Raw genomic sequence first — 61,184 nt, 5'->3', positions numbered from 1 at the left:
GTGAGCACTTCCCAGACCTCGGTCTTTTTATTGCCTCGGCCAGACTCCACATGAGCCAGAGGGAGGAGTTTGGCCTCACAGACCAGGAGGCTTTTAGACTTAAAAAACTAGTGCTTAAGGCAAAGCGTCAGCTGAGCAGTGATGGAAAGGACAGCTTGGGTTATTTTATCTAAGTTACTGTTTTATTGTTTGGTTTTTACTTTAATTTTATCCACCATGGATGTTTTTAAAGTGGGCCTTTCCAACGTCAACGGTGCCAGAGACGTCCGGAAGAGAACGTCTATCTGTGAAACATCCAAAATGAAAAAGATAGACGTTCTCTTCCTACAGGAGACGCACAGTGATTTTAACAATGAGTCTGACTGGAGGAGGGAGTGGGAAGGGGAAGTCATTTTAAGCCACAACACCTCCCTTAGCGCAGGAGTGGGCTTCCTCTTCTCACAGGCTTTTAAACCCAACGCACTGGAGGTCCAGCATTTTATCGAGGGGAGGCTTCTTTTAGTCAAAGCTCGGTTCGACACATTTTCTGCTGTTTTTATCAACGTTTATGCTCCAACATCCGGCGCAGAGAGGAAGCAGTTTTTACTCAAAGTGAATGACGTTTTAAATGGTTGCTCCACGGAGGATTTTTTTATTCTTGGGGGGGGGTTTTAACTGCACAGAAGATGCAATTTTAGATGGTAATCACGCAGAGCCTCATCCGGCCTCTCAGCACGCCTTGAAGCAGCCGGTCCGCTCTCACGGCCTGGTGGACGTGTGGAGGAGGACGCACCCAGACTCCAGACAGTACACCTGGTCCCACCTCAGAGAGAGCAGGGTCTCCTCAGCCAGGTTAGATCGTATTTATTGTTTTAAGCATCATTTTAGCATTTTTAAGAGTTGTGCTATTATGCCTACTGGTTTTAGTGATCATTCTCTGGTTTTAGCTCATGTTCTTATCAGGAACATTTTACCCAGAAGTGCTTATTGGCATTTTAATTCTGTTTTAACATTTGATAAGAGTTTTAGAGAGGTTTTTATTTATTTTTGGGGTGCTTTTAGACAGAGGAAGGGCGAGTTTAGCAATCTTAGACAGTGGTGGGACCATGGTAAGACACAAATAAGACTACTGTGTCAACAGCACACTTTAAACGTCACACGGGATAGCACCAGATCTATGAAAGATCTGGAGACCGACATAGTGGAACTGGAACATTTAAGTGAGTCCACAGGAGATCGAGGTTATATTGAAAACCTCAAAGAGAAAAAAATGGCTTTAGCCGACCTGCTGGATAGTAAGGTGCAGGGCGCCCTGGTCAGGTCCCGGTTCCTGAACATCACAGAGATGGATGCTCCCTCTAGCTATTTCTTCAGTCTGGAGAAAAAGAACGGGCAGGGGAAAGTAATCCACGCGCTGCTGTCTGACACAGGGCAGGAACTGGCGGAGCCAAGCCAGATACGAGGGCGAGCTGTGAGCTTTTATCAACAATTGTACTCCACAGAATACCAGGAAGAGCCAGCTCTCCTGGAGAGTTTCTGTGGAGGACTGCCCCAGGTCTCTGAAGAGGCCAACTCACAGCTCGAAGGCCCCCTCCAGATGCAGGAGCTGCTGGCCGCCCTGCAAAGCATGCAGGGGCGGCGGGCTCCTGGCATTGATGGCCTTACCGTTGAATTTTATAAGGCCTACTGGAACATCCTCGCAGAGGATGTCTCTGAGGTTTTTAATGAGTGTCTGGCTGCTGGTTCCATGCCAGTGTCCTGCAGGAGGGCAGTCCTCACATTGCTGCCCAAAAAAGGAAACCTGCAGGACATCAAAAACTGGCGCCCTGTGTCTTTGCTATGTGTGGATTACAAACTCCTGTCCAAAGTATTGGCCTCCAGGCTGGGGAAAGTTATGGAGCAGGTTATCCACCGGGACCAGACCTACTGCGTCCCTGGCAGGTCCATGGTGGACAACGTCCACCTAATTCGAGATGTTTTGGATGTCTCTAGTTCATTAGGTGTAGACGCTGGTTTGATTTCCCTGGACCATGAAAAGGCCTGGGATGTTGAGAGTGTGCTGAAAATCAACGGCAGTCTGAGTGCTCCTTTTAGAGTGTGTAGAGGGGTCCGGCAGGGCTGTGCTCTGTCTGGGATGCTCTACGCTCTCTCCCTTGAACCTCACCTCCACAAGATACGCTCCAGCACTCAGGGTTTGTTTTATCCGGGTTTTAATAAAGAAATGATTTTATCCGCTTATGCAGACGATATTATATTTTTTATTAAAAACCAAAGTGAGGTCAACATTTTAGCAGGCATTATACAGGATTTTAGCTCGGCATCGGCAGCGAGGGTCAACTGGGGGAAAAGTGAGGCCCTCGCTGTCGGTGAGTGGCGCGGCGGTCTCCCAGTTCTCCCCCAAAACCTGGAATGGAAAAGAGGAGGTCTAAAGTACCTAGGGGTGTTTTTGGGAGCAGACCATATAGTGAAGAAGAACTGGGAGACCGTCACAGAGAAGGTTGAAGAAAAACTTAAAAAATGGAAATGGCTGCTCCCCCAGATGTCGCTTAGAGGGAGAGTGCTGGTTTTAAACAACTTGGTAGCATCCCAGTTGTGGCACCGGTTAGCCTGTGTGGACCCCCCCTTAGGATTACTTGCAGAAGTCCAGAGGAAGATGGTGGACTTTCTCTGGGGGGGTCTACACTGGGTGCCACAGGGGATGCTGTTTTTAGCCAGGGAGGAGGGGGGACAGGGCCTTGTCCACCTGGCCAGCCGGACTGCCACTTTTAGACTGCAGTTTATTCAAAGGTACCTCACAGGCCCGGCAGATCTGGTGTGGAGAGATGTGGCCAGCAGCATCCTGAGGCGTGCCAATAACCTGGGGTTGGATGATGCTCTGTTTTTAACTGATCCTACATTTTTAAAACTAACTATGTTGCCTCCTTTTTACCAGGGCGTCTTTAAGTCATGGGCCCTTTTTAACCAAAAAAGGTGCCCGAAAGCCAACTCTCTGCACTGGTTGTTGAGAGAACCACTGGTCAATGGAGCCAGGCTGGACGTCAGCAACCACACCACGCACGGCCTGATGGCGGCGCTGATCCAGTCTGGAACCTTGACCCTGCAGCAGCTGGTGGATGCAGCGGGGCCGGCACTGACCGACACCCAGGCCCTGGGTTCTCTGCTGGGGCTGCAGTCTCTCCGGGTGGCAAGGAGGATCCTGGAGCTCTGGTCCAAGAGGCTGACAAAAAAAGAAAAAGACCTCCTGATGGGTGACCAGACCAGGACCAGCCCGGACGCTGCAGACCCCTACCCGGACATCATCCTGAGCCCAGGGCTGGGAGAAAAGACCGGCCCCCTTCTGAGGGTCATCCACGCAGAAAAACTAACAATAACGAGAGCGGACAAAGAGACTCTGTACCGCAACTGCTTGAAGTGCATCCACCAGGCCGGACTGAGCGGCAGACCTCCCACTGTGTGGACCAAGAGATGGGGACAGGAAGGACCCAGCCCACAGTGGAGGATTTTATACAAAGCCCCCCTCAAAAAACGGACAGGCGACCTCCAGTGGAGAATCTTGCACGGTGCCGTCGCTTCCAATGCTTTTATTTCTGTTATTAATCCAACTGTTCTTAGCGGGTGTCCATTTTGCGGAGTACGTGAGACAATTTACCACATTTTTACTGAGTGCAAGAGACTCACCGGTCTCTTCTCTCTTTTAACATCGGTTTTTACACGTTTTAACGTTGTTTTTACTGAGAGGATTTTTATCTTGGGAGCTGGCTACAACAAAAATTTTAAAATCAAGTGGCAGCTCCTCAACTTCCTCTCAGCCCAAGCCAAACTGGCCATTTACACCAGCAGAAAGAGGAAGGTGGAGCAGGGGGTGGGGCGGGAAGCGGCGGCAGTGTGGAAGACGAACCTCCGGTCAAGACTCCGGCTTGAGTTCGGATTTTATCGACAGGTCTCCGATCTCGAGTCTTTTAAAGAGCGTTGGTGTTTTAAAAACACACTGTGTGAGGTTCTTAACGACCAGCTGTCCTTTTCACACTTTTTACTTGACTGATGTATTTTAAAAACAAAAGAAAACAGTTTTTTAAATTTATTTTTTGTATTTATTTACATTTGAGACGTCTTGTGACTGTAAAAATTTAAACAATATGTAAATAAAGTGTTTTGTAAAAATAAAAAAAAAATCTCTCTGTCTCTCTCTCTCTCTCTCTCTCTCTCTCTCTCTCTGAGTGGAGGGAGTGGTGAGTTTTCGGAGCGTGTTTGAGAGTGATTAATAGTGATTTTTCGACATTTTTCTTCGTTTTTTAACGTTGCATATGATAGTGTATTGTGGTGTGTAGGGCTCATAGTGTTTGGGTGAACACTTGGGGGGTTTTAGGTGGGTTTTTTGGTGGTGTTTGCAGCCGATCAGCACGCGCTGGTCGGCGTGCTGCACGCCGCCATGGACTTCACCAAACTAACGCGGAAACACGGCGTGAAGATTCTGCCGTGTTTCCCGTGCTCGGTGGAGGACTGCAGCCTGGCAGTGGGGGAGCTCATCGGCCACAGCAACGTGAGGTCCGCTGCACGGATGAACGGTGCGGTGATCGTGTTTTGTAATACCGAAGAGGATACGAAACTGGTGTTGGACAGCGGGATCGAGGTGAACGGCGGCTTCCTACCCGTCTATCCTCTCAGCGACCCGGCGGTAAGAGTCACTGTTTCCAACGTGCCACCGTTCATCAAGGATGAGCTGATAACCAGAGAGCTGTCCAGACATGGAAAGATCGTGTCCAAAGTAAAGAAGATGTCATCTGGGGCCAAGTCTCCACTTCTGAGGCACGTGGTGTCTCACAGGAGACAGCTCCTCATGATCCCCAAGAACAGGAGCAGACAGGTGGACCTCGTGTTCACAGTCACAGTGGAGGACTTTGATTACCTCATTTATGCGACAACTGAGGATTCTAAATGTTTCAGTTGTGGGAAACAGGGACATCAGAGCAGAACCTGTCCTGGAAAAAACGGTTCTCATAAAGACCACAACCAAAACCAGAACGGTTCTGAGGAGGGCAGAGGAGACAAACAAGATGGACAGGAGGGGACAAGTGGGGTCCAGGAGGTAAGGAAGGAGGGGACGAGTGGGTTTAAGGAGGTAAGGAAGGAGAGGACGAGCGGGGGTAAGGAGGTAAGGAAAGAGGGGACGAGTGGGGGTAAGGAGGTGAGGGGGGAGGGGACGAGTGGGGTTGAGAAGGTAAGGAAGGAGGGGACGTGTGGGTTTAAGGAGGTAAGTGAGGAGGGGACGAGTGGGGTTAAGGAGGTAAGGAAGGAGGGGACGAGTGGGGTTAAGGAGGTGAGGGAGAAGGAGGCAAGTGAGGTACAGGTGGGGAGGGAGAGTAATGGAGGACAGGTGGGGGAAGGCAGTGAGGTGGACATGGAGGGAGACGAGGAGCAGTTCAAAGTCCCTCAGCGGAAGAGGAAAAAGAAAGAAAACAATGGAAGCTCACAGGCAAAGAAAGCGGCAACGAAAGGAAACGGAGGAGCAGCTAAATCTGAGTCCAGTCGGGAGAAGGACCCTGAGTCCAGTCTGGAGAAAGACCCTGAGTCCACCCGGGCAGGAGACCCTGAGTCCAGTCTGGAGGAGGATTCTGCTGCTGACAGTGAATCTTCTGACCACAGGGCTGGCAGCGGTAGGAGCTCTAGAGACTACAGTGTGGAGAAGATAAAAGGATTTCTGAGGAGAACTAAAAGTGTGAAAGGAGTTAATGTGGAGGATTACTTCTCTGACAAAGAGAAGCTCTCCAGCTCTCTCAGGTCAGGAGTAAAGACAGAGAAGGGATAACAGTGAAGGAAGGCTACAGACTGAAGAAAATAGCTCAGAAGATCAACAAAGAGCTGAACAATGAAAGAGCTGATGGTGACCAAAGTCTCCCAGCCTAAGAGCAACTCTAGGACATGTTTTGTTGTTTTTTATTTATTTACATGAACAATATGCAGGATTCATTGAGAATCGGTGCAGCAATGAAACAAAATGTATGTCTGGAGTTGGACTAATATTCAACTGTGAAGAGAAACGGACTTGAGTGTTTCTTTGCTTTTGATTTGCTTTGTTTCATTCTTGATGCCATGACAATGCTTTTTGTTCTTTCGTTGTTTTAAGAAATAAAGGTTTTCTAAAAATCAAAAAAAATCTCTCTCTCTGTGTCTTTGTCTCTCTCTCTCTCTCTGTGTCTCTCTATCTGTCTCTCTCTCTCTCTCTGTGTCTCTCTATCTGTCTTTATGTGTCTCTCTCTCTGTCTCTCTCTCCCTCTGTGTCTCTCTCTTTCTCTGTCTCTCTATCTGTCTCTATGTGTCTCTCTCTCTGTCTCTCTCTCCCTCTGTGTCTCTCTCTATCTGTGTCTCTCTCATTTTGTCTCTCTCTCTCTCTCTGTGTCTCTCTGTCTGTCTGTCTCTCTATCTCTCTCTCTCTGTCTCTTTCTCTGTGGCTCTGTTAGTTTTGGGTTTGGTATGGTCTCACTGCAGAATGGTAGCGGTCTAGGCTGTGGTAGTGGGCTCCTGGTTGAAGGTTTAATTTTGGGGTTTGGTATGGTCTCACACATTTGTCTCAGTGTAACTAGTGTTGACATTGATGCTCTGAAGCTGGTTATTAATATGAAGCATGAAAGAGATCAGATGGTTATAATATTCTCTATATGAATCCAAAGAGTTAAGATTAATATAAAGAGTTAAGATGAATCTAACGAATAAAGATGAATCTAATGAGTTAAAATGATTATAAAAAGTTAAGATGAATCTAAAGAGTTAAGATGAATCACTTCTACTAAAACATCTCAAGGTGAATCAATCAAACTTAATCAATAAGATCTTTCAGGTTTTTTCGATTTTTTTATTTGATTTTAATTACATTTGGGCTTCAAGCTATCAATTTTGATTTTATGAATGAAACCTTTAAAATTAATTGTTGGTTCAAATAACTTTTGGAATCTTATTCGCAGGTAAATATTTAAGAACGATGTTTCACTTCACATTGATTTCAGTTTTTAAAAATATTTAAATTATCTTTATTTCACCAGCAGGTTATTTTTTATTGAAAACTGTTATTCACTGAAACACCAATAAATCATTTTAGAAAACTAGTGTTTATAAAATGAGGACTGAATGAGGCATTTGGTCAGAAATAACAAATCAAACCCTTTAGAATATATTCCTCAAACCTATATGAAGAGAATTATTACATGTATTATGTTACAAACTAAATGTTATTTAAAATCCAAACAAAATAAACCTTGTTCCACATTTTAAACAGAGTGAATCCAGACGTTAAACTGTGAGGTCATTTAACGTTGACGAAAAAAACTGAGAAAACCTGTGACGTCATATCTGAGCGCCAGCGGCCGCAAACAGAAAAAATGGCGGACGTCGTGAACGTCGGTGTGAACCTGGATGCTTTCTCTCACGCGATCAGCGGCATCCAGGCACTCCGCTCCAGCGTGAGCCGCGTATTCGAGTCCCTGAAGGACGGCATGAAGAACCGGGAGACGCTGGAGAGCCGAGAGAAGAACTTTATATCCGAGTTCCAGGACCACCTGCAGGCGGTCAACAGAGACCTGAAGTGAGTCTTCTACACCAGACTCGGGTTAGACACCAGACTGTGACCCGGGTGAGGCAGACACCAGATAGACTCAGTCATACTCCCACCAGACTACATTTAAATATATACTGATTTTAAATAGTATTGACTCAGTCTGTTCAAGACTCAGTAAAAACTAATTTACAGTCTTCATAGTTGTATTTCTCTGGGTTCAACTGTTCTCTCTCTGTCTCTCTGTCCACCTGTCTGTCTCTGCGTCCACCTGTCTGTCTCTCTGTCCACCTGTCTGTCTCTGCGTCCACCTGTCTGTCTCTGCGCCCACCTGTCTGTCTCTGCGCCTACCTGTCTGTCTCTGCGTCCACATGTCTGTCTCTTTGTCCACCTGTCTGTCTCTGCATCCACCTGTCTGTCTCTCTTTCCACCTGTCTGTCTTTCAGTGAGTTGGAGCGTCTCAGTGGTCTGGTCGGTCGTCCCTCAGAGTCTCATCCTCTCCATAACAGCGGCCTTCTCAGTCTGGATCCAGTTCAGGACAAAACCCCGTTATACTCTCAGCTGCTACAAGCCTACAAGTGGTCCAACAAGGTAAACAAGCTAACATGCTAATGTGTTAGCTCACCTGTACTCTTCATATTTTATGCAGATAATTGTAAACCTGATATCTCAGTGTTGTGAGAAGAATTATTATTATAATTAATAATGTTTGGTAAGTTACTCTTTATTAATTATGAAACAGATCATAAAACTCAAGGTTTGGATCATTTTACGGTTTTGAGTCACAGATGGGAACACTTTTTATTAAAAAACGTAACAGACAACAAAACAGTTGTACTTTTTTACCGTTTTCTAAAATTTCTATCTCGCTTTATTTCTTTAGTTTTAACAGCAAAACATAAATTGTACTCGTTGGCAGACTCTCTCTGCTGATGTCTTCATTTAACCGATAGCTTCTTAATCTTACATTTTATATCTTTATTCTCTTCAGTGACTGTAAGAAAGGCACACTGTTGTGAGGTCATCACTTCCTGTTTCCTCTATCAGGATGAAGTGTGATGTCATGTGTACAGAATGAACAACATAACACAGTTACAACACATTCAATGACAGAAATTATTCATATAATGAGAGCAGTAAGCAGAATAAAGACGGAAACATTACGACTACTAATAATAACAGCAGCAGTGGATATAGTAGAATAATGATAATAAAATACGTAATAAGTGTGTCAGTAGGACCACGGTCCACATAAAACCAGGATCCATGGAAACCTGTAAGAGGAGAAAGAACAAAGTTGGTAATGGTATATGAATTCATACAGAAGGAGAGAGAGAAGAGGAGAGAGGAGCTCAGTGTATCCTAGGAAGTCCTCTAGTTGTCTAGGTCTATAGCAGCATAACTAGGGCTGGTCCAAGGCAAACCTGAGCCAGCCCTGACTATGAACCTGAGCCAGCCCTGACTATAAGAGTTATCAAAGAGGAAAGTCTTAAGCCTAGTCTTAAATGTGGTAAGGGTTTGTGCCCCCCAGACTGAAACTGGAAGCTGGTTCCACAGAAGAGGAGCTTGATAACTGAAAGTTCTGGTTCTTTTTCTATTGTTTAAGAGTCTAGGAACCACAAGTAACCCTGCATTTAGGGAGCGCTGATCTCTAGTAGGATAATATGGTACTATAAGCTCCTTAAGATATGATGGTGCTCTCTAGTAGGATAATATGGTACTATAAGCTCCTTAAGATATGATGTGCTCTCTAGTATGATAAAATGGTACTATAAGCTCTTTAAGATATGATGGTGCTCTCTAGTAGGATAATATGGTACTAAAAGCTCCTTAATATATGATGGTGCTCTCTAGTAGGATAATATGGTACTATAAGCTCCTTAATATATGATGGTGCTCTCTAGTAGGATAATATGGTACTATAAGCTCTTTAAGATATGATGGTGCTCTCTAGTAGGGTAATATGGTACTATAAGCTCCTTAAGATATGATGGTGTCTGACCAATCAGGGTGATTGGGGTGTAGGTGAGCAGAAGGATTTTAAATTATATTCTAGATTTTACATGGAGCCAGTGCAGAGAAGCTAATGCAGGAGTAATATGATCTCTTCTCTTAGTTCTTGTTAGTACACGAGCTGCAGCATTCTGGATCAACTGGAGAGATTTAAGAGACTTATTAGAGCAGCCTAATAATAAGGAATCACAGTAATCTAGTCTATAGTAACAAATGCATGAACTTATTTCTCTACATCTCTTTGAGACAGGATGTGCCTGATTTTAAATGTTACGTAGGTGAAAAAAGGTTTCATCTGGGAGTTAAAGGACAAATCCTATTCAAATGTAACTCAGATTCAGTTTTCTGATAATATTGTCTAAATGAAGCACACAGCAGATCCAAAGTTAGTCAAAACTCTTTGATCTCACAGATAGTACATGGTGATGGTGATATTTGTCTGTTTGTTTGTATTTATGTATATGTATATATGCGTGTAGTTGCAGTACCACGCTGGTTTGGCTTCCAGTTTGTTGAATCAACAATCACTCAAACGATCGGCCAATCAAATGGGAGCTTCAGCCAAGAGACGACCCAAAGTCCAACCCAGTACTCTGGTACTACCTCCTCAGTGAGTACTGCAGCGATGCATGCATTGTTATAAACTTGGTGTTATAACTGTTATAAACAGTGTTAAATTTGTTATAAACAGTGTTATAACTGTTATCTGTGTTATAACCTGTTATAAACAGTGTTATAATCTGTTACAAACAGTGTTATATACAGTAACGGTGTTATAAACAGTGTTATAAACAGTGTTCTAAAGAGTAACAGTGATATAAACAGTGTTATGAACAATGTTATAAACAGTGTTCTAAAGAGTAACAGTGTTATAATCTGTTATAAACAGTGTTATGAACAGTGTTATAAACAGTGTTCTAAAGAGTAACAGTATTATAATCTGTTATGAACAATGTTATAATCTGTTATAAACAGTGTTATGAACAGTTATAAACAGTGTTATCAATAGTGTTATAAACAGTGTTCTAGAGAGTAACAGTGTTATAATCTGTTATGAATAGTGTTATAAACAGTGTTATGAACAGTGTTATGAACAGTGTTATAAACAGTGTTCTAAAGAGTAACAGTATTATAATCTGTTATGAACAATGTTATAATCTGTTATAAACAGTGTTATGAACAGTTATAAACAGTGTTATCAATAGTGTTATAAACAGTGTTCTAAAGAGTAACAGTGTTATAATCTGTTATGAATAGTGTTATAAACAGTGTTATGAACAGTGTTATAAACAGTGTTCTAAAGAGTAACAGTGTTATAATCTGTTATAAACAGTGTTATGAACAGTGTTATAAACAGTGTTCTAAAGAGTAACGGTGTTATAATCTGTTATGAATAGTGTTATAAACAGTGTTATGAACAGTGTTATGAACAGTGTTATAAACAGTGTTCTAAAGAGTAACAGTATTATAATCTGTTATGAACAATGTTATAATCTGTTATAAACAGTGTTATGAACAGTTATAAACAGTGTTATCAATAGTGTTATAAACAGTGTTCTAAAGAGTAACAGTGTTATAATCTGTTATGAATAGTGTTATAAACAGTGTTATGAACAGTGTTATAAACAGTGTTCTAAAGAGTAACAGTGTTATAATCTGTTATAAACAGTGTTATGAACAGTGTTATAAACAGTGTTCTAAAGAGTAACGGTGTTATAATCTGTTATAAACAATGTTATAATCTGTTATAAACAGTGTTCTAAAGAGTTACAGTGTTATAATCTGTTATAAACAGTGTTATGAACAGTGTTATAAACAGTGTTATGAACAGTGCTATGAACAGTGTTATAAAGAGTAAAAAAGACCTGAATCATCACTGTCTCTGTCATCTACCTGTTTGGATCTGTATCTATTAAATCTAAAATACTGTAATACTTCTTGTTACAGTACTGTAATACTTCTTGTTACAGTACTGTAGTACTTCCTGTTACAGTACTGTAATACTCTGTTCCTCGGTGTACAGGTATGTGGATGATGTCATCTCTCGGATCGGCAGGATGTTTCCTGATATGACCATTGAGCTGTTCAGACCCAATGGGACGTCTGCTGTACTGCTGGTAATACATTATTTGAACACTCTACAGGTGTGTTTCAACAGGTAACAGGTGTGTTTCAGACCAGGTAACAGGTGTGTTCAGACCAGGTTAACAGGTGTGTTCAGACCAGGTTAACAGGTGTGTTCAGACCAGGTTAACAGGTGTGTTCAGACCAGGTGAACAGGTGTGTTCAGACCAGGTTAACAGGTGTGTTCAGACCAGGTGAACAGGTGTGTTCAGACCAGGTTAACAGGTGTGTTCAGACCAGGTTAACAGATCTGTTTTAGACCAGGTAACAGGTGTGTTTTAGACCAGGTAACAGGTGTGTTCAGACCAAGTTAACAGGTGTGTTTTAGACCAGGTAACAGGTGTGTTCAGATCAGGTTAACAGGTGTGTGTCTCCCTCTCAGGTGACCTTGGGGAAGGTGTTGAAGGCGATCGTCGTCATGCGTTCCCTGTTCATTGACAGAACGGTCGTTCGAGGATTCAACGAAAATGTTTACAATGAGGACGGAAAGGTGGGACAAGTTCAAAGGTCAAACTTACTAGACAGGTAACCCCTGATACCTGTCTGTCTCCATATTCACCTGTCTGTCTTCCTTAGCTGGACATCTGGACCAAGTCTCAGTACCAGGTGTTCCAAAAGGTAAGATTGCCCCGTTCTCACCTGAACTCCTGAACACCTGAACTGAGTGCAGTACTCTGACTGGTTGTGTTGTTGCTAGGTAACTGACCACGCCTCCACCGCCCTGCTACACTACCAGCTGCCTCAGATGCCCGACGTGGTGGTCAGGTCCTTTATGGTGAGACATCTACCTGTCTGTCTGTTTGTGGTCAGGTCCTTTATGGTGAGACATCTACATCTACCTGTCTGTCTGTCCACCTGTCTGTCTGTTTGTCTGTCTGTCTCTCCTCCTTTCTGTCTCTCTGTAGACCTGGTTGCGTAGCTACATTAAACTCTACCTGTCTGTCTCTCCACCTGTCTGTCTCTCTGTAGACCTGGTTGCATAGCTACAACTCTACCTGTCTGTCTCTCCACCTGTCTGTCTCTCTGTAGACCTGTTTGCGTAGCTACATTAAACTCTACCTGTCTGTCTCTCTGTAGACCTGGTTGCGTAGCTACATTAAACTTTACCTGTCTGTCTCTCTGGAGACCTGTTTGCGTAGCTACATTAAACTCTACCTGTCTGTCTCTAGACCTGGTTATGTAGCTACATTAAACTCTACCTGTCTGTCTCTCTGTAGACCTGGTTGCATAGCTACATTAAACTCTACCTGTCTATCTGTAGACCTGGTTGCGTAGCTACATTAAACTCTACCTGTCTGTCTCTCTGTAGACCTGGTTGCATAGCTACATTAAAATCTACCTGTCTGTCTCTCTGTAGACCTGGTTGCGTAGCTACATTAAACTCTTCCAGTCTTCCTGTCAGCGCTGTGGTCGTTTCCTGCAGGACGGACTTCCTCCAACATGGAGGGACTTTAGGACCCTGGAGGCGTTTCACGACACCTGTCGCATGTAAAGAATCACTTCCTGTTTATTTGTTTACGGACTCAATTCTTTTTGTACAAACAAGTTTGAATAAAGTTGGATTATAATGTTTTTAGAGTTGTGTATTTTTCAGTCAACGGTGTAAATGATCTTAACGTTTATTCAATCTTTCACTTATCATTATTATTATTATTATTATTATTAATACCTTGTTATACATACTGACTGGACTCAAATGGATTATTTATTTTTTATACCCATAAAAAACACAATTTTATTAAGATGCTGCTGAATTGCAGCTGATTTATTTGTTCTATTTTATACAATATTAAATATAAATGTACCACAATGAATCAATTAAATCACAGTAATGTATTTGTATCCAGAGAACAAACGGTCCTTGTACTGATGATTCAGTATAAACTTTACATCGTGTCTCCTGCAGGTGATATTTAAGGAAATACTGTGAGCGACTGTCAGACTGAAGCTGCTCGTTCAAGGAAAAGTTCAACTGTTCAACAAAGATGAAGGTCGACTCGCTCAAGTTTTACTGTCTGATATTTACTGCTACTCTGAGGAAAAAGTCCTTTAAATGTATTGGGACCAGAACTGATCCTAATCCTGATCCTGGACGGGACTAACAGGACTGTCTAAAATACATCCACATACGCTCAGATCTTCTCCTGGGTCTAAAAACTCACCTTTTTAAGATCTCTTTTCAGTGAATTACTTTTTATTTTGAGTATAATTAACAAGATGTGGTCTAAATGTTTCTCCATTAAAGGGTTAATGAAGTTAACAGGTTAATGAGTCCAGACCTTTGAATCCAGCGTGTTGGAGTTGTGTCTGCTAAGAGGACACCTTTCGTCATGTGGTAGTCAAGTAATCATATACATACAGTATTTTTATATATATATATATATATATATATATATATATATACAGTGGCTTGCAAAAGTATTCATACCCCTTGAACTTTTCCACATTTTGTCACATTACACGCCACAAACATAAATATATTTTATTGGAATTTTATGTGAAAGACCAACACAAAGTGTCACACAATTGTGAAGTACAAAGAAAATTATACATGATTTTAAATTTTTTTCACAAATAAAAAACTGAAAAGTGCAGTGTGCAAAATTATTCAGCCCCCTTTTCTCTGAGTGCAACCAATTGCCTTCAGAAGTTGCCTGATGACTGCTGAATGATTGAATGTTGACCTAATGACGAAATAGAGTCCACCTGTGTGTAATCTAATCTCAGTACAAATACAGCTGTTCTGTGACGGCCTCAGAGGTTTGTTAAGAGAATATTGGGGAGCAAACAGGACCATGAAGTCCAAGGAACACACCAGACAGGTCAGAGATAAAGTTGTGGAGAAGTTTAAAGCAGGGTTAGGCTATAAAAAGATTTCCCAAGCTTTGAACATCTCACGGAGCACAGTTCAATCCATTATCCGGAAATGGAAAAAGTATGGCACAACTGCAAACCTACCAAGACACGGCCGTCCACCTAAACTTACAGGCCGAACAAGGAGAGCACTGACGAGAGATGCAGCCAAGAGGCCCATGGTGACTCTGGACGAACTGCAGAGATCCACAGCTCGGGTGGGGGAATCTGTCCACAGGACAACTATTGGGCGTGCACTCCACAAATCTGGCCTTTATGGAAGAGTGGCAAGAAGAAAGCCATTGTTAAAAGAAAACCATAAGAAGTCCCGTTTGCAGTTTGCCAGAAACCATGTGGGGGACACAGCAAACCTGTGGAAGAAGGTGCTCTGGTCAGATGAGACCAAAATTGAACTTTTTGGCCTAAATGCAAAATGTTATGTGTGGCGGAAACCTAACACTGCACATCACCCTGAACACACCATCCCCACTGTCAAACATGGTGGTGGTAGCATTATGCTCTGGGGGTGCTTCTCTTCAGCAGGGGCAGGGAAATTGGTCAGAGTTGATGGGAAGATGGATGGAGCCAAATACAGGGCAATCTTGGAAGAAAACCTGTTGGAGTCTGCAAAAGACTTGAGACTGGGGCAGGTTCACCTTCCAGCAGGGCAACGACCCTAAACATAAAGCCAGGGCTACAATGGAATGGTTTAAAACAAAACATATTCATGTGTTAGAATGGCCCAGTCAAAGTCCAGACCTAAATCCCATCGAGAATCTGTGGCAAGATCTGAAAACCGCCGTTCACAAACGCTCTCCATCTAATCTGACTGAGCTTGAGCTGTTTTGCAAAGAAGAATGGGCAAAAATCTCAGTCTCTAGATGTGCAAAGCTGGTAGAGACATACCCCAAAAGACTTGCAGCTGTAATTGCAGCAAAAGGCGGTTCCACAAAGTATTGACTCAGGGGGGCTGAATACTTTTGCACACTGCACTTTTCAGTTTTTTATTTGTGAAAAAAATGTACAATCATGTATAATTGTCTTTGTACTTCACAATTGTGTGACACTTTGTGTTGGTCTTTCACATAGAATTCCAATAAAATATATTTATGTTTGTGGCGTGTAATGTGACAAAATGTGCAAAAATTCAAGGGGTATGAATACTTTTGCAAGCCATTGTATATATACGTATATATGTATATATATATACATGTATGTATATATATATACGTATATATATATATATATATATACGTATATATACGTATATATATATACTTATATATATGTATATATATATACTTGTATATATATATATATATATATATATATACGTATATATATATGTATATATATATATGTATATATGTATATGTATATATATGTATATATATATGTATATGTATGTATATATATGTATATATATATATATACGTATATATATATATATATATATACGTATATATATATATGTGTGTGTGTGTGTGTGTGTGTGTGTGTGTGTGTATATATATATATATATATATATATGTGTGTATATATATCTATATATACACACATATATATATATACATGTATATATATATATATATATATATATATGTATATAGAGAGAGGAATTATAAAAAGTGAGTAATGAGTTCCCTTTTGTGTGCTGAAGTAAATCATATTTACATGTGAACATGTGATGAGGATGAAGATGAAGGATGAAGAGACTCTCACAGTAGATGATCAATGATCAAACATATTTATTCAATATAAATACAAACATTTAACACCAGGAAGTACAAGCTAAATAACTAAATAAAATTCTCAATGTATGCCACGTACCAGTCTGCTTCAAGGCCTCCACCATCATCCCCGTCCCCAAAAAACTAGGATCACAGGACTTAATGACTACAGGTCCGTCGCCCTGACCTCTGTGGTCATGAAGTCCTTTGAGCGTCTGGTCCTTTCCCACCTGAAAACCCTCACCGACCCACTCCTGGACCCCCTGCAGTTCACCTGCAGAGCCAACAGGTCTGTAGATGATGCAGTCAACATGGCCCTCCACTTCATCCTCCAGCATCTGGACTCCCCAGGATCCTGTTTGTGGACTTCAGCTCTGCTTTCAACACCATCATCCCGTCTCTGCTGCATGACGAGCTCTCTCAGCCGCACGTGCCCGACTCCACCTGCAAGTGGATCACAGACTTCCTGTCTGACAGGAAGCAGCACGTGAAGCTGGGAAAACACGTCTCAGCCTCCTGGACCATCAGCACCAGTTCCCCCCAAGGCTGCGTTCTTTCCCCTCTGCTCTTCTCCCTGTACACCGACAACTGCACCTCCAGTCACCAGTCCGTCAAGCTCCTGAAGTTCAAGAATGACACCACCCTCATTGGACTCATCTCTGGTGGGGACGAGTCCGCCTACAGGTGGGAGACTGACCATCTGGTGACCTGGTGCGGTCTGAACCACCTAGAGCTCAAGTTCAACCTGCCAAAGACAATGATGGTGCACTTCTACACCGCCATCGTTGAGTCCATCCTCTGCTCCTCCATCACGGTCTGGTACGCTGCAGCCACAGCCAAGGACCAGTTCAGACTGCAGCGCATCATCCCCTCTGTGAGAGGGTGATCGGCTGCAATCTGCCGTCCCTCCAGGACTTGTTCGCTTCAAGGACCCTGAAGCGAGCAAGAAGGACTGTAGTCAACCCCTCTCACCCTGGACATGAACTGTTCATGCCCCTTCAATCTGGCAGGAGGCTGAGGTCCATCAGGACCAAGACCTCACGTCACATCAACAGTTTATTCCTGTCTGCAGTTGGACTCATTAACAAAGCCCGGGACCCCCACTGACTCTGACTCTGTCATCCCCAGGACAACCTCCTACCGGTCACTCCCTTCTGTTTCTTTATTTAAATACACTCAACACTTTAACGTTACACTTCATCATTCTTGTTTATAGTACTGTTATGTTTGTTTGTGCACTATATTGTATATTTTATTGTAATTTTTAATAAGTTTCTATTTTTTGCACTGTTTATTGTTTAATGTTTAATGTTATGCACTTCTCATTCTGATATATATATATATATATATATATATATATATATATATATATTTATTTATTTATTTATTTTAGCTATGTGAAAATGAAATGTGTGACATGACAACGGCTGTGATGACGTCACTGCTGACGGTGCTGTAGAACATGTGATGATGAGAGAACAGCGCTGCCTGCTGGAGGTAATCTCAACTGTCAGTCGGCTCTGTATTATTATTATTATTATTATTATTATTATTATCATTGTTAATAGCATCACTACATGTATCATGTAAATATTGATTATTGATGTCTATTTAGTATTCTGGAGCAGTTATTGTTCTGTGTGGGACAGCAGGGCGGGGCGGAAACTGCGCATGCTCAGTATACACATACACACTGCGCATGCTCAGTATACACATATACACAATCTCAGCATCTTCTCACTGATGACAAAGGGTCCTCCGGGGAGACGCGCTGCGCGTGACCGCGTCCTCTGCTCTCGTGTCGCTGCAGACAGAGGCGCAGACAGACCGATACAAGGTGAGGATGCGCGCGGCAGGGAGCTCGAGGTGATCGTCGGAGCGGAGCGCGAGGAGCTGACCGGACACCATGAGCTGCAACTGGGGCACCGAGCTGTGGGTACGTACACCTGTTCTCACCTGAGACCGTTAACCGGGAACCTGTCGGGGACGAGCCGGTAACCGGGCGGCCTGTCGGTGTGTATGTGTGTGTGTGTGTGTGTGTGTGTGTGTGTGTGTGAGTGAGTGTGAGAGGCCCTCGTGCTTCTGTCTGCTCTGCCATAGCAACACAGTGAGTGACGACAGCTCTGCGTCGTCATGATGCTGCAGCGACCCAGTCCTCAAACTTATTAATACCATGATTATATATTATATATTATATATATGAATGAATGAAGCCTCGTATACATGTCCTCCTGAGGATCAACACTTCATATTTACTGGTTTACAGATTGAGGGTCTAACTCCTCTACATCTGGTTTAAACATCATAAGTAATGATGATGATGATTCATGATGTTTACATTTAAGAACATCTTTAGGAAGAAGTGCATTGACGAGTACGCATCGCACCACAGAGACCAAACCAACAATAATTATAAAAGATCATTTAGGTAAATAAAAGGTTAAAGTAAAATGTTCTTCATGCAACGATTTATGTTCCTTTGATGTTTGGTACAAAATACAAATATTCAAGAACCACAGAAGAGCTTCAGCTGATGATTTAAAGGTTAATCATGATGTCATTATTATTTGACCAACAGTGTGAAACCCAAAGAGTTTCAGTTTATTATCATATATATACAGAATATATATATATATATATATATATACCTATATATGTATATACGTATGTATATATATATATATATATACGTATATATATATATACGTGTACATGTATCAGTGTGTATATAGGTCAAGTGTACATATATCAGTATATGGTTAACTATACTACTACTAATACTACTAATACTGTTTCAGGACCAGTTTGATAACCTGGAGAAACACACCAGTTGGGGAATTGACTTCCTGGAAAGATACAGCAAGTTTGTTAAAGAGAGAGCCGACATCGAGCTGAGCTACGCCAAACAGATCAGGTAGTTAATCACCTGTATGTTACTTATACATCACCTGTATGTTACCTACACATCATCTGTATGTTACTTATACATCAACCCTCAATGTTACCTATACATCACCTGTATGTTACCTATACATCAACCTGTATGTTACTTATACATCACCTGTATGTTACCTATACATCACCTGTATGTTACCTATACATCAACCCTCAATGTTACCTATACATCACCTGTATGTTACCTATACATCAACCTGTATGTTACCTATACATCACCTGTATGTTACCTATACATCACCTGTATGTTACCTATACATCAACCTGTATGTTACCTATACATCACCTGTATGTTACCTATACATCACCTGTATGTTACCTATACATCAACCTGTATGTTACCTATACATCAACCTGTATGTTACCTATACATCAACCTGTATGTTACCTATACATCAACCCTCAATGTTACCTATACATCAACCTGTATGTTACCTATACATCACCTGTATGTTACCTATACATCAACCCTCAATGTTACCTATACATCACCTGTATGTTACCTATACATCAACCTGTATGTTACTTATACATCACCTGTATGTTACCTATACATCACCTGTATGTTACCTATACATCAACCTGTATGTTACCTATACATCAACCTGTATGTTACCTATACATCAACCTGTATGTTACCTATACATCAACCTGTATGTTACCTATACACCACCTGTATGTTACCTATACATCAACCTGTATGTTACCTATACATCAACCCTCAATGTTACCTATACATCAACCTGTATGTTACCTATACATCACCTGTATGTTACCTATACATCAACCCTCAATGTTACCTATACATCACCTGTATGTTACCTATACATCAACCTGTATGTTACTTATACATCACCTGTATGTTACCTATACATCAACCTGTATGTTACTTATACATCACCTGTATGTTACCTATACATCAACCTGTATGTTACTTATACATCACCTGTATGTTACCTATACATCACCTGTATGTTACCTATACATCACCTGTATGTTACCTATACATCAACCCTCAATGTTACTTATACATCAACCCTCAATGTTACCTATACATCAACCTGTATGTTACCTATACATCAACCTGTATGTTACCTATACATCACCTGTATGTTACCTATACATCAACCTGTATGTTACCTATACATCACCTGTATGTTACCTATACATCAACCTGTATGTTACCTATACATCACCTGTATGTTACCTATACATCAACCTGTATGTTACTTATACATCACCTGTATGTTACCTATACATCAACCTGTATGTTACCTATACATCACCTGTATGTTACCTATACATCACCTGTATGTTACCTATACATCAACCTGTATGTTACCTATACATCAACCTGTATGTTACCTATACATCAACCTGTATGTTACCTATACATCAACCTGTATGTTACCTATACACCACCTGTATGTTACCTATACATCAACCTGTATGTTACCTATACATCAACCCTCAATGTTACCTATACATCAACCTGTATGTTACCTATACATCACCTGTATGTTACCTATACATCAACCCTCAATGTTACCTATACATCACCTGTATGTTACCTATACATCAACCCTCAATGTTACTTATACATCAACCCTCAATGTTACCTATACATCAACCTGTATGTTACCTATACATCAACCTGTATGTTACCTATACATCACCTGTATGTTACCTATACATCAACCTGTATGTTACCTATACATCACCTGTATGTTACCTATACATCAACCTGTATGTTACCTATACATCACCTGTATGTTACCTATACATCAACCTGTATGTTACTGATACATCACCTGTATGTTACCTATACATCACCTGTATGTTACCTATACATCAACCTGATTGTTACTTATACATCACCTGTATGTTACATATACATCACCTGTATGTTACTTATACATCAACCTGTATGTTACTTATACATCACCTGTATGTTACTGATACATCACCTGTGTGTTACTGATACATCACCTGTATGTTACTTATACATCACCTGTATGTTACTGATACATCACCTGTGTGTTACTGATACATCACCTGTATGTTACCTTTACATCACCTGTATGTTACTTATACATCACCTGTATGTTACCTACACATCACCTGTATGTTACCTTTACATCACCTGTATGTTACCTTTACATCACCTGTATGTTACCTTTACATCACCTGTATGTTACTGATACATCACCTGTATGTTACTTATACATCACATGTATGTTACCTTTACATCACCTGTATGTTACCTACACATCACCTGTGTGTTACTGATACATCACCTGTATGTTACCTCCACATTACCTGTATGTTACCTACACATCACCTGTATGTTACCTACACATCACCTGTGTGTTACTGATACATCACCTGTGTGTTACTGATACATCACCTGTGTGTTACTGATACATCACCTGTATGTTACCTATACATCACCTGTGTGTTACCTACACATCACCTGTGTGTTACTGATACATCACCTGTGTGTTACTGATACATCGCCTGTTTGTTACTGATACATGACCTGTATGTTACCTTTACATCACCTGTATGTTACTGATACATCACCTGTATGTTACTGATACATCACCTGTGTGTTACTGATACATCACCTGTGTGTTACTTATACATCACCTGTGTGTTACTGATACATCACCTGTGTGTTACTGATACATCACCTGTGTGTTACTGATACATCACCTGTGTGTTACTGATACATCACCTGTGTGTTACTGATACATCACCTGTATGTTACCTATACATCACCTGTGTGTTACCTACACATCACCTGTGTGTTACTGATACATCACCTGTGTGTTACTGATACATCGCCTGTTTGTTACTGATACATCACCTGTTTGTTACTGATACATCACCTGTATGTTACTGATACATCACCTGTGTGTTACTGATACATCACCTGTAAGTTACTGATACATCACCTGTATGTTACCTATACATCACCTGTGTGTTACTGATACATCACCTGTATGTTACCTATACATCACCTTGTCTCTCTGTCCTCCTGTCTGTCTGCAGGAGTCTGTCTAAGAAGTATCATCCCAAGAGGAGCAGAGAGGATGAGAGCAGGTCAGCCGTTGTGTTTCTCTCTCAATGTTCTTTATAAATGTGCCTCAGTGAGAATGAATGTGTGGTGTGTAGAGTGACAATAACAACATCGACAGGTGGAGTTAATATGTTAATGAGACAGCAGCTTTAATATGTCTGATTGGTTCACTAAGCTACAGCTGGCTTGTCATTGGTTGTTGCAGGTACACCTGGTGTTTGGCGTTTTCAGCGACTCTCCGTCAGCTGAGTGAACTCGCCATTCAGAGAGAAGAACTTGCTGAGAACCTCAACACACAGATCGTGTGTGAACTGACACGATACACACAGGAAGTAAAGGCTGAGAGGAAGACTGTGAGTAAACAAACAAACAAGCAAACAGGGAATGAGGCCCATCAACCCTGAAAAAGAGCTCAGTGACGATAGTAAAGGTTTCAGAGGCGTAATATATGATTTAGTTTATGTTTGCAAACACTCAAACCCTCTCGTGGTCAAAGATAATATAATAAATAAATGATAAAGCAGCAGCGAGCGTCTTCACAAAGTGAGATGGTGTCTTCAGCTGGTCTCACTGAAACCATCTCTTTTGACCAATCTTGCTCATTTATAATAATAATAATAATAATTATAGTAACAATAATAATAATGATAATAATAATAGTAATAATGATAATGATAATAATGGTAATAATAATAATAATGATAATAATGGTAATAATAATGGTAATAATAATTATAATGATAATAATAATAATGATAATAATGATAATAATGGTAATAATAATGATAATAATGATAACAATAATAATAATAATGATAATAGTAATAATAATAATAATAATTATAATGATAATAATGTTAATAATGGTAATAATAATGATAATAATGATAATGATAATAATAATGATAATAATGTAATAATAATGATAATAATAATGATAATGATAACAATAATAATAATAATAATGTTAACAATAATAATGATAATGATAATAATGGTAATAATAAATTATAATTATAATAATAAAAACCCAAATTTCCCATCACTGTTTTCACATTATTCAGATCCAAAATGGTGGCTTTTATTTCTCAAGAGGCTGTTTTGTCGTTGCTCAGAGAGAATGTTGGTTTATGGGTTCACATTTGTGGTGTTTGTGGTGTCCTCTATGGATCCAGATCTAAAACTTTGTCAGCCTAATTAAATTAAATTGTTCATGATTGTGTGTTGTTGTTTGATAGCAGCCATTTTTTTGTTTTACCGATCTTGATCACTAAATAAGAAAAGTGTGTCTGAAAACCAAAGTGTTGATACACTTAAAGTCACATCATGTCTCATTTCCACTTATTGAGTTCAGCTCACAGACAACAAATAATAATTCAGATAAAATCTGAGCAAAGTGACTTCAGTTGTTTATTTCTATCTCTTGTTTCATCGTCACATTTATACAGATGTGTTTTCATTCATTTCACATGATGGAATCATTGAGAGACTCTTTGGACAAAAAGACAAAAGCAACAGAAAGCATTTGAACTTGAGAGTAAAAGTGAAATTCTGACAATGAATTCATCAGAATTTTACTTAGTAAACGTACTAATACCACACGTTAATATTTTATATGCAAGTTAAAGTCCTGTTTTGAAAATATTACTTCAGTAGAAGTACACAGTTATTGGCTAAATGTACAGTATATATGAATTGTATAATTTAACTCTTATATATATTAATATATAATATTAATATTGTTGAATTACTGATGAGCAGCTTTGACTCTTTTAGTTGGTGGAGGCGGAGCTAAAGATTTTAGGCTCAGCCTCGCTCTCTATTCTATTTCATCAGCTCATTATATGTTTTAGGAATTAAACCTTTACTTGTTAATTAACTAGTACAATAATATAAGGAAGTAAAAAGTACTTCATGTTTTATTTTTAGTTTCCAGATTTAAAAAGTTTGAGAACCTTTTCTTGTTGGATAAATAAATAATGGAGAGAGTTTAGTGAATATGATCAATATTTGTTCTGAATGTAGTTACTATTCTAACATGAGTGAGATTATCTTGATGAACAAAACGTGGAAGTATCAGTCAGTCTCTGACAACTCATAACAAACACACATACACACACACACATGCACAGACACAGAGTTAAACTGGGTCATTGACACACACATTCCAGTGTTCAGAGCTGCTGGGTGGAACTAATGGAGACAATGAAGTGTGTGTGTCGTGTGTGTGTGTGTGTGTGTGTGTGTGTGTGTGTGTGTGTGTGTGTGTAAGAAAATCTACATTTTCCGTTAGAATAAATACAAAAACAACAAACACGGAAAATAAGACTTCATCTCTAATTTCTAAAAAGAAAAAGAAAGACATAATAAGATATGAAATGAAATATAAACTAATTAAAGATGATGTTAAACAGAAGAAGAAGTCTGACCTATGAATTAAAAATGTGTTGACTAGTTTATTTTTTGTTTTGTTATTGCAGCATTTCCAAGATGGCCGCCGTACCCAGCAGCACATTGAGAGCTCCTGGAAACAACTTGAATCTGTGAGTGACCTCTAACCCCGCCCACCAACACATGTTGACCACCCACAAAAACTACACCTCCAACCCCGCCCACCAACGCATGTTGACCCGCCCACAAACGCTACAGCTCTAACCCCGCCCACCAACACCTGTTGAACGGCCCACAAACGCTACGCCTCTAACTCCGCCCACCAACAGATGTTGACCCGCCCACAAACGCTACAGCTCTAACCCCGCCCACCAACACCTATTACATTACATTACATTACATTACAGACGTTTTTATCCAAAGCGACTTACAATAAGTGTATTCAACATAGGTATTCAAGACAACTACTAGTCACCAGAAGTCATAAGTGCATCTCCTTGCTTACACAAGCATCTAAGAGCATGAACCAGAGCATAAACCAGAGCCAAAGTACAGAAACAAGAAAAACAGTTAGTGCTATAAGTAATACGAATACAATAAGTGCAACAAGCTAGTATGAATACAATAAGTGCTAAGTGGAAGGCTCAGGGTAGCACTTCCTGAAGAGGTGGGTTTTCAGCCTGCATCGAAAGATGGGCAGCGACTCCGCTGTCCTGACGTCAGTGGGAAGTTCATTCCACCACTGTGGAAAAAAGCAAAGGAAAAAAGCACAGTGCAGAAACAAACGAATACAAATAAGTGCAACAAACTAGTATGAATACAATAAGTGCTGAGTGGAAGGCTCAGAGTAGTACTTCTTGAAGAGGTGAGTTTTCAGCCGAAAGATGGGCAGTGACTCTGCTGTCCTGATGTCAGTGAGTAGCTCATTCCACCATTGTGGGGCCAGGACAGAAAACAGCCGTCACCGGGTCGATCGGCCGCAGGGACCTCTGAGCGATGGGGCGACCGATCGCCCCGAGGCAGCAGAGTGAAGTGGTCGGGCGGGGTTGTAGGGCTTGACCATGGCCTGGAAATAGGAAGGAGCTGTTCCTTTCACTGCCCTGTAGGCTAGCACCAGAGTCTTAAACTGGATGCAAGCTCTTATAGGGAGCCAGTGTAGAGAACGGAGAAGGGAAGTTGTGTGGGAGAACTTGGGGCGATTGAACACCAGGCGAGCTGCGGCTTTCTGGAGAAGCTTGGGCTCCGGCAAGTAGAGAGTTGCAGTAGTCCAGACGGGAGATGACGAGCGCCTGGATTAGCACCTGCGCCGTCTGGTCAGTGAAGAAGAGGAGAATCCTCCTGATGTTGTAGAGCAGGAATTTGCAGGAGCGTGTAACCGATGCAATGTTTGCTGAGAACGACAGTTGGTCATCCAGGGTCACACCCAGGTTCCTCGCAGTCCGAGTTGGCGTCACCACGGTATCATCAATGGTGATGGACAGGTCACGGTGCGGGCAACCCTTCCCCGGGAGGAACAGTAGCTCAGTTTTGTCCAGGTTCGAGATGTCAGCCAAGCACGCAGCGATGCGTGCCTCCACTTGGGTGTCACTGGGGGGAAATGACAAGACCAGCTGGGTGTCATCGGCATAAGCCGGTAAGAGAAGTTATGCAAGCGAATAACAGAACCCAGAGATGTTGTGTAGAGCGAGAAGAGAAGGGGGCCCAGGACTGAACCTTGTGGAACCCCCGTAGTCAGCATGCGTGGTTCCGCCATTGCCCCCCTCCACGTCACCTGGTAGGATCGACCTGTCAGGTAGGATGCAAACAGGGAGAGTGCAGATCCTGAGACGCCCATCCCCTCCATAGTGGAGAGGAGGATCTGGTGGTTCACAGTGTCGATCGCCGCAGCCAGGTCCAGGAGAATCAGGACAGAGGAGAGAGAGTTCGCTCTCGCGGCGCGAAGCGACTCTGTCACCGCAAGGAGGGCTATCTCTGTCGAGTGACCCACCTTGAACCCGGACTGGTGGGGGTCCAAGAGGCTGTTCTGGTGGAGATAGGAAGACAGTTGGTTAAAGACAGCACGTTACATTACATTACATTACAGTCATTTAGCAGACGCTTTTATCCAAAGCGACTTACAATAAGTGCATCAACATTGGTAATCAAAAGAACTACGAGTCACCAGGAGTCATAAGTACATTTCCTTTTCCAAACAAGCATCTAAGAGCCTGAAGCAGAGCATAACTCAGAGCCAAAGTACAGTGCAGAAGCAAGAAAAACAGTTCGTGCTATAAATAATACAAATACAATAAGTGCAACAAGCTAGTTCAAGTGTTCAAGTTCAAGTGTTTTGGATAGAAAGGGTAGAAGAGAAACCGGTCTGAAGTTCTTGACATCCGAGGGGTCAAGTGATGGTTTCTTCAGAAGGGGGGTGACTGTTGACCGCCCACAAATGCTACGCCTCCAACCCCACCTATCAACACCTGTTGACCCGTCCACAACGTTACATCACTAACTCCGCCCACATTCACAAAACAAAGACTAAATTAGAGCTCTGCGTGATGTATTTATTTCTCTTTTGTGTACTTGTCATTTTGCTGAGCAGAGTAAACGTCGGTATGAGCGTGACTGTAAGGAGGCGGAGCGAGCTCAGCAAGTCTCCGACAGAATCGACCTGGACAACAAGACGGACGGAGAGAAGGTGGATATCTGAGAGTACTGTAGTTCTGTTGATAGTACTAATCTTATTCTGAGTTCCATCAACATGTTATTGATCCTATTGATCGCACAGCTGTGAATGAGCCAATGAATGTGTGAATGAATGAAACAGCTGATATTACTTTCTGTATCTCAGATATCTGATCTGTGACAAAGTGAAACTAACCTCATCAACATTGTCGGAGTTCAACTTTTATTTTGGTGAAACATCAGTGCTGATATCTAACTAATCTGCACTCCTGTCTGTCTGTCTGTCCGTCTGTCAGCGCTGCTCACTGAAGGTAAGTTCCTTTCACATAATTCTTTAAAACTCAATATATGTAATTCCATTAGTTTTTTATTAGATTTTGGAGTGTGTTTGAGCAGACGTTTACAGTTATTACAGTTATTACAGTTATTTAGAGTTATTACAGTTATTATAGTTATTACAGTTATTTACAGTTATTACTGTTATTTACAGTTATTACAGTTTTTACAGTTATTAGTTACTTACAGTTATTATAGTTATTTACAGTTATTATAATTATTTACAGTTATTAGTTATTTACAGTTATTATAGTTATTTACAGTTATTAGTTATTTACAGTTATTATAATTATTTACAGTTATTTAGAATTATTAAAGTTATTACAGTTATTTACAGTTATATACGTTATTCGTTTTTTACTTCACAGTTAATACAGTTATTAGTTATGTATAGTTATTACAGTTATTATAGTTATAATAGTTATTTACAGTTAATACAGTTGTTAGTTATTAGTTATTACAGTTATGAGTTATTTACAGTTATTATAGTTATTTACAGTTATGTGCAGTTATTAGTTATTTAAAGTTATTATAATTATGTACAGTTATTTACAGTTATTACAGTTATTCTATTTACAGTTATTTATAGTTATTTAGTTATTTACAGTCATTAGTTTTTTACTTCACAGTTAATACAGTTATTAGTTATTTACAGTTATTAGTTATTTATAGTTATTACAGTTATTTAGAGTTATTTACAGTGGCCCTATGAGCCCAATGTTTCAAATAGAAAAAAATCACCAATGTGACAACACATGGGCAGCATTAAAAAAATATACTGTAAAATGAGGAAACTCTTACAAATACAGAAACGCTGCACGTAGCTCACACAATAATGTAAAGCAGGGGACACTAAAAAAGTGATGCACACCGCTGGGACACAAAATTATTTTAACATTATATGTATTAATATATTTTGTATAAAATCCTCTCGTGGTTTCAGGCTCGGCAGACGGCTCAACAGAAAAAACAAGCTGCTGAAGAGTCCAGGAAAGACTATGTGACCAGTTTAAACCAGTTTAACCAGGACCAGCACCAGCACTATCACACCCTGGTACCAGTTATATACCAGGTAAAACAACAGTACCACACTCTGGTACCAGTTATATACCAGTACCACACACTGGTACCAGTTATATACCAGGTAAACCAGCAGTACCACACCTTGGTAACAGTTATACACCAAGTAAACCAGCACCTCTACACACTGGTACCAGTTATGCACCAGGTAAACCAGCACCTCTACACACTGGTACCAGTTATACACCAGGTAAACCAGCACCTCAACACCCTGGTACCAGTTATACACCAGGTAAACCAGCACCTCTACACACTGGTACCAGTTATACACCAGGTAAACCAGCACCTCAACACCCTGGTACCAGTTATACACCAGGTAAACCAGCACCTCTACACACTGGTACCAGTTAGACACCAGGTAAACCAGCAGCACCACACCCTGGTACCAGTTATACACCAGGTAAACCAGCACCTCTACACACTGGTACCAGTTATACACCAGGTACACCAGGAGCACCACACCCTGGTACCAGTTATATACCAGGTAAACCAGCACCTCTACACACTGGTACCAGTTATACACCAGGTAAACCAGCACCCCTACACCCTTGTACCAGTTATATACCATGTAAACCAACACCTCTACACACTGGTACCAGTTATATACCAGTACCACACCCTGGTACCAGTTATACACCAGGTAAACCAGCACCCCTACACCCTTGTACCAGTTATATACCATGTAAACCAACACCTCTACACACTGGTACGTACCAGTTATATACCAGTACCACACCCTGGTACCAGTTATACACCAGGTAAAATAACAGTACCACACCCTGGTACCAGTTATATACCAGGCAAACCAACACCTCTACACACTGGTACCAGTTATATACCAGTACCACATCCTGGTGCCAGTTATATACCAGGGAAAACAGCAGCACCACACCATGGTACCAGTTATGCACCAGGTAAAACAACAGTACCACACTGGTACCAGTAATACACTAAGTAAAACAACAGTATCACAGACTGGTACGAGTTATATACCATTTAAAACAACAGTACCACACTCTCGTACCAGTTATACTCCAGATAAAACAACAGTACCACACTCTGGTACCAGTTACACACCAGATAAAACAACAGTACTACACTCTGGTACCAGTTACACACTAAGTATATTCATGTTTCTGTGTTTTCAGCGGATCCAGGACATGGAGGAGCGGCGCATTGAGCGAATCTGTGACGCGATGCGTTCATCAGCTGAAGCTGAGAGAAAAGTTCTTCCTGTTGCGAGTCGCTGTCTGGACGTCATGATGGATGCTGCAGAGGGAATCCAGCCCAGGATGGTGAGTCTCTTCTGGGCTCAAATCTGGTAGTTCAGGTGGAGATTCTGGTTCCTATTGAAACAAACCACAGAACAAGATCACGCTCAACGTTGGTATAAAGTGCTGAACCATAGCGGTCTTTGTTCAACCTTGAGAGTGTCCTGTCCTGAATATGGAGCAGTAGACCAGGTCTTATTAGACCATGTCTTAGTGGACCAGGTCTTATTAGACCAGGTCTTAGTCAACCAGGTCACTCCTGTCGGTCTTTATCTATCTGTCTGTCTGTCTGACAGACAGATAGATAGTCTTCTTGAAACCTACAAAAATCCAATCCAGCTTTGTTCCTGAGGTTATCTTGTGTAGGGTTAGGGTTAGTTTAGGGTTAGAAACACCAGAAGAGACTTTTTCTAACTGGAACATTCACTGATAACTTCTACTTTCAATACATTCTTTGTTTCCTTCAATGTGATTTGGTTTATTTCAGACCTGAATATTTCAAAGGGTTCGTGTATTCTGATGTGTGTGTGTCCGTCTGTGTGTGTGTGTGTGTGTGTGTATATATGTATATATGTGTGTGTGTGTGTGTGTGTGTGTGTGTGTGTATATGTGTGTATGTATGTATGTATGTGTGTGTGTGTGTGTGTATTTCTGTGTGTGTGTGTGTGTGTGTGTGTGTGTGTGTGTGTGTGTGTATGTCTGTGTGTGTGTGTAGGACACCCGGCAGGTGGTGGAGGTGTATAAATCGGGCTTCGACCCTCCAGGTGATGTAGAGTTTGATGACTACAGCTCCACCATGAGGAGGAGCATCTCTGAATCTAGTTACCTAGACAACCGAATGGAGGGGCGGAGACACAGCAGGAAGCTTTGGCCCTTCATCCGGAAAAACAAGGTACACACACACACACACACAGACACACACAGACACACACAGACACGACAGGTACACACACACACACACACACACACACACACACACACACACACACACACGACAGGTACACACAGACACACACACACACACACACACACACACGACAGGTACACACAGACACACACACACACACACACACACACACACACACACACACACACACACACACACAACAGGTACACACGCACACGACAGGTACACATACGACTGGTACACACATGACTGGTACACACACACACGACAGGTACACACACACACACACACACACACACACACACACACACACACACACACACACACACAACAGGTACACACACACACACACACACACACACACACACCAGGTACACACACACGACAGGTACACACACCTGGAGGAGGCACCTGTACTCACCACACTTCTCTCTCTCTCCAGCTGTTGACCCTCCTCTCCTCCCCCCGGCAGCCTCCCCCTCCACCCCCGACCTCACCTTCACCTGGGGGAGTAGCCAACAGTCCCCAGTCCCCGCCCCCTGCCTCCAGAGAACCAATCACACAGCGGCTGAATGACCTCATGAGCTCTGGCTCCAGAACCAGGAAGCAGTGTCTGCGCAGCCTCAAGAGAGGGGTACACACTCATGTATATGTACAGACATATAAATACACACTTATATATATGTATAGACATATAAATACACACTCATGTATTTGAGCCCATAGCTGTGTTGTTCATGTTGTCATGTTTCCTTCATGCTCCTCTCTGATTGGACAGCTGTCACTTAAACTGGTCAGTATCACACCTGTCTGTCTGTAACACTCAGGTGTATGAAGCTACATTTACTATTGTTGTCATTATTATTATTGTTATTATCAATATTATTATTATTATTTTATGATTTTCAGTGTGTAGCTATAATATAATGTGATGTGATGTGATGTGATACCATGACGTGTGTGGCATCATGATCTGCTGCAGGGCTCCGGTCCTGCAGACTGCAGTCATCTTCCTCCCGAACAGAGAAGAAAGAAACTTCAAACCAGAATCAACAACATGAACGAGGAGATCCAGAGAGAGAGAGAGCAGAGGTACACACACATTTACACATATATACTTACATGTATACACACCTACACACACATATACACACATATATATATACATGTATATACACATATATACACACATGTATACACACCTACACACACATATACACAGATATATATACATGTATATACACATATATACACACATGTATACACACATATGTACATATACAGTACATACATATATATATATACACATATATACACACATATATACGTATTGTAGCATGAACGTCACATCTGTATCACACGGTTAACGGACAGGGGAAGAGGGTCAAATAGTTCCAAGTCTTTAGTTTCCAGTCACTTACAAATGGTAAGGCTGTGGTTTTATTAAAGTTTTTCCAAAGCAATCACATATAACAATTTCAATTCAATGAAACAGTCTCAGTGATACTAAAACTAATGCTAACTATCCTGACTTTTAATCATGGGTATCTGTCTTCTATTAAAGAAGTCTATCCCGGTCTCTACAACAGGGGAAAAAGCTGAATCTCACAGTTTTTCTGCTTCTTTTCTGCTACTCTGAGGCTAGTACCTCCCTAATCACATGCGTCACACGTACAGGAAACATCTTGTAGCAGAGTCAGCAACAGAATGTAACTGGTTGTAACTGGTTTGGTCCTGTTAGAACCGGAAGCACTATATCAGACTCAAGTGACTATGTTACATAAAGTGTCTAAGCAAGTTATATGTTTCTATCACTTCTATCATGAAATAAAACAGTTTATATGTTAAATCAGTTATACTTTTAAATCAAACAGGTTACAGGTTATAGTAGTTATACTTTTATGCTTTCATATTTTTCTACGATCTTCGTACAGTATATATACATATATATACATTAGGGGCGTAACGGTTCACAAAATTCTCGGTTTGGTTCAATACAATACAGTGGTGCCACGGTTCGGTACGTTTTGGTACGTTTTCAATACAGCAAAAAAGCAGAAATGCCAAATCCTCTCAGGAGAGACTCTCAAGGGGGCGTGTCTGATTTGATTCTCTGTTTGTTTTTGTTTTCTTTTACAAAGCAGGAATTATGGTCTGGAGAAACGGGCTGGTGAAGGAGTAGTGTCACAGGGCTCAGTAGCATTCAGCATGTTGGTACAGCCTGGTTGATCACTCAGAGTAGAGATAGACCTTTAGTCCTGTTTGAATCAGGAGGGAACAGATACCGAAACACTGCGGAGAGTTTGTAACGAACATCACGTGACTATTCACGCACACTGGGCGTGATGGTCACCGTGTAAACAGGAAGTAGATTTATTGCTTACTTCAAATAATACGACAGAGTAATAAAGTCTTTAATAATGAAAGGTCGTGTTTTGATCCTCTATAAACTCAAACAGACACATTTCCTGTAAAATTTTAGAAGTTTTATTTTTCAGTCTTAGTTACAGTGCTGGGGGTCTTGCTCTATCTCTCTCACCTCATATTTACATTAATATTAACACGTACGTACACATACTAGGTTTACTAGATTATGGTCCATAAATGAGGTCATCACTCGTCTCTCACTCGTTTCCTCTGTGTCGTTGTTTCTCTTCTCACTCGTAGCTCTGCTGGAGGCTGAAGTCTCTGTCAGGGAGAGCATTTCATGTTTTGTTCTTTTATAGTTTATGTGTTAACTTGTTGTACAGAACGAAATAAACAATAATAAGAAAAGGAAAGTCCTCCGTTTTGTGTCCGTCCTCCCTAAAGCCGCTAACCGTGACTTCAGACGTCCGCTCCGTAGGGCTCCGCTGGACACGCCGCTCACTAATCGCTCCAATAACAGCTGCTTCCTCCTCAGAAATGCAGACTTTAACTGAACAACAGCTGCTAGTAAAGACAACAAGGTCAACAACACCCATCATCAGTTGTTCATGTTGAATTAACCCGGTAGTCGATCGTTGGTCAAGACTGTTGTTGTTTGTGAACATCCAGGAAAGGGTCACGTGACAGGAGCGTGACCAATCAGGGAAGGACATTGTGTTACGTCGGGTGGGTTGCCATGTTTGAGCGCAGTGGCTCCACCAATTTCAGCTATATTTTATTTTTCAAATGCAAAAGTATTATTCAAACATATTGTTCGGTTCGTAATGTGTACCACACCGTGAGCCCCGTACCGAACGGTTCAATACGAATATGTGTAACGTTACACCCCTAATATACATGTATTATATACATCAGTGGTGGGCCGTCAGGGCCAGCAAAGCCTTCTCTGCTGGCCTAAACAGAATCACAAAGTTATAGCTATTATATAATTATATAATTTTATAATTTTTCACAAATACAATACATGTATTATAATTATTTTTCCCATTATCTTACTTTCTCATTGCACAGCTACTGTCTTCCACAGTTGCTCTGCTTCCAGTGCAGCTTGTTTTAAGTAGAGCTCTGATCCAATCAGAGTTCACCTCTATGTCTCTAGGTAAGGAGAGAGGCCCGAGGCCTGCTGGATAACCCTTACAGATTAAAGTATATGGAGACGATATTGTTGATTGTCATAGTGTTCAACCAATCAGATTTTTAGTTTGACATGTTGGGCGTATTCTTTGACATGTCAGAGCATTCTAAGTAGCCTCCAAGTACGTCAGCATTAACGTGCGCCGTGATTGGTCAGTGGGCTAGCTCACTGTTGTGACGCTGAAGCAGCTAGCAGAAGTTATTAGTAGTAGTAACAGTTCAAGTTGAAAGATACATTTTTGGCGTTTTGCTTGGTGTAGATTATTTTTTTTAACCTAGCTTTGATTTTTTTAACACTCAATGGCTGAAGGAGGAGAAATGGATTTGGTGGCGAAGTTACTGACAACACCTTTCTCGAGGAGGACATTTCAGGAACAAATTTACATTGTTGGCCAACATATAACATTTTGTAACATGATACACATATACAAAACACATATACACGCATATACACACACACGGCATAGAGTTACTTCTTGGTAATACTTTTTGGTTATACCTCTTGGTAATACGTCTTGGTAAAACTTCTTAGTGATACTTCTTGGTAAAAATTCCTGTTATTAAAACTTCTTGGTCATGCTTATTAGGGCCCGAGCACCAACGTAGTCGGAGCGGAGGACCTATTGTTATTCTAATGTTTTTTATTATTATTATCGTACCAGTTTCATCGCAAAAAGGAGGTGCTTGGGATACTGGGAATTTTTTTAAATTTGGCACAAAATTCAGTCGTGGTGAAAATTCCAGTATTATTGGGGTGTCCAGCTGCAGCATGACATATTGGCTCGATAGCGCCCCCTACAGAGTAGCCCCAACTTTGGGTTTCACCTAGCTGTATGAAATTTGGTAGGTATGTGGAACGTGATGGGACGTACAAAAAAGTCAAAAGGAGGTATATCCTAAACCAAACAGGAAGTCGGACATTTTGAATTTTATGACGTTTTTGGACCGTTTCAAGGCGCCGTACTTTAACGAACTCCTCCTAGAGGTTAAACCCGATTGCCTTCAGATTTGGTCAGTATGCTCTTGAGACCTTGGCAGTAAAACGATACTCAAAGATCAAAAAGTTATCGAACTATGTGTCCGTGGCATGGCGGCAAAAAAACACCATTCGCCATGAAACAGGAAGTTGTTGTAACTCGGCTGTACATTGCCTAATCTGCTCCAAATTTCTCAGATGTCATAACATCCTGACCCTGAACACATGTATATGACAATTTAGAATCATAGTAATAGCGCCACCTAGTGGCAACTGGAAGTTGTACGTTTTGTACTTTGACATCCTGCTCCTCACAGATTATTCCGATCCCTCTAAAGTTTTGTCAGAAAAGCCTTAAGATGTTGATAATGCTTCATTGTGAAGATTGTAAGAAGTTGTCGAAGGGCAGCGACATGGCGGCTTCGATCCCTCGCCATGAACGAATAAACTGATGTAACTCGACTCCGCATCATCAGATCTTTACCAGATTTCACATGTTTGATAAGACTCCAGGCCTGAAGACATCTGCAGGCCAATTTTGAATCATAGTCATAGCGCCACCTACTGGCAACAGTAAGTTAAAGTCTGTACTTTGGCTTGTTTCTCTTAGTTGGAAAATCAGATCAACATCAAATTAGTTCCACACAAATGTAAGAAGTTCATAATGCCAGTTCTCTAAGCTTTTGATGTTTCGTCGAACGCCGTTGCCGTGGTAACGCAGTCTTCGCCGTGAAAAACGATGGTCATTTGGAGAGGTTAAAAAAGCTCGAAACACAAGCAAACTTGACACACAGATCACAAGGCCAAAATGTAGTTCTATAATATGATTTTATTCAATCAGAGTGTTAAATCGGCTCAATAGTGCCCCCTACAAAATTTCGACGAAGCAGCCCTCGCAGTACGTTTCACATAGATTAACAAAATTTGGTAGGCACATGTATCACATGTGGACTTAAATAAAAGTCTCTTGGGGCCATGCCCTAAACCCAACCGGAAGTCAGCCATTTTGAATTAAGTCTGAATTTCTAGTGTCGTTTTTGCAATTTCCAGGCGCTCTACTTTAACGAACTCCTCCCAGGGAATTAATCAGATCAACTTAGAATTTGGTCAGAACAATCTAAAGACCTTTGTGATTAAAAGTTACTCAAAGCTTTTTGTTTCGTGAAATGCCGTTGCCATGGCGACGCATTCCTCGCCATGAAAAACAAAGGTGTTTTTGAGGGGCTAAAAATACTCAAAACAAAATCAAACTTGTCACACACATTTAAAATCCTGATTGTAGTTATCTGATGTGATTTTAATGCTTCAGAGTGGCAACTCGGCTCGATAGCGCCCCCTACAATATTTCAACGATGCAGCCCTCGCAGAACGTTTCACCTAGAACATTTGGTAAGCAGATGTATCACATGTGGATTTAAAAAAAAGTCTTAGGGGTCCATGCTCTAAACCCAACCGGAAGTCAGCCATTTCTAATTTTGTATGAATTTCTTGTGTATTTTTCCCATTTCCAGGTGCTGTACTACGAACTAGTCCTAGGTAATTAATGAGATCAGCTTAGAATTTGGTCAGAACAATCTAAAGACCTTTGTGATTAAAAGTTTAGAATTCATCAAACATGGACTTGGTGTAGCGGCCATTTTACATGGTTCGCCATCATCCATCAAGCTGTTGTAACTCAACTGTACTTTGTCAAAACTGTCCCAAAGTTGACATGCTTGATTACTGTCATGATTTTAGGACATCTGCATGCCAATATTAACTCATAGCCATAGCGCCACCTACTGGCAACCACGGACGTAAGCAGGATTCTATAATTACAGCGGCCCAAACACTGAACTTAATAAAAGGGTTTGTGGTCACACCATGAGAAAAAGACTTCTCTGATCTAAATATGTGCAAACTAAGATGCTTGGAGAGCAAAAGTTAGACAACAGTGGTTCTCAAACCATGTCAGTGGGCATTAGTATAAATGATCTGTCCAGAGCTTCTACATGAGAATCAGGTTAAATGTTATAATGAATGCTTCACACTACAATCTAAAGTTACAGAAGAGCTTAAAATGAAAACAGTGTTAAATTAAAGTGTTCAAGTAAAAGCAAATGACACTACTGTTCTGTTAACTTTCATGTAAGTCCAAATACAATCAGCAGGACACTGCAGGGAGTTGAACCCCATCCCAGTAAACTGACAGTCTGTTATGTTACAAACACTGAAGCGGGTGACCGTGGCTAAGTGGAGAGCAGTGGTTCGATCCCTGGCTCCTGCTCTACTAGTCTCATGTCAATGTGTCCTTGATCAAGACACTTAACCCCAAAGAAATTGCTCCCGTAGCTGTGTCTACAGTGAATTGTAAGTCGCTTTGGATAAAAGCGTCTGCTAAATGTAATGAGGCGCATTCACGCACATTCATTTTCTTAATGATCTAAACAGGCTTACATTTCTGATTGTATCGGAGGTACACTCAAAACATTTCGAGGCTTAAGACCTGGCAACATAATCTTGCTACGCTGCTGGTTGACGCAGGAAACATCATCTAACTTGTGCACGCAGTGTATGATGGTCACAGAAATGCATGGCCGCGTCACCCAGAGTCCTGCCAGTACCCTCGACGTGCATGAAGTTGCGAGGGCCCGATCAATACTTGGTCATACTACTTGGTAATACTTCTTGGTCATACTTCTTGGTAAAACTTCTTGGTAAAATGTCTTGGTCATACTTCTTGGTAATACCTTTTTGGGAACGAAAAGGAGCGTGTTTGGTTATCAGCAATATGAAAACTATTATTGACATCAATATAATTATTAATGTCAATAGACTTACGGACAATTATTAATAATAACGGGGCACCACCCTGAGAACAGGGACCAATAACCACACTATAAACTAAGTCTCATAATTAGTATTCACTCACAATGTCAATAGTCAAAGTACTGTAACACATTCAGAGTGAAAGTGAAGGTTTGAATTTGAGCACAGGCCACATATCAGCTGTTATCACAGTACACATGCACAAAGTAATCACAGACAGCTGCTCTTTAAAGTATAACAGAGTTTATTAAGTTCCAAAAATAATGATCTAGTCAACTAATATCTAAAACTAACAACAACTATACAATTATGCACGCTATCTAAAATCAACAAACAAATCTGTGGTAGGAGTGTGCGTGTGTGTGGGGGAGCTAGAAAATACTCTAGCTGGTTATACTTCTTGGTTATAGTTCTTATTTATACTTCTTGGTAATACTTCTTGCTAATACTTCTTGGTAATAGTTCCTGAGATAAACATTGTCTGTACATTACAAACCCAACAAAAGCAGAAACTTTGAACATTTTACATCTCAAAGGAAAGTTTACAGTTAACTCTGGGAAATATTGATCTATTATTGATTATTGTATTCATTCATATCATCAATAAAAGTAAATATTTCTATTGTTCTGTTGTTTCAGAGACGCTCTGTTGAAAATGAGGGAAGTTTATGAACAAAATCCTCAGATGGGCGACGCTGGCAGTTTGGAGCCTCGACTGGAAGAAGTGAAACAAAGTCTACAGAGACTGGAGGAGGAGCTGAGGAGGAACCAGGTTTATACCATTAATACTATGTACACACAGTACTGTCTATACATATAGTACACACATAGTACTATACACATAGTACATAGTAGATAGTGCCATCTACTGACAACATGAAGGGGTGGCCGTGGCTCAATGGGTAGAGAGGGTCGTCCGGAAACCGCAAGGTCGGCGTTTCGATCCTTGGCTGACGACTCTAATATTATTTTGTTTAAAAAAAAAAAAAAGTCATCCCATTTATATTAAAAGTACACGCTGTACATGATAAACAGCAGTATGACGTCCTCTAGCACCAGAGCACCACATAGAGGACACAGGACATTTTGTCCAGTATCATAGTAGTGCAGTACTTCATGTATTTGTCCAGTACCACAGTAATGCAGTACTTCATGTATTTATCCAGCACCACAATAATGCAGTACTTCATGTACCTGTCCAGTATCACATTAACCCAGGACTTCATGTACTTGAACTCTGTAGGCGTGGCTCTTGGAGGCCGAATCCAAAGCTTGTGACCTCAGCAGTCGGAGACAAAGTGGAAGTTGTGGGTTAAATTCTCAGGTCGACACTCCAGGAAGCAGCAGCTTGAAACAGCTGGAAGACCGGAGTCCAGCCAGCAGGGAGAGGTATTGATTCTAGATTCTTGATTCTTGATTCTTGATTCCTGATTCTTGATTACTGACTATTGATTATTGATTATTATATTGATACTCCTGTGGTACTGAAAGGATTCAATGATTATCGACGAAGCATGCTTTAACTTGTCTCTCTCTCCACCTGTCTCTCCCTCCACCTGTTTTTCTCTCCCTCTACCTGTCTCTCTCTCCCTCTACCTGTTTCTCTCTCCTTCTACCTGTCTCTCTCTCTTCAGTCCTGACGGCAGCTACACTGAAGACCACAGTGCAGAGCTTCAATTTAAATCTCGTAGTTCAGAGTTTGATGATGACTTTGAAGATGAAGAACCGTTACCGAGTATTGGCACCTGCAAGTCCCTTTACCCGTTCCAAGGTACTGTTTACTGTACTACTACTACTACTACACTACATCTACTACTACATATACTACTACTACATTTACTACTGCACATCAGCTGACTAATAGGTACTCAGTGACATTTTCAGGTTCAGACCTTGTTGCCTAGGCGTTGTTACGAGTCGTTACAGGTCATTGCAGGTCATTACGGGTCGTTACGTGTCATTAAGGATCGTTAAAGTTTGTTACAGGTTGTTATGGGTTGGTCGTTACAGGCCGTTATGGGTCGTTATGGATCGTTACAGGTTGTTATGGATTATTACAGGCCGTTATGGGTCGTTACGGGTCGTTACGGATTGTTACAGGTTATTATGGGTCGTTATGGATCGTTATGGGTCGTTAAAGGTTGTTACGGGTCATTACGGGTCATTACAGGTTGTTACGGGTCATTATGGATTGTTACAGGTCGTTACAGGTTGTTATGGACTGTTACAGGTTGTTATGAGTCATTATGGGTCGTTACAGGTTTTATAGATCGGTATAGGTCGTTACGGCTTGTTATGGGTCGTTACAGGTTGTTTTGGATCGTTACAGGTCGTTACAGATTGTTACAGGTCGTTACAGGTTGTTATGGATCATTACAATGGTCTGAACATGTTTCTGATCTTCTGCAGGACAAAATGAAGGCACTCTGTCGATGGTGGAAGGAGAACTACTTTCTGTGGTGGAAGAGGACAAAGGTGACGGCTGGACCAGAGTACGGAGGAACCTGGAGGAGGAGGGATACGTCCCCACCTCCTACATCAAAGTCTTCCTGGACAGCAGTGCCAAAGGTGCCATGACCTACATATGACCTTCACGTGACCTTTATACCACCTTCATCAGACCTCAGTAGGACCTTTAACGACCTCCACCAGACCTCTAGGCCGTCCACTCCAAGAACTAAAACCAATGTGAGCGTCCACACTGATAAACACATCCAGGGTTAGGAGTTAGGGGTTTGGAGTTAGGGTTTAGGGGTTAAGGGTTAAGGGTTAGGAGTTAGGGGTTAGGGGTTAGGAGTTAGGGTTTTTAGAGTTAGGGGCTAGGAGTTAGGGTTTAGGGGTTAAGCGTTAGGGGTTAGGAGTTAGGGGTTAGGGTTTAGGGGTTAGTCCAGCTGTCCACGTCTCTCTCTGATGTTTCCTACACATTCAAATGTACATAGAGAGATATTTAAATAATAATGATAATAATGAAAATAATGATAATCATAATAATAATCATAACAATAATCTTAATAATCATAACAATGCTCATAATCATAACAATAACAATAATCATAACAATAACAATAATCACAACAATAATCATAATAATAATCATAACAATAATCACAATCATAACAATAATCATATTCATAACAATAATTCTAATTATAATAATAATCATAATCAGTTCGTTTCCTGGTCAATAACATCAGATGAAACATTTATTAAGGAAATGATTTTCCTTCACTTTATAAAACAGAAAATAAAATTAATTATTGTATGAAACTCATGAACTGTAGCAACTGTTTTTTTATTATTCATATTCTAATTCATAAGAACCAGAATATGAATACATGTTGTATTGTTCTATGTTTGTGACCACGAAAACATTTACATTTGTTCCTTTTATTCCATGTTGGTTCCTCGCAGCACTTCGATGTAACGTGTGTATATATATATATATATACACATAATATATATGGATAATTGGGTCGGGATTATTGATTGAATATTGATCAGCTGCCATGTTGAACATGACGTGTTTAACGTGACTTCCTGTTCATTTAGAAGGATTTTGATTGGCTGTCCAATGTTAAAATCATAATTATTTTCTTGGTGTGGACGGCCTTTAAATGATGTTGCTCTTTGACCTCTATGACCTTTGACCTCTGACCCCCCCCCCCCCCCCCCGATGACCTCTATGACCTTTGATCGCTGAATGTCAACACGTTGGTTGCTATGGTTTCAGCAGCAGCCTGTCTGTGGTGTATGTGCTCTGCCTGTCTGTGTGCTGAAGTGTAAGACAGGTGAATCTCATCTCAGGATCCGCCTCTTTTGATTTACGGATATTTATTATTTATTATTATTTGGTCGATGAATGTGAAACACGTCTTTAAATGTAGAAAAATAGAAAAAAGGTTAAAGATTCTGATCTGAGATCTGATTTAAACACATTTTATTGTTATTACTATTAAACACATTTTAGTAATCAGAGTGCAGACGGCAGCAGTCTGACCTCCTGTCTCACTCTACCAGCTGTGACTTATCTACCTGTCTGTCTCCCTCTCTGGCTTCTGTGTGTCTGTATTTGTAGGCTTTGTGCAGAGTAGTCGGCTAGTCTAGTATTCCACCAGTGAGGACGTCTCTAAAGGAAGGTAACAGCTTTTCATTGGACAGTTTAACTCTTCAGGTATCTCGGCCAATCAGATGACGCGATGGAAGAGAGGCTCTACTGGTGACTGAGAAATGACATCATAAATGAGAGATCAGAGATTAGACAGGTCCCAAACACAGATCATGTGTAATATCAGAACCCAGACATTAGACAGGTCCCGTTCTGTGGAGCTCTGATCCATATGTATATCCTTTGTATTTATTGGAGATCCAGATTATCACATTAATCATTTCTTCATTTGTTGAAATACACATTCATGTTTTCATGAGTTTAGTAATTACAATAAATGATAAAAGAAACTAAATCCTAATCTTTTGATGAAATTTATTAATCTTAATAATTTATCCTTAAATTATTCTATTTCACATTTGAGCTCAAAATGATGCATTTATGTTTTATGTGCTTGAAACATAATATTTTATTTTATAATTGATCTGATTCACTGACAAACTGACCTGAGATCAGTTGAACCTGCTGTATTTAAACTCTTTAAATTAATGTTTGTACAAATGTGTTGTTGAAAAGAAAAATGGTGGACGATCGTTCCTATTGACCGAGAGACTGAACAGGAAGTGTACATCTTGATTCTGTCACAGTGATGTCATCACTGTGACATCACTCACTGTGAAGAGTTTAAACAGTGTGTAAATAGAAACTAGCTGCATAGGTGTAGCCCCGCCCCCTGTGTACATGCTGATATTAGCCCCGCCCCCTGTGTACCTGCTGATACTAGCCCCTCCCCTGTGTACCATACTAGCTCCGCCCCGGTGTACCTGCTGATATTAGCCCGCCTGCAGATTAACCAGTGTCTATTAGCCCCGCCCCCTGCTTGTTGATGATGATGATGATGATATTGATTGTGTGAAATGTGAACTTTTTTATTTCATAGTGAGATTTTGATCAGTCATTGATTTTTTAATTACGACGTGAGACTGCTGTTCACGCACTTTTCAACTTCCTGTATGTTAAACTTTCAAAATAAAGTAAACTCTGATCAAACAAGGAATTGGTAATCTGTGTTTATTCAGACTGTTGCTCAGAGGCACTGTGGAAAAAATATTATGTGATTATTAACCCTAACATTTAATAATATATAATATAATAACTTAATATCACGTTATTTAATATCACATTATTTAATATCACAGTTATTTAATATCACGTTATTTAATATCACGTTATTTAATATCACAGTTATTTAATATCACAGTTATTTAATATCACGTTATTTGATATCAGTTATTTAATATCACGTTATTTAATATCACAGTTATTTAATATCACGTTATTTAATATCACGTTATTTAATATCAGTTATTCAATATCAGTTATTTAATATCACAGTTATTTAATATCACGTTATTTAATATCACAGTTATTTAATATCACAGTTATTTAATATCACGTTATTTAGTGGTTAGTTCATGGTTAGTGGTTAGTTCATGGTTAAGGTTAGTTCATGGTTAGGGTTAGTTCATGGTTAAGGTTAGTTCATGGTTAAGGTTAGGGTTATTTTATGTTAATTTAGTTCCTTATTTTCATTTGGTTTGACTGAACTGAAATCTGATCAACGGAAGAAAACTTCAAAATGTTTAAATGATTAATTAATTTATCAGATTAGTGAGAAAAACCTTAATATTGATATTTCTGAATCATTAATAATTATTGTAAACTTATAAACATAAATAAAGAACGCTGAATGTTTTCCTTTAGGTCAGATATGAACTTAGAGAATCAGCTGTTCACCTTTTCTTTATTGTGAAAATAAGGGTTAATAATAAAAAGTAATATGATCAAAATTAAATACATGTTACAGAAGGTTTCAATGTTAAAGGTAAAAACCTCTGTCATAAAAAATATATTAAAGATGAATAAACTCCACACTGACAAGTTAATGAAAAACAATCTTCACATGTTGGCATTAATAAAAAGTGTTTCTTTATACTAGTGAGGCTAAAGTTTAGATGAAACTGATGACCTCATATGTAATACACAAGTTTAACCAGTAGATGTTGCCATGTTCCTGCATGTAACCTTAACCCATATAACTCTAACCCATCAAACTCAAACCCATCTAATCCATCTAACTCATATAACCCATCGAACTCATAACTCTAACCCATCTAACCCATCTAATCCATCTAACTCATATAACCCATCTAACCCATCTAACCCGTCTAACTCATATAACCCATCTAATCCATCTAACCCATATACCCCATCTAACCCATCTAATCCATCTAACTCATAACCCATCTAACCCATCTAATCCATCTAACCCATCTAACCCATAGAATCCATCTAACCCATCTAATCCATCTAACCCATCTAACTCATATAACTCTAACCCATCTAACTCATATAACCCATCTAACCCATCTAACTCATATAACCCATCCAACTCATCTAACCCATCTAATCCATCTAACTCATCTAACCCATCTAACTCACATAACTCTAATCCATCTAACTCATCTAACTCATATAACTCTAATCCATCTAACCCATCTAACTCATATAACCCATCTAATCCAAGCAGCTGTCGGAGTCTAAATGTTAAAATATGTAAAGTTACTCTGAACATCCTGATGTGAAAATACTGAAATTATCTTGATGTGTAATAAAGTAAAATAATTCTGAATATATCACTTTCTGTGTTTATGTTCCTGTGAAATATTTTATGATTTCCTGCCAACAGTGTGTGTGTGTGTGTGTTCAACCCTGCTGAGGACCATCTGACTGACACACACACACACACACACACACACACACACACACACACACACACACACACACACACACACACACACACACACACACACACACACACACACACACACACACACACACTTTGATGTGCCTGCAGATAGAGATGTTGTTTCCATGACAACCAAATGAGGAAAACGATGATTAATTTAGAGACCTTTTTCTCCTCCATCTGTTTCTTCTTCATGTCTTTGTGTCTCATTCAGACTGAAACATCTCATCAACTCTTGAGTCTCTTTAATAACTTTGATCAGACGGGAAGCTGATCGGTTAGACTCCACAGCGTAGTATCAGCACTAACAATATAATACAATAAAACATACATATATACACACACACACACACACACACACACACACACACACACACACACACACACACACACACACACACACACACACACACACACACACACACACACACACATATATATACACATATATACACACACACACACACTATATATATATACACTGTATATAATATATGTGTGTGTGCACTGAGGTACACCCACAGACTCTACACACACACACTCTAATACTCACACACACACACACACACACACACACACACACACACACACACACACACACACACACACACACACACACACACACACACACACACACACACACACACACACACACACACACACACACACACACACACACACACAGGATGTAAGCCAAACAGAGGTGGACTCAAATGCTGGATTCAGTAGTATGAAAAAGATTTATTTTTTTTCTTTTAGAGAAGTGGAACGAGATAGGAATGCTGGATCATGAGCCAGAGAAACGTTGGGAAAACCAGGAGAACGCAGGGGTCCGAACGACAGGTGCAACTGGATATAGAGAGATTGGTTAGTGTGGGCGTCCAAGTAGGGGAATGTTCCAGAGAGGGGAAACTGAGACTGTCTTACTGTGAGCTGGTGAAAACACAACTGGAGGGTGAGGCAGAGACTGACTGGCTGGAGGGTGTTTTCCAGTGTGGCGGCGGGTGAGCAGGCAGGTGGTGAGGCAGATCCAGGTAATGCTGAGATGTGGGAGAGATGCAACAGGAAGCCAGGGAATCCGTCAGACTCGGGAGGAATGAGACTGGAACGAGGAGACAGGTTAAAGACACGACAACATCTTCTTTGGTCAAAGAAAACTCAAGAGACAGGAGCTGGCCTGATTACCACGGGAATGGTAAAACGATCTGGCGAAGACTGGTGCTCCTGCTGCTCCTTAAGTAGGGTTCTTGATGGTGAATGAAGAACAGGTGTGACAGCAGGCAGCAGCCAGACTCCGCCCTGGTCTCCACGGAAACCTGCTCACTCAGCCTGAAACTCAGAAGACACACCTCCCAGCCAAGTCAGACCATGACACACACTCAAACTGACACACTCTAACACACACACACACACACACACACACACACACACACACACACACACACACTCTAACTGACACACACTAACTCACACACACACACACACACACACACACTCTAACGGACACACTCTAACACACACACACACACACACACACACACACACACACACACACACACACACTCTAACTGACACACACTAACACACACACACACACACACACACACACACACACACACACACACTCTAACTCACACACTCTAACAGACACAAACACTCACTCACACACTCTACTAGTATTTACAACATACTGCTGAGGAACACAGTAGTATGTATTATAGTACATTGTCAAGTAGAGTTGAGATCGCAGAAGAGCTGCCTTAAGAATAAAAGTACGGACTAAGAAGATCAGGCCGAAGAACACAGAGCATATATGTTTAGAAGAGTATAATCCAATAGTCAATTTATGCATTTATGTATTGTGAATTGATGTGAAATGATTGAAGTGATTTAACAAACTGTAAAGTGATCATAATAATGTGTTTGTTGACAACGTTCAGGAAAGGGATCATAGTGTGTGTGTGCTGGACAAACAACTGGTTGCAGAACGGTATGATGAAATCAGTTAGGGACGGTCAAAGTGTTGCTGTAGGTGTCCTCATCTAACCGAAGTAGAGCAGAGATGAAGTAATGTTGTTCTGATTAACCAAATAATGACTGTATATCCTGTTATATCATAATGTGTTTGTTTAAAACTCAATACTATGACTAAGAGTCATGTGCCATGGATGAGAGAGCTGGAGGAAGGGGGGGATGGCAACTGGGCAATATTTTGAGTGACCTGTAAGATCAAGTTGGGATTTGACGCAGGACACCGTCCAGTACTCGGCTGACACCACTGGACATTGTTCGAGAGAAGCATCGGAGGACTCCGTCTCTGTTCACAGCAAGAACTAAAGAGTTCTGAATGGTTATCCTACTTCCTAGGCCACTAAACAATCCTTTATAGCTTAAATCAGAGCTATCAAAACCTATCCTGGCACCTTACCAAGAGCCTAGGTCCATTGGAGGAAAGCTGCCATTAACTGACGTGACTGATAGCTGCCCATGGCCAGAGGGCCTCTCGGCCTTGTGCAAGTTACTGGAGGAAGCAAGGTAGACGTAAGAAGTTACAGTTGTGAGCAAAGCCAGGCAAGTTTCCTCGACTCCCTATCATCAACCTTTTATAAGAGAGCTGAGTTAATAGTTAGCCCGGTATCAGGGTATGAAACTCCCGGATCTAACAACATGCTGCTGAAGAACGGAGTAGTATGTTCTATAGTACATGCTGCTGAGGAACGGAGTAGTATGTTCTATAGTACATGCAGCTGAGGAATGCAGTAGTATGTTCTATAGTACATGCAGCTGAGGAATGTAGTAGTATGTTCTATAGTACATGCTGCTGAGGAATGTAGTAGTATGTTCTATAGTACATGCTGCTGAGGAACGGAGTAGTATGTTCTATAGTACATGCTGCTGAGGAATGTAGTAGTATGTTCTATAGTACATGCTGCTGAGGAACGGAGTAGTATGTTCTATAATACATGCTGCTGAGGAACGGAGTAGTATGTTCTATAATACATGCTGCTGAGGAACGGAGTAGTATGTTCTATAATACATGCTGCTGAGGAACGGAGTAGTATGTTCTATAGTACATGCTGCTGAGGAACGGAGTAGTATGTTCTATAGTACATGCTGCTGAGGAACGGAGTAGTATGTTCTATAGTACATGCTGCTGAGGAACGGAGTAGTATGTTCTATAATACATGCTGCTGAGGAATGCAGTAGTATGTTCTATAGTACATGCTGCTGAGGAATGCAGTAGTATGTACTAGTACATAGGCTGTTTCAAATACTGACACCATCAGCAGGAGGTTGTTGTTTCCACTTGGCCAATTTTTGGCGTTGATCAGAGAAGAACGAGAGAGGGGAGAGGGAGGGAGGAGGAAGAGCAGAGATAGGAGGGAGGGAGGAGAAGAGCAGATAGAAGAGGGAGGAAGGAGGAAGAGCAGAGAGAGAAGGGAGGGAGGAGGAAGCGGAGAGAGACCAGAGAGAGGAGGGAGGAAGGAGTAAGAGCAGATAGAGGAGGGAGGGAGGAGGAAGAGCAGAGAGAGAAGGGAGGGAAAGAGGGAGGAGGAAGCAGAGAGAGATCAGAGGGAGGAGGGAAGGAGGAGGAAGAGAAGAAAAGAGACAGATACACAACAGATTAACAGATAACCAGGTTAACAGTCAGATAACCAGGTTAAGATATAACCAGGTTAAGATATAACCAGGTTAATTAAAAACAGTGAACGTGTTTGACACAGATGGAGTCTGAAGAGAATCTGTTCAACGTTTTTCTGCTGCTGCTGATTGGATCGCTCTTCACTGTGGTGAATATATAATGTTTCTATTTATATTCTACTGTCTTCTGTTCTATTCTACTGCCTTATTTTCTAGTCTACTGTCTTCTCTTCTATTATACTGTCTTCTGTTCTACTCTACTGTCTTCTATTTATATTATATTGCCTTCTATTTATATCCTACTGTCTTCTGTTATATTCTGCTGTCTTCTGTTCTATTATACTGTCTTCTATTTATATTCTACTGCCTTCTGTTCTATTCTACTGTCTTCTATTTATATTCTACTGCCTTCTGTTCTATTCTACTGTCTTCTATTTAAATTCTAGTGTCCTCTATTTATATTCTACTGTGTTCTATTTATATTTTACTGTCTTCCATTATATTCTACTGTGTTCTATTTATATTTTACTGTCTTCCATTATATTCTACTGTCTTCTGTTATAATCTACTGTCTTCCTTCCTATTCTACTGTCGTCTGTTCTATTCTACTGTCTTCTGTTTTAATCTACTGTCTTCCTTCCCATTCTACTGTCGTCTATTTTATTCTACTGTGTTCTATTTAAATTATACTGTCTTAAATCCTTTTCTACATTTTTCAGTTGTATTCTACTGTCTTATTTTCTATTCTACTGTCTTCTTTTTTATTCTACTGTCTTTTTTCCTTTTCTACTGTCTTCTGTTTGTATTTTACTGTCTTCTGTTATAATGTACTGACTTCCTTCCTATTCTACTGTCTTCTGTTCTATTCTACTGTGTTATATTTATATTCTACTGTCTTATTTCCTTTTCTACATTTTTCTGTTGTATTCTACTGTCTTCTTTTTTATTCTACTGTCTTCTTTCCTATTCTACTGTCTTTTTTATTTTACTGTCTTCTTTTTTATTCTACTGTCTTCCTTCCTATTCTACTGTCTTCTGTTCTATTCTACTGTCTTATTTCCTTTTTTCCTTTTGTTCTTTTCTATTCTACTGCTTTCTGTTGTGTTCTACTGTCTTCTCTTCTATTCTACTGTCTTCTGTTCTACTCCCCATCGCTCTTCTCCCTCTACACCAATGACTGCACCTCAGAGGACCCGTCTGTTAAACTCCTGAAGTTCTCAGATGACACAGCGGTCATCAGCCTCATCAGGAACGGTGATGAGTCTGCGTACAGATGGGAGGTTGAACAGCTGGTCCTTTGGTGTGGTCAGAACAACCTGGAACTGAACAATCTCAAAACTGTGGCGATGACAGTGGATTTCAGGAGGAGCCCCCCAACACTGCCCCCCCTCACCATACTTAACAACACTGTGTCTGCTGTGGAGACCTTCAGGTTTTTGGGATTCACAATCTCCCAGGACCTGAAGTGGGCCTCCAACATCGACACCATCAGAAAAAAGGCCCAGCAGAGTTTGTACTTCTTGCACCAGCTCAGGAAGTTCAACATACCTCAGGAGCTGCTGGTCCTGTTCTACTCCACCATCATCTAGTCTGTTCTCTGCTCCTCTATCACTGTGTGTTTTGGATCGGCCACTAAACAGCACAGAAATAGACTACAAAGGATTGTCAGGTCTGTAGAAAAAATCATTGGTTCCAGTCTGCCCCCCATCCTGGACTTGTACACCTCCAAAGTCATGAAATGGCAGGAAAGATCACTGCAGACCCTTCACACCCTGGACACAAGCTGTTCATCTCCTCCCCTCTGGTAGGCGCTACAGAGCACTGTACGCCAAAACCACCAGACACAGGAACAGCTTCTTTCCACTGACCGTAACTCTGATGAACAATAAATAAGTCATACTGCACTACTACCTCTGTTTGCACTATTACCACCACTTGCACTATCACCTCAATTCCATTGCCATTGTTGTTTATAGGTTTATGTTCATATATATATATATATATACTTTTTTGATATATATTTATACTTATATTGTACATAGTTGTTAAATGTTCATACCTACATCTGTTCTACTTTTTTTTGTTGCCCTTGTTTTTTTAATGTTTTTTTTTCTTGTTTATTGTAAACTTGTGTTTGTACATTGAGAGCAAAGTGGAAACCGGAGTCAAATTCCATGTATGTGTACGCAAACATGGCCAATAAAGCTGATTCTGATTCTGAACAGGTGGGTCCTTCTGCCCCCGAGGAGGGCTGGCAGGTGTACAGTTCAGCTCAGGACTCTGAAGGGCGATGTGTTTGTACGGTGGTCGCTCCTCAGCAGACGGTCTGCTCCAGAGACGCCAGAACCAAACAGCTGAGACAGCTGCTGGAGAAGGTACCAAATACTGCTAGTAACAATGCTATTAAAATACTACTGATACTGCTACTGATACCACTACTACTACTGCCACTACTACTACTACTACTACTACTACTACTACTACTACTACTACTGCTAGGCAAGGCAAGTTTATTGGAGCCGGAGACACCAACAGACTTAACAAACTGGTTAAGAAGGCCGGCTCCATCATCGGCTGTAAACAAGACTATCTGGAACAGGTGGTGGAGAGGAGGACACTGAAGAAACTATCATCCATATTGGATAACCAGGACCACCCTCTCCACCACCTACTGCAGGGACAGCGGAGCACTTTCTCCAACAGAATGATCCAGCTCCGCTGTCATAAGGACAGGTACAGGAAAACATTCCTGCCTACCGCTATAAGACTGTACAATAAATCACCTTGGGACAAATCAAATCGTTAAACCTCTGCACTACTGTTTATTTAGTTGATTTAATATTATTCTGTTCTATTCACTGTGTATATAGTGTGCATTTTTTATATAACATCTTTACTATATTATAACTGTATATATTGTGACGTGTATTTTTCTTGTATTTTTCTTTTTGTTTTTATATAATATTAAGATTTTTTACCTGTGACCTATTGCTGCTTGTAACAAAATAATTTCCCCTCGCGGGATCAATAAAGTTAGTATCTATCTATCTATCTATTTGTATAGCACATTTCAACAACAAGGCAATTCAAAGTGCTTCACATAAAACCATTAAAATCATCAAAACATAATGCAAAATAAAAGGAGATTTAAAAACAATTAAGAACATTCATTGAAACATTAAAGACAGTCATTAAAACACTAAAAAGCTAACAAAATAGAATAATAGTTGCAGTGCAGTTTAAGAAATAAAATACAGGAGTAGTAAAATGCAGAAATTGATTAATATCCTTGAATCTGGTTCAATCAAAGGCAGCAGCAAACATAGGAGCTATGGGTCTCAGCAGACCTGCAGCTTTCTGGGACTTTGTTCCAGATATGTGGAGCAGAAGGACTGAACTCTGCTTCTCCATGTTTAGTTCTGACTCTGGGAACAGAAAGTAGACCGGTCCCAGACCACCTAAGGGGTCGGGATGGTTCATGAGGTAGCACCAGATCAGAGATGTATTTTGGCCCTAAACCATTCAGTGCTTTATAAACCAACAGCAGGGTTTTAAAGTCAATTATTTTTTGGACAGGAAGCCAGCGAAGACCTCAGAACTGGACTGATGTGATCCACTTTCTTGGTCTTAGTGAGGACTCGAGCTGCAGCATTCTGATTGACTTTTTACAGAGACCTGTGAACACACCGTTACAGTAGTCCAGTCTGCTGAAGATAAATGATGGACAAGTTTTTCCAGATCCTGTTGAGACATAAGTCCTCTAATCCTTGATATGTTCTTCAGGTGATAGTAGGCTGGTTTTGTGATGGTCTTGATGTGGCTGTTCAGGTTGAGGTCTGAATCCATAACTACACCTAGGTTTCTGGCTTGGTTTGTGGTTTTTAATGTCAGTGATTGAAGCTCAGCGCTGACTTTCAATCGTTCGTCCTCTGTACCAAAAACAATTACTTCTGTTTTATCTTTCTTTAATTGAAGAAAATTCTGGCTCATCCAGTTGTTGATTTGTTCAATGCATTTAGCAGCCCTTGTATGGGATTATAGTCCCCTGGTGATATAGTTATGTAGATTTGTGTGTCGTCTGCATAATTATGATAACACACTTTGTTGTTTTCCATAATCTGAGCTAGTGGAAGCATGTAGATGTTGAACAGAAGAGGCACCAGTGTTGAACCTTGGGGAACACCACATGTCATTTTAGTCAGCTCTGATGTGTAATTAGCTACAGACACAAAGTATTCTCTGTCCTTCAAGTAGAATTCAAACCAGTTAAGAGCTGTGCCAGAGAGTCCCACACAGATTTTTTGTCTTTCTAGTTGTGTGTCATGGTCGACCGTGTCGAATGCAGCACTGAGATCCAGTAATACTAAGACTGAACTTCTGCCATTGTCTGTGTTTAAGTGGATGTCGTTGAAAACCTTAACAAGGGTTGCTAACAACAATGCTGATGACACTACTGCTGAGTCGCTCTTCTCCAAATCCATGATATCTTATTCATGATGTGATAATTATTTTTTGTTATAAGCTTTTGTTGATTTTCAGCAGTGACTTTAGAGTTTTGATTCGAAGGTCAACAGATCAACAACATTTACATATTGAAATTCTTCTGTAGAAAAGGGTACGTGGTATATATTTATTTATTTGGTAACTTCAGGGAAGGATGAAGATTTTCCAGTTCTGTTGTTTCCGGCGGTGTGTTTGTGTCTGTAAAAGTGTAGCTGGTGGAAAGAAAAGAAACGACCCGGAGAATCATCCTGTGTTTGACTTCTAGTGGTCAAAGTGGAAAACATAATTGAAATCAATAGAAACTATGATATTCTCACCACTGATACCTTTGATTCTATTATCAGATAACCTGAGAATTAAGTTTAACAAGTATAACAAGTATACAACACACACACACACACACACACACACACACACGCAAGACATACACACACACACACACACACACACACACACACACACACACACACACACACACACACACACACACACACACACACACACACACATACAGATTAAATGTTGTTCAATGTTCTGTCTCCACTGTTGTTGTCATTCTGGTAATGTATTGTCTTTTGTACTGTCTATATATATTTAATATTAATACAAATTATAAAGATACATCCGCAGTAGTCACATAGTAATATGTGTATGATGTCATTATCTAGGTTCAGAATATGAGTCAGTCCATCGAGGTCCTGGACCAGAGGACTCAGAGAGATCTGCAGTTTTTGGAGAAAATGGAAGTTCAGCTGAAGGGTCTGGAAAACAAATTCAAACAAGTGGAAGACGGACACGAGAGCAACATCGCCAGACAGTACAAGGTACCGCCCACATTATGACATCATGGCTGACGCTACCAATCCCCAACCTTCATGAAGTCATGTCACTAACTAACCAATCAACAACTCAGCAAAACACTCTGTACACTATGAAGTGGTAAATTTCAACAGTAAGTTATCAAACTTAAGTAGATACACAGGAAGTGATTCTCATTTTAATGGGGTTGTGGGAAGGTTCTTGTTCCACTTGCACTTAATGACATAAACACAATGAAAGTTTCTTTTATTTTATGCACGTAACTAAAGTGATTGTGTGTTGATCTGCAAATATTACTGTCAGATATCATTCTGTGATGCAGACGGAAGCTGCTACTCTGCTAACATGCTACTCTGCTAACGTGCTGCTCTGCTAACGTGCTGCTCTGCTAAAATGCTACTCTGCTAACATGCTACTCTGCTAAAATGCTACTCTGCTAACGTGCTGCTCATGCTATGCTATCACCCTCTCCCTGTTCATTTTCCAAGCCTCAGTATTTAAAATATGTGTTATGAGTCCCAGAATCGGGATCTCAGCAACAATAGAGACATCGTTAAATACTGTTAAAGTGAGGCAGCAAAGACGACACAGTCAGTTCGTCTGTTTCTCAAAGTCAAGGATGCTTCCTTCGGAGAACGCATCCTTAGGACAAGACTCCTAGACTACAGTCTAGAGAGAGAGACAGTGTGCAGAAGAAATGGATATGGTATTTATTTTAAAATTAGATTAATTTAGAGTAATTCCACACATTACAATTTTTATTCAGAATATTTTGCGTTCCTCAAAACCATAGATTCAAAATATGTAGACCAATTTAAAAAATCTTTAAAATGAACAGGGATTTTTATAGTTAATCTAATTTATAAACACACAATCAATATGCTCTTTTTAAAGCTACCAGACTCCTTTGAAAAACATAATGAAAGTCATCAAAATCATCTTGGTTCATCTTTCCACTGTTAATAAACCCTCAATTTACGAAGAGGTATATGCTTCTGTCTCTGTCTGACTTTGCCTCAGTTTTTTTAAAAGGTTGATGAACATGATGAAAACTACAAAAATCTCTCTAATTAGGCCTTATGAGTGAATATTCAGCAACTTGATTATAAATTTCCGGCCTCACATCTGTTCAGAAGCAACTGATGACGGACTGCTGAGGTGAAATGACTGAGAGTTCACAAGCATATTATCCTGTGTGCTGAGTAAACTCACAGGCATTCATGAAAATCTGAAGGAATGACTCAGCCCTCGGTAGAATTTAAAGGGTCCCGAACATTTGAACATTAGCAGGATTCAATGACGTAGCGTCCTGGATACCTTGAAGGATCTTTCCGGACTCTGGTTTGCTGCTTCATCTTAACCTTTATCTTCTCAAAGATACGAAAAACTAAATTAGAAGAACACAAAAGTGGTCACACAATTTTAGAGTGTCGCACACATGAAATGGAGTTGTAATGCACGGACCACCTTCAGTTGAATGTGGACTTCTTGAAATGTCTGGACAGTTATTGAACTCTGCTGTCTGTTTATCAGTCCATCAAAGCAAAGATGGAGGAGTTGCGTCCTCTGATCCTGGTCCTGGAGGCCTACAAGGAGGATGCTCTGCTGGTCCGACAGTTTAAGGAGGAGGTGGCCAATGTGACCGAGCTGCTGGGATCACTGCAGGAACAACTGGGAGGTCTAGACTACCAGGAGCTCCACAGTCGAGTGATGGACCTGGAGGACCGGCTTAGGGCCTGCATGCAGAGGCTGGGTAAGTAAACAACAGAGGATTAAACAGACGCTGGGAAAGTGAAGACGTTAAACACAGATTACAGAACACAGAAGCAAACAGAAAACAGGGTCCCATTGAACATTCGATATGTTCTCACAATCATAGAATACTATTTCTGAAGTAGATGGCAGTCTCTCAGAAAACTGTTAACAGTATTTCTGTGGATTCTCAAGCTAACAGGGACTCAACGGTGAAGGAACTGTTTCTTAATTTTATCTGTCAAAGCTGTGAACAGCACAAACTAAACTCCTTTCTCCTCAAGAAATCCCAACTGTAGTTTGTGCAAGTGTTCCTGTTATTTTGTCCACCCTGTCCCTTCTTGTCCCTGTTATTTTGTCCACCCTGTGCCTTATTGTCCCTGTAGTTTTGTCCATTATTGATGACATCATTATTTTCAGCCTGTGGGAAGCTGACAGGGATCTCTGAGCCAATCACCATCAAGACGTCTGGATCGAGGTTCGGCTCATGGATGACCGACCCGCTCGCTCCTGCTGGAGACACGAGAGTAAGTCAACAAACACAACAATAGTTAATAATAATAATAATAATAATAATAATATTAATAATAATAATAATAATCTAAATCTCTGTAAATATCTGGATTCACACACAGAATAAACACGTTATAAATTTCCCTCCGTAGAGTTTTGACATATGTGCAGCTTGCAGGTGCATTATGGGAAAAATAGGATCCAATGGTTTTAGACTAAAAGTGAGGAGAACTTCTGTATGGAGGAGACAGATGCTGATTATACGATGTACATATACATTATTAATGCTCATTAATTCCTCCGGATTGTAAAAAGTCATAATTTTCAGACTGAGTGGAAACAGGAGATGAACCAGAAGAGTCCTGGATCTCCCTCTGAAGAGTTTAACTTTAACTGAGTCTACAGTGTTTATTATGATGAAATATATATAAAGTATATATAAGTATATATATGTATAGCATGTATCAACATATCTCATTTGTATTGTTTATTAAGGAACACAGTCTTGTGTTATCACATTAACACAAAACACAAATCTGTACACGTTTTTAGAGTATTTTGTGTTTCTTCCTCTCTAGGTGTGGTACATGGATGGTTACCATAATAACCGCTTTGTGAGGGAGTATCAGTCGATGAGCGACTTCATGACAACCGATAACTTCACCTCTCACCGCCTGCCTCACCCCTGGTCTGGTACCGGTCAGGTGGTTTATAATGGATCAATTTACTTCAACAAGTTTCAGAGTCACACCATCATCAAGTTCGACTTCAGCACGTCGCTCATCAGCCGGTCCCGGCAGCTGGACTTTGCCGGCTACAACAACATGTACCATTACGCGTGGGGGGGGCACTCAGACATCGACCTCATGGTGGACGAGGGCGGGCTCTGGGCCGTCTACGCCACCAATCAGAACGCTGGAAACATCGTCCTCAGCCAGTTAAACCCAAACACTCTACAGATCATCCGCAGCTGGATCACCAACCACCCGAAACGCAGCGCCGGCGAGGCGTTTATGATCTGTGGAACCCTATACGTTACTAACGGCTACTCGGGTGGAACAAAAGTGTATTACGCCTACTCCACCAACTCCTCCACCTACGAGTACATTGACATTCCTCTGACCAATAAATACAGTCACCTGTCCATGCTGGACTACAACCCCCGAGACAGAGCACTGTACGCCTGGAACAACGGCCACCAAGTCCTTTACAACGTGACTCTGTACCACATTATACAGTAGCAGTAACGTATCGGTGGAGGAACATCACGGGACACGCTTTACAGAAACACTCTGTGTCTCCAGCTATATTAGCCTAGCTTAGCATAAACTGTTCCTTCAATGGAAATCAGGTGACTGTTGCATGTTGTTAGTGAACCAGTCCGTCCTGTAATCAGCTGATTTATTTCACTGTTGAGTTCAAACAGTTCAAAGCAACAACTGCACTCAGGATGGTTCACCAACAAATAGTCTAACAGTTAATGCTGCTAAAACCACAATGTTTCCATTTGATTTAACAACATGGAAATCAGACGGCCTCAGATTTGTGCTAGTAGTTTCCCTTTGCTTCCAGTCTTTGTGCTAAGCTAAGCTAAACATGTCCTGTCTTTGTACTGGAGCGTCTCCAAAGTGTTGGACTGTTAACTTTGATTTTAGTTCTTTTGTGAAATGAACACATTGTTTTTGGTCACCTGTTCCTTTGGTTAATGACCAAAGTATTTGACACAAACGTTTTTGAAAAGTAAACACTGATCACAAAGAAATGAGAAATTATCTTTCACAAGAACAAACCATGAAATGTGGAAATCATGTCATTGTGGATACTGAAGATGATGAGACTTTATATTCAGACCGACTATTGTTACTCTGAAGTAATAATAATTATGATAACGTCTTTTCTTACTATTGAGTATTATACTGCGATAAATGTCTTTTCCAATAATTCCCTGTTTTTACCTCAACAGCTTTCTGTTCACCTTTTCATGTGGAATCACATCTCACTCAAAGCATTATGGGAGATGAAGTCCTGTGAGATCACTGAGCTGAAGCCACATCATTTTACACGTGCTGTTGGTGTGTTTAGGGTCATGTTATTTAATCAGCAACTACATGTTAGTCTTATTTAGAAACTGTGTGGAGTATCCACACTTAAGAGTTCAAATTTGTAAAACCTTGTGGATTCCTGGCAATTCACAACTTCCTGTTGTCAATGGTCAACACAAAGGCCGGATGCTTCTTTATGTGGAATACAGAGAAGATTGCTTTCACAAAGAAGTTGAGATACTCGTTCATGTAGTCCTTCAGTGCATCCATCATGCAGCATTACTCATTATGAAGGTCTGTCTGTCTCCGGCAGTGAGACTTCAGAGATGATCAGGACAGTCAGTGTACCCCCACAGTCGCTCAAACGGCAACTTGAGGCTCCAAAAGTGAGTGGATCCCCACAGACCTCCATGTTAAATGTCTAACTTTACAGCAGAAAGATACATGTTTACCTATGGGTTAGGGTTAGGGAACAGTTTGAGTGTAGAAGTATGTTAAGACAACAAACACTATAAAACATCATCGGAGTGTTCATTTCAAATTGTTACTTCTTCTTTTGTATTTCAACAGATTGCTCCTGAGATCTCTTTGTCTTTCTTTAGTTTGAAGTGTTGGGAGCTGGTAGAACAGCAGTGATTGTACAAACCCAAAAGAGAGAAAATGATTATTCATAGACTGCATGTAAAGGAAATGTAAATGGATTACTCGGTGTTGGTATCCATTAGCCTTAACATGTGAACTGTTTTGGATTTAATCACCCAACCACGATGTAATACTTGTATTTGTAAAATAAAGAGGCTCCACTTCACACACACCTTAGAGCCTGCTGGTTGTGTTTGAGAGAATCCTAAGGGCCTCACAATGCTCTTTGAGGGTTCAGGTGAACTTAATTCAGTTCAATTCAATTTATTTCTACAGCCCTAAATCTCAAATCACAAATCCTCCTCAGAGTCTTTACAATCTGTCCACATACAACATCCTCTGACCTTTGACCCTCGCATCTGAACAGGAAACAGAGGAGGATCCTCATCATCATCATCATCATCATCAGGATGAAGTGTGATGTCATGTGTACAGAATGAACAACATAACAGAGTTACAACACATTCAATGACAGAAATGATTCATATAATGAGAGCAGTAAGTAAATAATGATGGAAACATTATGACTATAGATAGATAGATAGATAGACTTTATTTCAGACTCGGGGTCCAGAGAGACAAATACATAAAAAGACATACACAAACAGTAAAGTACATAGGCCTAGCAATGCCTAAAAGAGACAGCTGTACCAATGTCGCCACAGCTGGGACTGGTAGCGTGTGCTACTAAGCCTTATGTTGGTTAAAACAGCTATGATGACATTTTCAGAGTCATTAAGTTGACCAATGAATTTGTACATGAGATTTCTCAAAACAACTTGGAAGGTATTGACTCGTGCATTCACAAACATTTCACGAGCACGACTCCATCTTGGTCTCTTCAGCAGTATCCTCACGGCATCATTAGAAGCTACTTTAAGTCTCTGTAAGCTCTTCTTTCTGTAGTTTGACCACAAGTGTGCAGTAGAGTGGTGTACAACGTGCTCTGAACAGAGACATCTTCACTCCATCTGTACACAGACCAAACTTGCGTGAGAGAGTGTTTGCTTGTGCATACATCATACGACATTGCCTAGAAATGTCCTTGTCATCGGTCATGTGTTCTGTTATAAAATGACCAAGATATTTTACTTCACCACAGACACCAAGATTTTTGTCAGACAATTTGAAGTCAGGGAAGTTTAAACATTTGTCCTCTTTGATTCGAGAGATCAAGATAGCACTCTTACTGCCGTTGTATTTGATGTCATGTTCCACACCATACACAGTACATATAGTAAAGAGCTGCTGAGTAAAGGCCTCCGCTGGAAAAAAGCATACCCATACTAGAATGAGTGTAGTGTTGCAACTGTAAGGGCTATTTTAATAATAAATTACAACTCCATAACTCCATAACTGTTTTCTACCCGGAGTCATCTCCGCTCCCTCTCCCCTGCTGATCTTTCCTCTTCTGTCACCTCTGCTCTCCCTGACCCTGAATCCTTCTCTCTCCTATCCCCTGATACGGCTACTGATCTTCTCCTCTCCACCCTTACTTCTTCGTTGGACAAACTCTGTCCCTTCACCTCCAGGCCTGCACGCCCAACTCCACCCGCCCCGTGGCTGTCGGACTCAGTGCGTACTGATAGACGGAGCCTAAGAGAGGCTGAGCGTAAATGGAGAAAAGGCAAACTCCCGGAGGACCTTCTTAACTTCCAAGCTCTTCTTTCCACTTTTTCCTCCTCTCTATCTACTGCTAAAGCTGCGTTCTTCCGCTCTAAAATCCTAACCTCTGCTTCCAATCCTAAAAAACTCTTTGAAACTTTCACTTCACTCCTCCAACCCCCACCCCCCCCTCCTACTTCCTCCCTTCTCCCTGATGATTTTGCCAACTTCTTTGACAAGAAGGTAAACGATATCAGATCCTCCTTCTCTCAGCCCCTCTCTCCCTGTCCAATCCTGCCCCCACAGCTCTCCCTCCCATCTCCACGCCCCATCTTACCCTTTCTGGCTCCTCTCTCCCCTAACGAGGTCCTCAACCTTGTTACGTCTAACCGCCCCACCACGTGCTCCCTTGACCCGATCCCTTCCCCTCTTCTTCAGTCAATTGCGACTGAACTCCTTCCTTTCCTCACCCA

At 40.7% G+C, this 61,184-nt stretch overlaps 3 protein-coding genes and 1 long non-coding RNA gene across 9 annotated transcripts; 3 read left to right on the top strand and 1 right to left on the bottom strand.

The window, feature by feature from the left end:
- The first annotated feature begins 7,352 nt into the window (after window positions 1–7,352).
- On the top strand, window positions 7,353–14,348 carry med27 (mediator complex subunit 27). 3 transcript variants are annotated; one of them, XM_068704200.1, is made up of 9 exons: window positions 7,353–7,555; window positions 7,972–8,116; window positions 10,018–10,148; window positions 11,562–11,655; window positions 12,045–12,152; window positions 12,239–12,280; window positions 12,360–12,482; window positions 13,020–13,150; window positions 13,569–14,348. In XM_068704200.1, the coding sequence occupies exons 1-9, from the start codon at window positions 7,353–7,355 to the stop codon at window positions 13,570–13,572; spliced, it is 981 nt and encodes a 326-aa protein (XP_068560301.1). In that variant the 3' UTR covers window positions 13,573–14,348. The 3 variants fall into 3 exon arrangements, with proteins under 3 accessions (XP_068560301.1, XP_068560302.1, XP_068560303.1); XM_068704201.1 differs by lacking the exon at window positions 13,569–14,348 and having other exon boundaries at window positions 12,360–12,437; window positions 13,020–13,234; XM_068704202.1 differs by lacking the exons at window positions 13,020–13,150; window positions 13,569–14,348 and adding an exon at window positions 12,568–13,005 and having other exon boundaries at window positions 12,360–12,437.
- Window positions 14,349–17,970: 3,622 nt separating this feature from the next.
- LOC137867317 (formin-binding protein 1-like) lies at window positions 17,971–43,437 on the top strand. Of its 4 annotated transcripts, none has more exons than XR_011102166.1 (18): window positions 17,971–18,181; window positions 19,044–19,159; window positions 22,255–22,305; window positions 22,488–22,635; window positions 24,763–24,825; window positions 27,258–27,353; window positions 27,637–27,651; window positions 28,620–28,748; window positions 29,905–30,051; window positions 30,743–30,919; window positions 31,377–31,568; window positions 31,713–31,727; window positions 31,917–32,026; window positions 38,919–39,051; window positions 39,523–39,668; window positions 39,914–40,050; window positions 40,689–40,967; window positions 42,355–43,437. XR_011102166.1 is itself a non-coding variant. In XM_068703852.1 (18 exons), the coding sequence occupies exons 1-18, from the start codon at window positions 18,152–18,154 to the stop codon at window positions 42,381–42,383; spliced, it is 1,863 nt and encodes a 620-aa protein (XP_068559953.1). In that variant the 5' UTR covers window positions 17,971–18,151; the 3' UTR covers window positions 42,384–43,437. The 4 variants fall into 4 exon arrangements, 3 of the variants coding, with proteins under 3 accessions (XP_068559953.1, XP_068559951.1, XP_068559952.1); XM_068703852.1 differs by having other exon boundaries at window positions 31,407–31,568; window positions 40,689–40,847; XM_068703850.1 differs by having other exon boundaries at window positions 40,689–40,847.
- Window positions 43,438–45,932: 2,495 nt separating this feature from the next.
- Window positions 45,933–46,507, bottom strand: LOC137867420 (uncharacterized). The gene is made up of 3 exons (XR_011102172.1): window positions 46,379–46,507; window positions 46,121–46,295; window positions 45,933–46,042 (listed from the first exon to the last, which is right to left on the bottom strand). It is a non-coding gene; the product is annotated as an uncharacterized lncRNA (long non-coding RNA).
- Window positions 46,508–48,743: 2,236 nt separating this feature from the next.
- Window positions 48,744–59,278, top strand: LOC137866979 (noelin-like). The gene is made up of 6 exons (XM_068703317.1): window positions 48,744–48,984; window positions 51,061–51,210; window positions 54,007–54,162; window positions 55,691–55,910; window positions 56,330–56,436; window positions 57,001–59,278. Exons 1-6 carry the CDS (start codon window positions 48,919–48,921, stop codon window positions 57,661–57,663), a joined length of 1,362 nt encoding a protein of 453 aa, XP_068559418.1. The 5' UTR covers window positions 48,744–48,918; the 3' UTR covers window positions 57,664–59,278.
- The last annotated feature ends 1,906 nt before the right edge of the window (window positions 59,279–61,184 follow it).

Source organism: Cebidichthys violaceus, unplaced genomic scaffold, assembly GCF_023349555.1.
Source record: "Cebidichthys violaceus isolate CVI_PGR_0920_01 unplaced genomic scaffold, fCebVio1.0.p SCAF_9, whole genome shotgun sequence".
In the NCBI taxonomy this organism is placed as follows: domain Eukaryota; kingdom Metazoa; phylum Chordata; class Actinopteri; order Perciformes; family Stichaeidae; genus Cebidichthys; species Cebidichthys violaceus.
This window is presented reverse-complemented; position numbering and strand designations above follow the sequence as displayed.

Bases quoted from the DNA above. Each gene is read 5' to 3' on its own strand.
- med27 (XM_068704200.1), top strand. From the start codon at position 7,353: ATGGCGGACGTCGTGAACGTCGGTGTGAACCTGGATGCTTTCTCTCAC. The intron at 11,656-12,044 runs GTAATACATTAT...TCTCCCTCTCAG, and splicing joins GGACGTCTGCTGTACTGCTG to GTGACCTTGGGGAAGGTGTT. The intron at 12,281-12,359 runs GTAAGATTGCCC...TGTTGTTGCTAG, and splicing joins AGTACCAGGTGTTCCAAAAG to GTAACTGACCACGCCTCCAC.
- LOC137867317 (XM_068703850.1), top strand. From the start codon at position 18,152: ATGAGCTGCAACTGGGGCACCGAGCTGTGG. The intron at 24,826-27,257 runs GTGAGTGACCTC...TTTGCTGAGCAG, and splicing joins CCTGGAAACAACTTGAATCT to AGTAAACGTCGGTATGAGCG. The intron at 32,027-38,918 runs GTACACACACAT...CTGTTGTTTCAG, and splicing joins CAGAGAGAGAGAGAGCAGAG to AGACGCTCTGTTGAAAATGA.
- LOC137866979 (XM_068703317.1), top strand. From the start codon at position 48,919: ATGGAGTCTGAAGAGAATCTGTTCAACGTTTTTCTGCTGCTGCTGATT. The intron at 55,911-56,329 runs GTAAGTAAACAA...CATTATTTTCAG, and splicing joins GGCCTGCATGCAGAGGCTGG to CCTGTGGGAAGCTGACAGGG. The intron at 56,437-57,000 runs GTAAGTCAACAA...CTTCCTCTCTAG, and splicing joins CTCCTGCTGGAGACACGAGA to GTGTGGTACATGGATGGTTA.